Consider the following 72,089-nt stretch of genomic DNA (forward strand, 5'->3'; position numbering starts at 1 on the left):
ATGATCATTTAATGCATCAGGCACTATTCTAAATGCTTTAACATTCTTCTTATTATCTAAGCCTTAAAGCAACTCTATGAGGTAGATACTCATTTCACTACACTCATTTTACCAATGAGGAAATTGAGACACAGACGTTATGAAAATTGCCCGAGATCATACAAAGTTGAAAATGTTTGAACTGGGGCTTGAACCCAGGCACGAGTTTAGCATCTTCACCACTCACTATTCAATAGTAGTATAGTTATAGAATCTAAAATAAGTAAACACACTAATAAATTAATCCTTATAATACAGGAGGTGTGGCAGACAGACCCTAAGATGACTGTCTCCACCCTCCATGATCCTTGGTTCCTAACGTTCCTTGATCCTCTCCCCTTGAGTATGGGCAGAACCTATGACTTGCTTTTAATAAATATGCTAAAAATGAGGGGTTGTCCCCTCATGCTTACATTTATTAACAGATTTGCTCTAACAGATTCTCCTTTTGGAAGGAGCAAGCAGTCATGTTGTAAACTGCCTATGGAGAGGGTCACGTGGCCGGGAGCTATGGGTGGCCTCTAGAAACTGAGGGTGATCCCCAGCCAATAGCCAGCAAATAGCCTCTTTCTAACCAATCAGATGAAAGCAGAGAATTTGGTTTCAGTCTATTCTATTTTCACTGTGGGAAAGCCAAACTTTCTCACTTAAAAAATACTTTAAAAACAATATTAATTCATGAATAATTATGAAAAGAAATCTGAGATTTCCCCTTTCTCACTTAACGCATTTTAAAGAATTTTGTCCTAGAAGAGAACATGGCATAACTGGCCTTTGGTTGTTATATAATTTTAAAAATTTACAAAGCTCTTTGTTATTTGTATTTCAGAAAGAATCATTAAAATGCCCCTCCTTCTCTTTCCCCGTCTTCCTCTTTCCCTTTCTCACTCCAAAACCCAATTATTTTGGTAAATGTTCTCCAAAACAGAGGTTCAATTGCCTTTCAAGTATATTTCATTTGCTTTACTCTGTTTTCATAATGCTAATAATATTTTAATTATGGTCACCTTTACACAAGACAACTGCCCCCAGACCAATATTCTTAAGTAAATATTAATTAGTTAAATTAATGGTTCTAGAGAAGAAAAATTATTTAATTCAAGAGAAGGCAGGGAATTCTGGGAAAATGGAGATTTTTCACATTTCTTCTTTTTAACTTCATTCCAACTCATCTGTCTCTTCTCAGCAAGCAATTCCTAAGATCAGAAGTCAGATGAGCTTGGAGAGCTTTGGTAAAGAGCCATTGAGGATTTTTTCCTGCTCTGGTCCTGAGGACAAGCTGAGGAGAACACCAGATGCCTGAGAAGCACCTGGCCTGCGGGGAATCCCAGAACTCTCAATGAAGTATATGGGGCCATCCCTGCCAACAAAGGCTTAGGAAAATTGAATAAGAGGGCAGAGTCTTCTCCACCCATGAGGCTAGGAGAACCCAGCATGCAAGGAAAACAGATATATTACATCAAGAATTCTAAATACCTATTGCTGCTGCGCTATTAGCCCATAGAGACCACTGCCTCTTAAAATTCCCTTGCAGCTGGTGATCTGACACTTTAAGAACGCAATGAAGAAATGAAGAAGAAAGAATGAAAGAAAAAGTGTGTGTGTGTGTGTGTGTGCGTGCACGCGCGCGTGCGTGTATACACACACATACCCAAGAGCTGGAGGAGGGAATATAAATAGTCTCCTGATGAAACTGAGCTGTTTAAGGAGACAGATGACAACTTGCGCAATTAAAATAGCTGAGTGGATTTAAGCCCAATACATAAAAAGCTTTCTGGGATGAAAAACATTATTTTAAACTAAAAAAATAATAATAAATGAATTGAAAAAGAGGACAGGCACACTTGACCTAAGAATAAATCTTTCGAACTCTAGAACTAAAATACAAAGGGATCAAAATTGGAAAAGAAAACATAAGAGACTTTGGGGATGGACAGGCGAGGCCTCACATACATATATATAATAATAATCATTGCAGGATAGAAATAAGAAATAAATAAAGGAGAGGGCAAATATAAACTAGTAACAGAAGAAAATTTCCCTGAGCTAAAGAATGGAGCCTGTAATTTTAAAGGGTTTGCTAAGCAAGATTTATAACATACTTTCATAGGCATACTCTTATACAATTACTGAATTTGGAGAAAGAACAAGTTACTTAAAAAGATACAAGCTTAAATTGGCATTAGACTCTGTAAAGGCCACACTGGAGTCTAGCTACCCTCAAGTACACTATTCCCAGCCAATATACGAGTATTGGCATCAGTAATAACTCTACATCAAATAAGGAGCTAGCAGAATATCAGAGAAGGCCCTTTATTGAAGGCTTTCTCCCCAGTGGGCTGGGCTGACCATGAGAAAAAAGTTTCAGGAATTCGTTTATTAAAGAATGTATTTAGAGAAAAAAGTTATTTAATAAATGATACCAGAACCACTGTTTATCTATATATAGAGAAGAAAATAAAACTGGACCCCAATCAGACACCATAAAACAATAAATTCTAGATATTTGTATGTCAGAGAAAACAGCATAGAGGTACACACCATGGTGTTATTTTTAACTTCAAAGAGGCAGAAATAGAAGAGATAAAGTAGAGGAGTTTTTGTCTTTGTATGTATGTCATTGTATGGCATGAAATAACACTTTCAAATAAGTATATTTCAAATTTTAGCTTGAAATACATTTAATAAAATTTTAAAATGAAAAATAGAGCAAGGTTTGTTTTGCCTTCTTGCTTAAAAAAACACATACCTGGTTCTCTTTTTATTTTATGTGTACTGATTTTACTCACTTCATTAGAATTTGTAAATTACAGAGGTAGTGCTTGGTCATGGTAACGAGCCATCTATGTAACCATGTCCTCCTCTTCCTTCTTTCAGTCTGTGCACTGCCCACTTCTGACCGCATTACCACTGCAAACTCTCTTGTCGATATTTTTCAACTTTCTCTATATCCATACAAATATAGAACATAGTGGGAGAAAGGCATTTGGCAAGGATGATCTAGGCACTTAGTGTGTTTATTACTATTGATGTCACCACTTCTTGGGTCTTTTCAATGGACAGATCTAAAAACTAAGACTTGTAAATCATGAATTCATACTAATACCTTCAAATGAAGCATTATAGGACACTTTCTCATCTTTCTCCATCTCATATTTATATCTCCTTCTCTCATGGTTAGAATGTTAATTTCGAACATCAATGTATTTATTCATTTTTTTTGTCCTATAATGCATGCAAAATTGTTTTATATTTACACCAATGCTATTTTCAAAAACAAACTTTCTAACTAAAGTTCAAGGTTTCTTTGCAGTTTCTTTTAACTTTAGACTATAACCCATTAACAGTATTCAGTTAGATTAGTGCATGTAAAAATTATTGAATTAATTATTTTATCTGTGTGATTACATTATCAATTTGACACAGTTAATTTCATTTGTTTCTGTATCTATTACATTTTAGAGTTAGTCCTTTTATCTTTTTTATTTATTATGATTTTTGATGTAAAAAAACATTTGCATATTTTGAAGGTCAAAACTATATAAAAACATATGCTGGAGATATCTTACTATAATCTCTAATTTTCCTCCACATGACTGCCTAACTCTCTTAGTTAACGATCACTTTTAATTAGAATCTGAATTATCCTTCCTATGTTTCTTCTTGCAAAACTAAGTGCCTAAGTACACACGTACAGATTTATTGGTGCATTTTTATTTTATTTTCTTTCTTACTAAAACATAACATACATTTTCTTTTTTGTACGTGTACTCTGTTCTTTTATTTAACAATATATTCTAGAAATCATTCCATATCGGTTCACAATGGTTTTCTTCATTTTCGCAATACTATGTAGACACACCATAGATAACAAACATTGTACATATATGAATTCGAATAAAGAGAAATCTTAAAGTACTAGAAAGGAAGAGAAAATTAAATACCAGGTGCTTGACAGGTGGAGTTACATTGCAGCTGTATTGGGAATGAGCAGGGGGAAAGCACAGGATTTGTGACCTAAGTCATGATTTTTTATCACTATAATTCTTGAGTCTGTCTGAGGCAGAGAGTTGGAACTTAAATTCCCCACATAAAGCCAAGATCCTTAAAGAACTTCATGAAAAAATAGACTAGAAAAAAATTGCCCATTGGCTAAGGTAGACAACAAAAAACTTTATGTTTGCCTAGATATTATACACCCTTGTGGTCTGGTAAGCTTTAAATTAAAAATTTAACATTAAAATTGATCCTTGAGTTGTGATAACCAAGGTGAGTCTTGGAAAAAAACAATGTAAAACTCTTTTTAAAAAGGTCACAAAGGATATTTTCAGAGGAAAGGCTATGTGTGCTGTGATAAAAATAATTACAATGCTGATTCAAGCAACAGCAGGACTAGAATCTCATGAACTTGAGATAATAGAACAGTCATATATGAAATAATGTTCAAAGTGGTTAAAACAGGAAAGAACAATCAAAAGCCTCAAAATGGATGGGGCACTATAAATAAAAGACCTGTAGAAAAAGAACTTCTAAAAAAATAAAAGTCTTTAGAATAAAAAAAAAACTTAGTAAAGAGGTTAAACATAATATTAAATAGAGCCAATAAAAGAACTGATACAACAATTAGACAGAATACAGTTCAGAGACATAAAATAGTGGAAATTATTTTTAAAATAAGATCTATGTAGGATAGAATAAGAAAATCTAGTATCCATGAGTAGAATTTCTGAAAAAGAGAGCAGAGAGATGGAAAGATGTAATTTTTAAAGATAAGAATAAAATATTTCCAAAATTGACCAAAGATATTAATTCTCAGATTAAGAAAGCAAAATAATTCCCTTGAATCACAAATATATAGTAACCTATATCTAGACTTGAGGTAACACTCCAAAATACCCGAGGTAAAGGTCAATGTTAGAAATAATCATAAACAAGATAGATGACCTGCAAATGAACATCTTCAAATAAAAAAGGCTTTAAAGAAAAAAATTATCATTTTTTAAAAGTATTATAAGAAATACAGAAGAGCAACATACAATGTTAAAAGGAAATTTTTAAAAGAAAATTTCCAACTCATATACATCTAACAACACAGGCTCTAAAAAATGAAGCAAAAACTAAGAATTGCAGGGAAAATCGAGAGTAACAGATAAAGCTAAATTAAATATTGGTATTATTTAAAATAACTTACAAGCCTGACAATGTATTTGTAAATATTCCACTCCATGATTAGAGAATATAGATTTTTTTTTTTAAGCACGCTTGGAACATATCTAAATATGAACACACATTGTACTGGGAGAAAAGAGAAATAGAAGTTAACCAGAAGTGGGGTGGTTTTGGAAGACAGGGGACACTGCACTGGGCCTATAGTAGGCCTTCAGCAGGTCTTCTTAAAGTGGAGAGTGGGGCTGGAATGTTTGAGCTAAAGGAGAACAGTGTGGCTGGAATTCCCTAGTGGAGGAGGAGAGGAAGAATAGCAGGCAGCGGAAAAGATAATCAGAAGCTAGATCTAGAAGCAGTTGATGGATTATGTTTTTTTAAGGACCAAGATTTTGGTTTTGAGCTGGAAACAATAGAATGGCACGAAAAAGTTTAAATAAAGTGGCAGACATGATTAGATTTGGATGAGGCAAACATGCACCTATCTGCTGCATGGGGATTGGATGGAATTAGACAAGAGTAAAGGTCGAGATCAGTTAGGAAGCAAAGTTGAAGTTCAGGCAGGAGTTGGCAGGGCTTTGGACCAGGATGGGAGCAGGAGGGATCATGGAGATGAAAGTAGTGGATTAATGTGAGAGATTTTAGGAGCTATTTACAGGAGTTAGTGATGTCATAGCTGTGGGGTAAAAAAGGAGAGCGGGAAGAGTCTAATTTGTTGAAATGAATGGATGCTAGTACCACTAAGAAAAGAGCCAGGTGTCACGTTCCACAAACAGGTTGAATTCTTTCTTGCCTCTGGGCCTTGTTTTGGAATGCTAAACTTCTTGCTTTTATTTTAAATATACCACAGAGGCCCAGAGGACATCTGATTATTTTCCACTTGTAATTTAGATTCATACAGCACTATCTGCCCTTTATAATTTCATTTAATTATTGCAGAAATAAACCTAAGCAGACATGAAGGTCTGCTCATGGGAAACTGGGTTTTGGTTCACCTTAAGCACTCAGAAATAGACCAAACATATCAGGGTTGTTTCAAGTTACTTGAGTCTAGCAAGAAGGCACACATATACCCAGAGTCTTCAGAAACACTGAGAAGGGACTAGAAACTATAAAACCCCTGTTAAAATGGCAAATAACTTCTCAAAGGATCTGCGGGTTCCTAAGTGGTAGAAAATTGGAAGCTTCGATTAAAAGCTGCCCTATCACCTGCTCCGTGCAGTAGCCATCTGTGCATATTCAATTAATTTGTTTACCCATATTAAAGGAGCTCATTCTTTTTGTGTTTTTTGATATTTTAGGGCTTCAGCTGGTATCAAAAAGAAAAAGAGCTGAGGGATTTATTTATGTGCAATCAAAACCCTGAAACTGCCCGTATCTTAAAACCCTGTGGGTCTCTTTCTATTTATCCAACTGATAAGTGTCTCTTCTTTTCCCTCTTGTATTTACTTAATTCGATAGTCTATTATTTTTTTGTTTATTCTACCTGCCTCTATGCTGCTGTCTTTTTGTGATAATAAGAGTGATTCATTAATGAGATAATATCACCCTCAGGCTCAAATCTTTCACAGTGGGTTCTCATCATACTTAGAATAATAATAATGGGCTACAAGATTCTACATCTGGGGTCCCCAACTTCCAGGCCACGGACCAGTACTAGTCCATGACCTGTTAGGAATCGGGCTGAATAGCAGGAAGTGAGCAGCGGGCTAAGAGCTAGAGAAGCTTCATTTGTATTTGCAGCCGCTCCCCAGCACTAGCATCACCACCTCAGCTCCACCTCAGATCATCAAGCATTAACTTCTCATAGGAGCCCTGGTCCCTGATGCCAAAAAGGTTGGGGACCGCTGCACATGATCTGATCCTTGATTATCTCTTCAAACTCACTTTTCCTTCTAACTTACTGTACTCTAGCCACATTGCCTACCTCCTTGGAACACAGCAGGCATAAACACACCTCAGGGCCTTTGCAATTTCTGTCCTCCTCACTTGGACTCTTCCTCCAGATATTGATATGTCTTATTCTTTACAGCAAACATCACAAACACTCACTAATCTGTGGTTCTCTTTTACTTCTGGGTACACAGAAGCTTGCTTTAATGATAGGCTAATGTCATGTGAACAGAAAGGACATGTCACTTCTCAGTGAACTATTTAGTTGTGCCAAATTTAGTTGTGCTGTTTGACTCTCTGGCCCTCTGCCCTCTTGTCATGATCAGGAAGGTCCTGTGTTTCAGATGGCACTGCTATGAGACGGTGGAGTCCCTGTTGGCTGGCATTACTGCATTAGGGCTTCAGAGTCCTCACCAACCCAAGTTGGACATCATTGTGGGTGAGAAACAAATTGTTATTTTAAGCCACTGAGAGTTTGTGCTTATTGGTTACTCCAGCATACCCAAGACTTTCCTGACTGATGTATCTGTATAAATTTTTGCTCAAATGTCATCTCATCGAAGAGGTCTCTGACCATTGCATCTCTATGTCTCTCTCTGTCTTAACTTGGTTTTATTTTTCTTTGTCAGATCTATTTTCCTCAATATAATGGAAGCTCTGTGAAGGTAGAGACTTTGATTTGTTCATTCATATACTAATTAACATCAAGAATAGTCCCTGGGACATAGTAAATGATCAAGAGCTAGTTGTTAGATAAATGAATATTCATTGTAAAAACTGAAATATTATAAATAAGTATAATTTTAAAAAATTAAAGTCTCATGTAGTTACTTCTCCCAGAAATAATTACTATTATTTATTTTTATTTATTTTTATTTTCTTATTTTTTATTTTTTTAGACATGGCAACACTTGGTTGATTTCACAGATCGCAAGGACCTTGTCAGCTTACAATCCCTTTTTTTAAAAAATTTTTTTATGCCTACAGCACCTGCTCTTCCTAGGTGGTCTCCTATCCAATTAGGCCTGACCCTGCTTAGCTTCCAAGATCAGACAGGATCGGGCTTGTTCAGGGTAGCATGGCCGTAGAAAAATTACTATTATTTGCAAAATTTTTCTAAATTGTGTTTGATCTATATACTAACTCATGTGTAAATAATTCTAATATATATATATATATATTTTACTAAACTGAAATATGCCCTTCTAAATGAATTATTCTGCAACTTATTTCCCCATGTAACAATTATTCATGGATGATTTCAATGCCATCCTTTAAAGAGTTCTCACTTTTTTTTCCAACAACTCAGTAGTATTCACCTTCTTAATGAGTTTCCCAAGCTTTCTGAAACCTTTTATTCATTCATTCCAACTAATGTTTTCTGCCCACCTGCCATCCCAGAGTCTGGAGATTTGGCAGTAATCGAGAAGACAGGGTTCCTACACCCAAGGATTTTACCCTAATGTTGTAAGAGAGAGAAAATTAACACAAATAAACCAAAATATTTCAGATCATCATAAGTGTAGCCAAGAAAATAAATATAAACATGGTAATGGGACAGAGAATGACCAGAGTCAGAGATAATCACAGAAGATTTCTCCTGAAGGGACTTTTGAGCTCGGCCCAAAGGTAAACAGGAACTAGCTTTGCATATATTGGAGTGAAGAGAGTTCTAAGGAGAAGGCACTTGGGCAAGTTTGCCATGTCTGAGGAACAGGAAGGCCAGTATAGCTAAAGAGAGGTGGAAGGAGTCTGTGAGAAGTAGCATGATACAGAATGAAGTCAACGAAGAAGGTTCTGAACATGTGTAATACATAGTAGGTGTTCAAAAATGTAACTGATGGATTCTTTGTTAATGGTGGTAAATAAAACTTCAAAGGCAAAACTCTACCTATGCAGAATGAGAAAAATGCCCCATTTCAGTCTCTACTCATAGCATTCCAGTAGATATACTGGATCTAAAGGCTGAGTAAAACCCTAGAATGTTTCAGCTCTTTTATAAGGCACCAGTTAGAATGGCCATAAAATGTTTAGCCCTTAAAAATACTTCCTAAAGTTCGACAGTATGTCTGAGATAACTTTAAATGTTAATGAAATGTTTTATAAGTCTATTGTTTTTAAGGCTGTTAAGAGTTTAAGGAACTTCTTAAATACCATCTCATAAAATAAAAGAATCTAACTTAAGATTAACTTAATAGAAAAAAATACTCCACAGAAGACCTGATATATGACTTGAATTCAATAATTATTTTCTTCTGAGAAGAAAATAGGATTGGTTCTGTACAGGCCTCAAGTAGGTTCTTGAAAAGATCTATTTCTTTCTAAAGGAAAATATATCAATAGGAATAAAATTCTTTATAGCCTGTACTTCAGAGGTGAACTTTTATGAAACCCTTTGGCATTGTGGATATATATCCAGTGGAATCACATATAACTGAAAGATCTAGATTGTTTTGTTCCTGGTGACCCATTAGAATAAATTTGGGGGCAGTAGAAACCATATTTCTCGAGGCATTCTTCCATTCAAGGTCAAGCAGGTGAAGGAAAAGAAGAGCACAATGTTCTTACAGGCACACTTGTTGTTGTTTTTGCTAATTATTTTCTGAATGTGCTTTTTAAATCTCCAATGGTGACACGTTCTGAAGTGACACGAAAGAAACAGCTAGGGGAGAAGTTACAGAAGTTGAATCCAGGACAATAAAGGAGAGTAGCAGCTAGAGGACAGTCAAAATACTTACCTTAAATTTATAAAGAGCTCTCATTTCTCCGTGAAGTTTCATGTGGATTTGCCCTGTTTAATTACCTTTCTTCAGCACACTTCACATCTTCCACACTGAGAAATATATGTGAGTTCAATCAGAGCAACATGACAGTATTTTTTTAATCAACACTGGAGGAGCAAATTGCTCCTTTCTATTATTACCCAATTCCTCTCTCGCTGGACCAATACACACACAAGCAAGTTAAAACTTACAGGACACATAAATGTCATCACTCCTTCCCCAAAGGATATTCTGACCAAGAACCCCCATTTCCCTTTTGGTTTGGTTTGGTTTTTCTGCCACCACTGAAGTAATGAAGGCGACATTCATTGGAGGTCATAATTGCCAACCAGCATGGGTTAACAACCAGCTGATGTTAAAACCCAGAAAAAGCCTTTTCAATCATGCCTATGCATTTCAATCCAAGCCCTTATTGTAGAACATTGGAGAACAAGGTGTAAATCAGTTTAAGAACATAGTTCTGCATTCAAGGCATTGTGGTTTACGGCTTCTAAATGACCTCCATCTATCTTCCTTAGCTGGAGAGGTGTATAATTGAACTAAAGAGAGTCTTGAGTAATGAGATGGAGAGTGGCAGCTCCATTGCTGTGGCTTAATAGCGTAACTGCCACATGCTTTTTTTTATCCCCTAAAATGTAACAAAATAGTCTAGTAGTCTAATTCTTCAGGGTGACACTTGCTGAGAGTCTATATTTTAAAATAGAATTAGATTTTTATAAGCAAAAAACTATAAATCTCTCTCTACAAGAAGAGTTTCCAAATACAATTATATGAGCCGTTCTCTGTTGTAGCAGAAACTAATATGAATATATGCAATAACCTGTGCTTCTTTTTATGGGGAAATAATTTTTAAGCTTTTATTTTTCTATCGCAACAAGCAGCTGCTTTTTTAGTCTCCAAAGGGACCAGGGCGTGATAGCATTCTCAGACTGTACTGCTCGGAGCTATAGCCAGAAGACACATGTCATTTCAAGTTTTCTCTTTCTTTCTTTTCTTTTATTTGGTTTGAGCAGCAAAACTCAGAAAATATTGCTTTTAGAGAATTCCTTTTTACAAGAAGTAGTTCACTTGCAAATGATTTTTTTCTTTTGAGGATATGTAGTTTACATGCATTTATCAGGCCTCAACCATGTGCAGATTGCTGTGTGAGGATGTTGGTAAAACATAACAACCGAACAAAGCCATAACTTCCTCCTCAAGGAATTCTCTGGGAGCCTAGTATTGGTTGAACGTTAAGAATGAGCTTATTAACACAGCCATTTAATATGACTACTTAGGACTGCATGAACAATTTCAGGGACTCTGAAATCTTTATCTTTCCCAACAACTAGACCCTAAAATTTAAAAATAAATAACTTGCTTTCTGACTGTGCCTGAAATTCCATCATTGGACATTCAATCCTATTGCGCAAGACATCACTGGCTAACATGCGAATCTCACCAGAAGGTGTTAATTATTAAATATTAGTAATAACAACAAGTGACTTTAACTGATAGCTTCAACATTCAGGAGAGTCTTAAGCACTTTATATTATTGTTTAGTCCTCAAAACAACCTACTAATTGTTTTCATTTTACAAATGCAAAAACAAAATGAAAGCGAAGACAGAGAAGTTAATTTGCCCAAGGTTACAGTTAATATAAGGCAGAGCCCAGATTGTCTGACATCGAAGCCCTTAGTCTAACCACTCTATTAGTGTGAATTAGTTTATCAGATCCATTAGTGGGAAGATACACAAGGTGAACGAAAGGGTTGGGAGAGATAAGTTTGCACTGTGCAGAGCCTCCCTCCAGGACTCAGCTCAGCCTCTGCTAACAGTGGGAGTGGTCTGTTGTTGGAGACCCTGATGTCCCCAAGTTCTTCTTAAAACCAATGCCATATCATTTATGCCATTAGTGTTTCACAGAAGGGTGTCAAGGTCAAAATTATTTTCATAATAATATATATTACTTGCCATTTTTCACTTTTTTGACATTCGCAATGATGGTAGAAAAGCAAATGGTGGGTTAAATGGCTAGCAACTCAGCATGAATTAAGGCAAAGGCACCAAACACCGTGTTCTTCTCTGACACATACTTTTGTTAATATGCCAGTTTCGCTTAAGCAGTAAAAAGTATTAATTTTATTAAATGTTTTTAAAAAATATTTTTTGTAATAAAATAAGGAATATGCATAAAGCACTCCTGCTGAATACCACAGCACGATAGTTGCTTCAGGAAAAAATCTTCATTCAGTTATTTGTTACAAGTTAAACTGGCCACAGTTTCATGTAATACTATTTTTTACTTAACGGATGATTGACAGACAAACTTAGGTATTTGGTAGATACATATGTTATCTAATATAAGTCAAGCCCTCCCAGGAAAGCAAGTGATAAGATCTGATGCTGATGATAGCATTAAAGATTTTAAGAGAAAATTAGAATGTTGAGAAACTTATATGGGCCATCGTGAGCTTCTCAGCATCCTAAAACTTGAAGACTTTGCTGATGAGCTCAGTAGTGATATTAACAAACATGACTTTTTAGTATTATATAATAAAACATGTCAACAATTAAAAGATCCACATAACTCAGTGAACCAGTTTTTTCCCGGTGATCAGTGTATAATGTTATATGAATGATGTTACAGAATCATGCACGGTAACAGGGAATTAAAATTATTGATATGATTTTAAATTCTATGCTAAATAATTTTTATTTTGAACACAGTACATATCAACAGATATAATCTATATAAAAGTTATTTGAAGTCTTCAATATTTTTAGAGCGTAAAGGGATCCAGAAACCAAAAAGTTTGAGAACCACTAGAGTACCCTTTTAAATTCTATGGATCAATTTGGCTTCTGACAACAGACTATCCCACTGACAGTGGCCTAATGGGTAGAATATGCTCTTCTCTGTGAAGAGGTCTAAACAACTATGAGTTAGAGGGAAAAGTCTTTCACACAAGACTGTCCCCCCACTTCTGATATCAACTGTAAATTTGAGGGGTTCTCAAAATGACCCTCAGTTTCAATAATTCACTAGAAGAACTCACTATTTACAAGGAAAGCATACAGATTACAATCAGCCAAGGGCAGTGTCCAGGAGGGGCCCTGATGTGGAGCTTCCAGTCGTCCTCTCTCCACGAAGTCAAGGACAGTGTTAAGTCCTCCTACTGTGTGTAAAAACCCAGAGACTATTTCCCACCAGGTAAAGCTCACCCAAACCTCAGTGTTCAGAATATTTGAGACCTAATCACATACTGCCTGCATGGTTGATCTGTAGTCTCTAACCCTTCCAGAGGTCAGGTTGATCTATTTGGTCTCCGATCCACTCAGAGGCAGAACTGATACCACCACCTCTACCAAAGCCTCCCATTGTAAATCACATTATTAAACTGCCTGGGGAGCCAAAGCCCCGAGGCAAACAAAAACACTCATCAGACATGATGATCGAAGGACTTGGAGATCACTGCCCAGCAGTCAAAGGGCAAAGACCAGGTTACTGTTTGAATAAGGTTAATTCTTCACTACATATTATCTTAATAATATGAAGTACGTGGTAGCAGGGCTGATTCAGCATGGCAGTGATATTCTCGAGGACCCGGGCTCTAATGATATACTTCACCATCTTCATTGTGTTGACTTTTTTTCTCATTCTTGTCACCTGGATGCTAAAGGGCAGCCCAGAGCCAGGGATTTTATCCTCTCATGGCATTTAAAGAGAGGAAGCAAGCTGTGTGGGAAGGTAGGGGAAGAGACAAAATGTTCCCAGAAGCTTCTCAACGATGGCCAGAATGATGTCACTCCAACTTCAGAGTATAGCTGAGAAAATGAAATAAACTTCTGATGCTTCTGATGCTGTTTCTCAGGGAAGCAGGAGATTTGTGATTGGCCTAGTTTGACTACGGTCCCACTCCCAGGGCTGAACCCAGTGCACTCGTAGCAATATCAGTAGTTCAAAGGGGGAATGAGAACAACTGTTGGGTAGAAGATCCCTACCCACATGTTAACGCGCACGCAAACCTCCCCTGGGACTTCGTTAAAATGCAGATTCTAATTCAATATGTTTGGGATGGAGCCTGAGCTTCTACATTTCTTAAAAGCTCCTGTATGAGTCTGACGCAGGTCTATGGACTATAATTTGAGGAGCAGGAAGTCAGGAAACAGTGTTGGCCACAGTCAGCTTGGAACAGAGATACAGGGAGTATGTCTCCTATAGGAATAGATCTGTCCCCTGTTCAACTACTACATGGATTAAGCTATATCATAATTATAAATGACAGATTTTCAGATCAGATAATAATACCTTGTTATAGATAGACTTCATCGAGAAGTTATGCATCAGGACTTTACACTAATTCATTTACTCTTCGTAACAACTTTATGAAGTAGGTATTCTTTCCATCCTATATGAGGAAATAAAGACTGGAAAAGGTTAAGAAAGTAGAACTTGATGACAAAGTTTGAAACCAAGTCTGTTGGTTTCCAGAAACTAAACTCTAAAATACAGGAACATTGGTACTTACTCCCACCACAGAGTTTTTTTGTTTTAAATTGACTTATTTGAGATTTCCATTAGTGGCAGAATAGACATAAAAGAGCAGTTTCTTTGTGACTGATCCCTACTCCACTCTCACAGTCCTCCCTATACACGCAACATTTTGCGAGCCTAATTCCCATGAGTGTGCACAATGGGATTCTAACAGACTTTATTCTCTGCAAAACAAAACATCTCTTTTTTAAATTGAATATCCTGTTATCATCTAAAGTTAATTTGAGTTCTTTCTAAACCTTCCCATTACATTTCTGATCCTAGCAGAAGTATGAGCTCTTTAAGAAAATTGTGTCTGAGGATCCTGAACACAAATAAATGCACGTGGAATGGGTTTGGGTTTTTTAGCTGATGTTTTGCATTTCTCTTTTGTTCATTCATTCGACAAATATATTTGAGCAGCTTCTATGTGCCAAACACTGTTCTAGATGTACATGATATGGATACAATTTTAAAATAACTTTTTTAGTAAGATAAAAATATATATTTTGTTGATAAAATTGCCACTGTTTCAGGAATGGTTCCCCAGCTGTTTAATCACACGATCCTTGCATAGTCTTCAACCATGTAATAACCTATATGTCTACATCAACTATACTTCAACAATCTTTTCTCAGATGCTGATCTCCACAAACACTAGGCAAAATGGACAATAAAGGAGAGGAAGTGATCTTTCTCAGGAACACAGCTATGTCTGCAGTTGTTCACTGCAGCATTCTTCTCTAAGAGTGAGATATATCAAACACGACTAGTAGCTTATCAATCTAACGATAGAGAAATGTTCGAGTAAATTACAGTGCATCACCATGGTCAACTTTTATACCATACAAAAACTATAAATAAAAGTTATAAATACTAACAACAAGGAAAAATATTTAAGATGATGCAAATATGGCAAGTAGTTAAGATGTATTAACACTAGGTGGTAAACATTAAATTATTTTCTACACTACTAAATGTTTAATGTAGTTCAGTATAAGAAAAAAAGAAAATAGCTAATGAACTGAGTAGCAGATGCAATCTTCAAAGGTTCCATCGTCTAGAGAATTCACCCTGTAATTCCCATCCCCGCCGTGACTTTCTTAAATCAGTCCTTCTTATTTCTTGCCTAGATTACTAGAACTATCCCTTTATTCATAATTGTGTTCAACAAAAAAATAGTTAGGCCCTGGAGATATAGAAATGAAAAATTTGTACATGCCCTAAATTGCTTAATCTAGATTCTAGACATTGCTTCTTAATTAAGTCTCCCGGCCTCTGTCCTCTACACTGCTTGTAGGTGTGACCTTTCTAAATTGTTATTTTGATCATGTTTAAAATCCTTCAGAGGTTGGCTATTGCCTTTGGATAAAGTGCAGAGTCTTTAGTGTAATATCCAACACTCTTCTCACGCAACTCCTATTTGCTTTCCTAGTTATCTCTCTGACCACTGTTCTCCATCCCAAGCAAAGTACCACCTCTGCTAACCCACCTGCCATCCACTGAGTGCACACTACCGCTACTTCCTCACCTGTCTCGCACTGCTGTTCTGTCAAACCCAGAAGCCCCTCCAGCCCTTGCTCACCTGGTCGACGACAGCTCAGCCCCAGGATTTTCCTCGGGCTGAGTCTTCTGGGAAGCCGCCCTCCCTCCCAAGCTGGATCAGGTAAGCCGATGCTTACCAATGTCACAGAGCTTATTACTTTATACAGCATTGGTCTACTACTCAATGATCATTTTTAAGACAGGCGCAGTATCCCTCATTTCAAATAACATTGTGGCTGTACACAAGGATTTTGGAGTCAAAGAGTTTAGGTTTATATCCCAAACACACTATTTGGTTACTTTAAAAATAATTGAGTTACCATGTGTGATTAAATGAGATAGTACAGGTATAGCAGTTGGCACTCGGTGATCACTCAACACATTTAAGCTACTATTATTTCTATCATTTTTTAAATATCTTTAATCCCACAGTTCCTGACAAGAAGTGAATGAGTAATCGATGGATAAAAGCATGAATGAAAAAATAGTAACAACATTATAATTTAGGGCTGATTTCTTTTGATCTGAACAGTTCAGCTGGTGCCACTGTGCTTTGAAAAATACCTGGGAAGAGCATCCCAGAGAGGAGCCACTGAACAAAGAAAGGCCGAAAGAAGAGGAAGAGAGGATGATCAAAGAAAAGGGACAGGGGATAGAGATTCACAAGTCGAGGCAGGGAGGACAAGAAGAAAGAGGATAACTGGAAGGTAAATTAGGCTCTTGAAAGTTGCTAATTATAGTGTTGTCATTTCCTATTTGCAGTAGGAATCTGGGGAGCTATTTGTACAGCATAGTTCCCCATCCTCTTTCTTCTTCCAGAAAATAAATGTCTTTCTCTGTTCCTGATGAACTTGAGTGGTTTGAGGTGGGTGCCTGACCCCAGCTCAGTCAATGAGCCCAAAGCTGTAGCATGCAAAACTCATGACTCTGGGACTGTATTCATGAAGACTGGAGAAGTGTAAGGACACCATTTCGGAGGAAACAGAGAAGATAAGGTGACCATGCTCTTTAAGGAACAGTTTCTCATGGTTAATGAGGCTCAAATGTTTCCATAAACTCTCTCTTACATGGGCAGTTCATGAGATAAGTAACTAGTATCCTTCCATGACCTCTTTTTGCTTGTGCTAGTTTAATTCAGACTTCTATCTCTTATACGTAAAGGAATCATAACTAAACTTCATCTATTTGGCTCCACGTATGCTTCTATGCACCTTCTGTTTTATTCATTCTAAATACTCAACATGTTCTAGAAAAACGATTTATGCATTTTCACAGGCCTTTTCCTTCTTCTAAGCTGCTCTTTTATTGCAAAATTATTTTCCTTTCTATCAAAACCCTATTATTTCTCCAGCCTCTAGTTACATACACCTACTCAACTGAACCTGTCCTGTTTTATCCACCCAATCACACATCCCTAGCATATCCTCATGCTGTGCATTTCTTTATTGCTTTTCTCATTCAGCTCTGTATTACGGTTCTTTGCCACCTGTTTCTATCACTAGATTTTCTATTTGTGTGGAAAGACCAACATCACTTCTAATGTATAACCTTAGTACCTCAGTCATAGCACTTAGTTGGGTTTAATAAAGGTTTGTGGAGTGAGTAATTCAGGTGAGTGGGTCTCTTTAAAGGATTTGTCACTTGTGTCTCTTTAAAGCTGCAGGGTGACTGTCTTCTCTCTTGTGATATTTGTTTCTGTAATTGGCAATGTCTCCATTCTTTGTATTAATGCCCTATTTTTCTGATGTGTCTTCACTCTTTACTTGTATTGGCCCAATTTTTTTCTTTATGAAAATGTTTTATCTTAGAGCCGTATGCTCCATTTACTAAAGTAACACTTTATCTGAATAATGTAATTTCCCCCCAATTCTTGCTTCTCTTGTTATTATCAGACTTTCCATTTACACTATTCAGAGTGTTTTTTTTTTTTAAATATGATCAACTTTGACATATTTATTTCAGCATACATATATGTAAAGTCAGCATATGGATTCTTTTGTATTTGTATTAAGTTCTATTCCTTTGTACTTTGTATTTTATGCCATGTAAGCTGAGAGTGAGAGGTTGAGTGAAGAGGATAAATCTACACAATATCCATATATTAGCTCAATAGAGCAGTTTGCAATCAATAAAGATACAATAATCTCATTATAATAAAGTTACACTGAAGATCAATCATAAATCCTGGGTCGAGGGAACCAAAAATATAATTCAGAAAGACTTGTTGGTACTTTGAGAGTGAAAGACACTTAGGTACCAGACAGAACTGAGTTCAGATTCGTTATTTCACTTACTAGTTGCATGACCTCATACAACTGATCATACATCTTCATAAATGAATTTAGTCCTGAAGCGAGGTCTTAAGTACTTAATATAGGTTATGTAGCTTATATAAACTTGAATACATAAAAACTTAAATGTGAGTATTTAAAAGCCCCATTAATGAACAAATAAGAGAAATTTGGAGTTTGCATATGGCATCATATTTATTTATATATTTTGTTTTTAATTGCATTAATACATTAAAAAGACTAAACACAAGTTAATAAGAAAAAGATGAAGTCCTAGATAGAAAAGTGGGCAAATAACATGAATAAACAACTCACAAAAATAAACATACAAATTATTAACAAACCTTTGAAAAAATCTCAAGTATACTAAAAATAGAGTTATGTAGGTTAAGAATTTTAAAAATACAAAATGTTTCACAATAGCTAATTATAAAAGATAGTCTTATATTAGATTGCCAGAAGTTAATAAAAAACAATAATAATATTTAAAAAAGAGAGAATAGGAATTCTTACACATTGGTGGGGGATACTTACAACTTTTCTGGAGGCTAATTGGGCACTAAAAGCATTAAAAATGTGCATACTTTATATTTTTTCATGTAGGAATTTCATTCTATTGGTTAATGCTAAAGAAGTAGTTGAACAAGTATACAATGATGCAGTGCTTTTTTATGGCAGAAAATTAACAACCAGCCGTAAGAAAAGATGAAGATTCGAGCTATTATTTAGCGCCTCTGTATAATGCAATACTGGTCAACCATTCTAAAATGCACCAAGAATATTTCTCAACATAAAAATATATTGGAGATAGAAAAACATTTCGTAAAGATAAAAAGCCATGAAATGTAGACTAGAAAAAAAGACATGCATAGATAGACTGATGTTAGGACTTTGGCCAATGGTTTTTCTCTGGATGATGTGATAACGGGTGATTAATTTGTGATTAAAACAAAATCTTTGTCTTTTTGTGTTTTCCAAATTTTTTACATTAAGCATTAATCCAGATACCTCTTTGCACCCACTTTAAATCCTCCTTCATTCAAACCACTGCCTTGGAACTCAACTTCCTGCACATGAAACAGCTTGTCTCCTCACCGATTCTCCATTCTCCTCTGACAGCAGATGATACAGAGCATTAACACCCCAAGAGAGAACCCTTAACCAGTGGGGGCGAAGTCATTAGATAAATCCTCTAACGCTCTCTCCTTCAGGTGGACAAATACTGTGATACATTTTTAGGGCCCCTCGGCAGGTGCCAGCCACTGACGCCTGCTCTCCGCAGTGGTGACCCGTTCAGGCTCATGCTCAGAACACCAGCACAGTAACCAACTTTTACATCGCCTCTTCTCTCTTTTGTTTTGCTCTTCCCAATGCCTCCCTCATCCTCCCAAATAGACTGTTTGCACGCAAATAAACCTCATCTCAGACTTTGCTTTTGGAGGCACTGAAGCTAAGGCATGCATGTGTTAATTTTATCACAATAAAGTACGATATTACTAAAAGCATTCGATATCATACAAATAATTAAACGCTCAAAGTTCTAAAACACATGGATGACAACGCTACCAGCATCAGAGCTTTTTTTCTTGTGTGCGTGGGATTGTTTTTCTTCTGTGCCACCGGGAACTCTTGGCTGCCTATTAGGCAAGCTCAGTACTACACAATGTTTTTCCCTTAACTATTTTCAAACGAATCCTTAGATTGTGTAGGAAATAGATCTGCACTGCTGCTAGAAATGGTGTAGAGATTATTGAGAATCTGCCACACCTCTTCCCATCTCCAAGAGAGGAGCCCCACTGCCTGAAGCGATAGGCCCAAGATGTCACCCCACAGCATAGTTTGCAGGTGTTGAAGTCGCCTATAAAGGCACAACTCACACAAAAACTGGAAGGAACAACACTCTACTCACATTGCGAAGAGACAGAGCAAGATGGGCTTCAACAGAGTATTGGTCCCCGTGGCCTCACAACCAATGCAGAGAAATGGTCTGCACACAACCCACCTTGTGCCACAGGAGAAGGACCCCATTCCTTCCACTCTGGGAATTGATATAAGTGGTGTTGCCAGGTGCCATAAAATGCACACGCATCAAGCCCAGAACAGGGAAAAATATTTCCAAACAAAGACATATGTCTAGCACAGGCTGTGAGGGTTCTTTATCTTTATAGGCAAATGTCCTGGGCACGTTCTTATGCAATCACGCAGGGGTTGGAGAGACGGCATGCATGTGCCTGCCCGTCCCAAAAGGGATTCTGTGGTTTAACACATGACATTAACAGGAAGCAATCCCACAGCAGTCATGGAATAAACCGGCCTCTGGCTTTACGTTCTGTCTAGGTGAATCTTTTTGTATAGGTCAGTAGAGTTATTTTTTTTTTTTCACGAGACTACCTATCTTTACGGGCTTAGAAAGTTCTATTCTTTTACTAATTACCTCTCCCTTTCTGGCAAGCCTCGATAACCTAATTCAGTAGTGCTTGGAAAAGCCACAAAAATTATTATCAAAATTGATTAATGGCAGTCCATTTCCTATGTCCTACGGAAAGTTAAATTTAGACACCATCTTTTCCATTTTAAGTACTTCTTCCACAACTTTAGCTTGAACCCTTGGTACCTGGTCTCATAAGTTCCTACTAGAATGTAGTCTACCATGGTATCTGATTTAGTATAGTCATGTATTTATTTTGTAGTATAAACTTGATTACCTTACGCTGTTCTTCAAAAATACCCTTTGTGTGGCTATGCCACCTGTAGTTGTTTAAAACGCTATCCTCATAGAACACATTTTAGCTGTTGTTCATCTATTTAGCTTCCTAAATATCTATATAATGTTTCACAAGAATTACCCCAACACTAAGTAGGAATCAAAACGATGGGACAATTAGAATCTGGCCAAGGTTTTGAATCCTATTCTGTTTCCTCGTGTTGCCTCTAGCAGGAGCTCTAGAAAAAGATCTAGAGAGGAACAGGCATTCTCCTGATGCAGACTTCCACACTTGACTCTCTGATCCTAGTTTTGATGGCCTTATTTGATGGCAATCATTAGAAGTGATCATGTCAGAACACAGTGCAAATCGAAGAGTGAATTCTGCAGCGAAACTTACTTTAAGAGATGAACTGATGATGCCTTTTGGGTGAGAGGTTGCTTGTCTTAAGAAGCCTGCGATCATGCAGTATTGAAGTACTGAATAACTCGAGAAATCCAGAGAAATGTGCAAAGCAGGAATTGTCCAACCAAGTGAGCTACGTGGAATAGGTGCTCTACAAGAGAGCAAGACCCCCACCAATGCGTCTAAGGGATTGTAAAAACAAGCAAGGTGGCAAGTGGACTCTTGTCAATAAATACTGCAAATGCTTCAGTGATTCGAGCTCTAGAAGCATCCTGAAAACTGTTTATTATAAGTAGAGCCCTTTTTTCAGGTCAAATCCCAGAGAAAGGTGCAACCAGAGCTTTCCTATTTGAATCGAGAATAGGAGACCTGAATCCCCTGTGATGCATAATTTTATGTTTCAGTTTGACCTTTATGTCAACTTGACCGTAGAGTGCTCAGATATTTGGTTAAACATTATTTCTGGGTGCGTTTGTGAAGATGTTTCTGGATGAGAGTAACACTTGAATTGCTAGACCAAATAAAGCACATTGTTCTCTCAAATGTGGATGGGTCACATCTAATCCATTGAAGGCATAAATAGAACCAAAAAGGTGAAGTGAAAAAGAATTTTCTCTCTTTCTGCCTGACTGTCTTCAAACTGTCTTCTGTTGCCTTCAGTCTCAGACTCAGACTGGAACTTAAACCATCAGCATTCTTGTTGAGCTCTCCATAGTTTCAGACCCAGGCTGAAACTATACCATCGGCTTTCCTGGGTCTCCAGGAGCTGACTGCAGCTCTTGGGACTTCTCAGTCCCCATAAACATGTGAGCTCATTCCTTATAATAAATCATTATCATATTGGGTTTTTTTCTCTGGAGAACCCAGACGAATAAATCCCCCTAATCTTCCTCCCAATTTCCTCCCCCATTTATCCTCTCCAGTATAAGTGCATTTAGGCAGATTTCTGGATGGAGGCTCTAGCCAAAGAAATGCGATAAATTCCTAGACTATGTACCAGTCCTTCATGTTAGAGCAGCCTCTGGCATGAGGATTACACTACGATTTACTGAACTTAGCTCATCTATCTTCCTGGATTGTCTTTGACTGCCTGTCAACCCTGAAGATTATTTACCGCCCCAAAGTTTAGACTAATCCCTAGTCTAGGATTCTTCCTTTCATTGCCACATTGCTTATTCACCTGTCAGATAGTAACTATATTTCTTTTAGCTCAAGGAGTCTATTTGCTTTGAACTTACTGGGTAGATTATATGGTCTGAGTATCTTAATTTCTGGAAATTCCAGAGACTTCTTTTAACTATTGGAGGAATCTGATCACAGCTTTTCAATTTTGTCTGTTTTTCGTGTTTCTTTAAATTTGAACCTATCACTGAATAAACATAAGGAGAGAGGATTGAGTCCACAGCATGTCTTTCTCAATATCTCTCTCTAAGGATGAACCCAGATTGGTGCTATAAAGTCCAGCACCCAGAGATGTAAAGGGATAATTTCCCACCTTTCGGGTAATATGGGGGATTGAAAGTTGAGGGTTGAATCCTATGGTCAAGCCAGAACTCTGGGCATCAATCTTGATTCTTCCCTACCTCTTGCACCCCACATTCAAGTCATCACAAGGTGTTGTCAGTTTCACCTACCAAATATCTCTCCAATCCCCCTTCCTTTCTCTATTCTCATTATCACTGCAGGGAAGTCATACCTCACTTAAAGATTAGGTTCTAAACACTTGAGGCACGTATAGTAAGTCATGTACAGTTATCATTACTCTTGAGAATTCCTCAGGAAGTTGCCTTTGTAAAGACAGCATACTGCTTCTTAGCAAATACATCAGTTAATTTTCTCTCCAATGTTGGAACGACTTTCTGTTTCTTCAGTTGAATACTCGATGAAGAAATTGATTTGTATTTAGGGGCCACATGGAATGAAAATATACATGTATTTGAACCCTACTATAACATTCAGCGTGATGAAATGCATGTACCATGGGATGCACAGAAATTGACAGAACGAGTGTCAAAGGTCCCATTTTGTGCTTTCTCTGGGACACATAGTCCTTTTATCAAAAGGTGGAGTGGAGCCGCTAATATTATTTAAAATGCTATTTCTCTGTGTCTTTTCCTTCTTTCAATTCCCTCCTCTGACTTTGTCGCCTAGAGCATATAATTGGAATCCAATAGACATACGACAGGACTCCACTGTGTTTATGTTAAGGCACCAACATCTCTCGTCTGAATCACAATGCTAGTCTTCTAAATAGATTCTCATCTTCCAGGATTGATTTTCTCCAAACCATTCATTACATCATAGCAGCATGATAACTCAAAAGCACAGATCTGATCATGACTCTCGTCCTTACTTCCTTGTGTAAAATCATTCAACTACTTCTCATCATTCTTGGGATTAATTTAAAGCCCTTGGCATGACCGAGGAGCCCATCACAATCGTCTTCCCATTCATTGCCGGCCTCCTCTCTCGCCACCCTTAAATCTATCCTATGACCACTTCCAGTGAGATTGAACTACTTGCACTCTCTAAAAGGACTTTGTCTTTGTCCCTGGGCCTTTGAATGTGCCCTTTATTTTCACCTTACCTGGCTAACTTCTCTTTGTCCTTAAGACCTCAATTTAGACATCATCTCCTCTGAAACCTTCTCTGCATATCTGTAGCACCGCCACATCTCCCACTGGCTAAGCCTTTACATTTTTAATCCATAGCTGGTGGCTCAAAGTCCCCAGTGAAAGCAACTACTCCATATTTTTAGCACTTTTAGGAAAGTGAGAGATTTAGAAACACTTTTGTCCCATGGGGCCATGCTATTGATTTTTTTTTCCCCTGTAATACCAGCTAATTTTACAACTCAACAATAACAATAATTACTATTATTATTATAACAACAGTAATAAGAATACTACTGTTCAACATATATGTGCCAGGCATTCTATTTGTATTTATATATAATAAATATATTCATATACATATACAGAATTATATGTTATAATTATATGTTGTAATTATAACAACAGTAATAAGAATACTATTGTTCAACATATATGTGCCAGGCATTCTTATACTTGTATTTACATATAATAAATATATTCATATACATATACAGAATTATATGTTATAATTATATGTTGTAATTATAACAACAGTAATAAGAATACTATTGTTCAACATATATGTGCCAGGCATTCTTATACTTGTATTTACATATAATAAATATATTCATATACATATATATTTTAATACGTACAGAATTACTATTACATTCTCTTTTAACAGATGTGAAACCTGGGTCACAGAGAGACAAATTAACTTGCTTGGTGAAGACAGAGAAACATATGTACTGCTTTTCAGTAAATCTAACACAACCAGTCTTTCTTCTAGTGTTGGAACAAACTCAAAAAACCAGTATCCAAGCCTAAAAAATATGATTCAAGAACTTGCCTAACCAGTATGCACTCAGCTTCTCACATGTGGTTGGACTAACTTCTAGTACAAACTTCATTTTGTCATTCTTTCCAGTCGACAGGTATCCACTCCACTTGCTGGCTGCCCAATGAAAATTCATGCCGCCTTGAATAGAAAAAGTATTTTTAAAAAATCTGATTATTAAACAAGTGTGAATAATTGTTCCACGTGCTCTCTGCCACCATTACTGTTTACCATAACCAGGACTCTTTTTACTCCTAACAGTCTCTCTTTTAAAATATTGTTGAATTCTACCCATGAACCATGCTGAACATAACTCTGGGCACCCCTGATCCAGGCATTATGCTATTTGTATTCATTAAGACTGATTAAGGTTTTCTTCCTATTTATCACCAGTCTGACTTTCATAGCTAAGCTTCCTCAGCTATCAGCAGGATTCCTGGTCTTCTTTGGAAGATTTCACAGTGAAAATCCAAAAGCACAAATGAGTTCTGGCAGCCAGAAGTCTTTAATTTAGTGTGTGGCTTCCAGTGAGATGAGAGGAGCCGTATTTTAGGATAAAACAATTAGATAATCTTGAATTAAAACTATAGTGTACTCATCACATTTTTTCTCAGATTCATGTGCAATGTAAATGTACTTGACGTGATTCAATTATGTCTTAAATTCCTGATTGCCAGAGCTAATCAAATAATAAAAGTGTAATACACGAGTCTTATTTACAAAAGTTGTGTAGAGCCAGTGACCTTGGAAAGAGCATCTTACCTCTAATTGTGTATTATGGGAAATGTGGACCCTACAAATCATACAGAATAATCATTAAATGCTAAAATAAGATTAGGAGTTCAACAAAAGGTAGGGACTCTTCATTACATTTTATTAATTTTGAAGGAGGATGAAGAGCATAAATGGGAACAAACCAAAGCATCTTCTTCTAGTCTGCCATGTGGCTCCAACCTTATGACCCTTACTTGCTGTGATGACCAAACGCCTATAATCCCTTGCACATCTGAACAATCTCATTAGGGAAAAAGGTGTCATGCATTCCTCTCTGAATTTTTCTGTTGAAGTCAGTAGAAGACTTCAGCTTATGCATATCCATGACCTTTTCAATTTCACACTTCTGCAATCTGCCCACGTTGGTTGGGAACAATGTGTGGTCTGAAATTTGAGATGTGCCTTCCATTTACAAGGACACATGGCTGCTTCTTATGAGGATATCTTGCGGGCTATTTCTTTCCAGCACTCTGCCACCAAACATGCCTCAAAGAGAAGAGAAATATGGCAACAAACTGTCACATTCTGAAGTCTGTCTAATGCTATGCTTGGGTTTGTGTATAAAGAAAGACACTTTATTGCTTTTCTCGGAAGTGTGGTCTGCCTTTGGCTTGTTCTTTTTCATTAGAGGAAACTTTCTTTTTCTCTCTTGTCGTCTTCCTATGACCTTAGATTCAAAAAGGATCAAGTTCTGTAATTTGGAACAATAAATCTTTCCCATCTTTCAGACTTGACTGAAATCCCACCTCTCTATCCCCTAAGCACCTGACTATTATGAACTCTTATTGATCTGCTGTTGTTTGTACTCTGTTAGATCCTTATTCACTTTCCATGTGTTTGTACTTTATCTTTCCAACTAGACCATGAACAACTTGAAGGCAAAGACTGTCTTACACAGTCAGGCATCCATGCTGTCCCTAAGCTCAGCACCAAACATATCATAGGCACCTGGCTATTACCTTTGAAGTCTTAATTTATCAGGAAGAGCCACCGGCTGACAACAAATCTCAGCTCCAAATTAGAGCCACTCTGTCTTAGATCAGTGCTTCTCACACTTGAATGTGCACCCCGCTCACCTGGGGATCTTGTTAAAATGTAGCTTCTTGTTAAAATATAGAACTGGGACTGTGGCGGTGCCTGGGATTCTGCATTTCTAACTGCCAGGGAATGCCAATGCCATCGGTTCAGAGATCTCACTTTGAGTAGCGAGATCTTAGACATGAATAAATCACTGAGAAATTAGTTCTTTGCTTTTTGTGCTTTTATAGGTCACACGTCTGGTTGATGTAAATCTATCCCGTTTAGACTTTTAGAAATATTCAAGAACCAATTAACGATCTTCTATACAATAATAATAGCTAACGTGGCAGGGTCATTCACTGAGGTACTAATTTGCATTTGTTCCCCTTTATTTCTCATTCATTTCTTCAGAGCAGGTAGTCGAGCCCATTCAAATTCTTTGCTTCAGAGACTCAAGAGGCAGAGGGGGTGGGAGAGCAGGAACTGTTGAAGACAACTCTTTTTCTTGTCTCTTTTGAAATCTGAATGATTGAAAAGATCATACTAGACATTTTGAGGAGAGAAGAGGGGGAAAAGAGAGAGAAATGAAGAAAAACTTGTCTCCAGGCCTGAGAAGGAGAGGGAAATCAGTGAATTTCATAAATTTAAGAACAACTTGAGAAGCACGCGGGAGACCTTTGAAGCGCACTAGGCAGGTGAGGCGGCTGGTCCTGGACTCACACTCTGCCTTGTGCCTGCGCCATGGATGTCACGGAAGTCACAGATTTCCGGGACTATCTGGGCTCCGGAAGTAGGCACCTCAATAGCAGCCTGGGTGGACTGATGCTTGGAAGCGTCCCCAGTGCTTTGGCACTGTGTAACGCCCCCTCATTCCCCCGCCACCCGCAAATACCACACAAACACCAAATTTAATAATTAGTTAAAGATATAAAAGAAAAAATAAAGGGAAGAGAAATCACAATAATGTCTCAAAATGAATTTCTTTTCAACCTAGCTGGTGGAGTTTGGAACAGAGTTTAGTTTGACTTTAAAGAAATAAATCAAGGAGATATTTCTTGTTTATCCGAGTGTGTGAAGTAAGATTCATACTTGATAAAATATCTATTAAGTAATGATTTAAAGATGAGATCAAATCATGTCACCTCATCCCCCACACACATATCTTCCCCAGCTCTTAACTCTACAATGGCTTCCTATTCCACTTAGAATAAAATCTAAATTTCTTTCCACAAATTCCAACACTGCACTACATTTTCACCATCAAGGATGGCAACCATGGGCTACGTGTGACACTGAGCGCTTGAACAGAAGCTGGTCTGAACTGAGATGTGCTGTAAGTAGACAGTGCCTGCCAGGCTTCAAAGATTTAGTATCAAAAAGAAAGAAAGAAAAGAAGGAAGAGAGGGAGGAGAAAGAAAGGAAGAAAAAAGAATACACATTTCTGGTTAATTTTTTCATACTGAATATGTGTTGAAATGATGTGTTGGATATATTCGGTTAATTTCACCTGTTTCTTTCTACTTTTTTAAAAATTAGTTGCTTAGAAAAGTTAAAGTTACATATATTTCTCGCATTTACTTCTATTGGACCACACTGCACTCCAGGAACCGCCCTTACTAGACCTCGCCTCCCTCCTGTCCCTCTGCAGGGTCCCAGCCTCGCCAAGTCTTAGGGTCCTGGGGGTTACCAAGCAGCGACCCACAATGGCACAGCACATGTGTGGTTGGTTTGTTCGCAAGCTCTCACTCCGACCCCAGATTACGGTTTGGCTTTCTCCTTCAATTTCATTCAGCTCAAACTCTGCTCCAATATCACTTCTTCAGAGAGGCATTTCCTTACCACCATATCTAAGCCACTCCTGTCCTTCCTTGTGCCGGAGACCTGCTTTGTTTTTTCCACGTGTCATCTATTGCTTGTCTCGCCCCACTAGGATGCTGGTGCCTTGTCTGTTTCCTTCACCAACACGCTCTGTCACCAAGAAAGTGCCTGGCGTGTAGTGGCCACATGATAAATATTTACTGCGTGATTGGATTAAGTAGTTATTCAAACTGAACACCTGCTATAGACTAATATCATTTTGCAGAGAACTTTGTGCACTTTTTTCATATCTGTCACGGTATATCTACAATACTATTATAATCCTAATTTTACACAGGTGAAAAATCAAGTCTTGGAAAAGTTCATTTTAAAAGCTTGGTGTGTCTCAAATATTTGTTTACTTAATTCTAAGAGGTGGGCGCTGCTATTGTCTATTTTTATAGGAGAGGAAATTGAGGAACGGGTGGGTAAGTAACTTGCCTGAGGTCTTGCAGTCAGCAAGAGGCAGGACTGAGAGATAAAGACAGGAGAGTCTGACCCCAGATCTTCCTCTGTGCCAGGGTCACACATTACTGAACGCCAAGCCCTTCTGACTAGCATCACTCCCCCCTCCGCCCCCGCTCTCAATTCCCACAATGCCCTTACTATGACATCTACTCTGTCAGATGATCACCTCCTGGTGCTTTTACCAACACTTACCTCTTCCTGAACTCTATTTGCAGTATAAAAAATTCTCAAAGCTAAAACACTGAAGACCCTGTTAGGATCCCCAAAATATACTAGCTTTCCTGTACTTCCTCTTTTTGCAAAAATACCATCATTTAGACAATTATCTCTTCCCTAGACAATTATCTCTTCCCAATGTTTTGCTTCTCTGCCTTTTTTTCATTTCCTATGTCCACTCACCTGGTTCAGGATTTTGTCAGTGTAGACCTAGATTTTGTGCGTAACGTGTTAATTTTTCTGCTTCTTGTCACTCTCTCTTTAAACTCATCCTGATGAATAACAGGAAATTTAAGAAACAAAACACTTTAATTCATTACTGTCTTTTAAAAAAAGTTTTGAATGTGTTCCTATTGCCTAAAGAATAAAATCCTTTTAAGATTATCCATTCAACGGCATTCCCGGTTAGAGCTAACTTGTTTTTCAAGCTTTATCTTCCACCACATCTGACCTTTTCTGCAACCTGGCTGCTTTACTCATCATCCAAAAAAAATCCTTTGCATGGTCCCACCTTTACACTGTTACTCTTGGCATCAACTACTGGGCATACTGTTTACAGTCCTTCATACATTTTAACTCATATCAAACTCTTCTGTAAAGCCTTTGCTGAGCATCCGGGTCTGAATTTTATCTTTCCCTTACGCTCTTATAACAAGTAGAGTTTGTGTAATTTACTCATGAAAAATCTCCTTAGATTAGACCTAGATTCCTTGCACCGAATTGTTCATTCCTGTCCCATTGCCAAGTACTTTCCCTGGTGCCAATCACCCAGTAAGGGCTCCGATAAAAATAATTTTGAAATTATCAATGTTAATAAATACAACTCAACATCAGAAGAATGTCAGAACCAAAGACCATAAATAAGTTAGAGGAACTTGCATCTTTTTACCTCACATTTACTTTTATTTTGTTGTGGTTTCTCACCGAATGGTCCCCTTCTACTCCTCTTTCTGTAACAATGTTGGAATTAAAGTGATCTTATTCATGAATTGCATTTCTTCTCCATTCGAATAGACATTTAAAAAATGGTGGATTTCCTATAGAATATTCTTTCGTTTTGCCCTGCCACCCACTATAGAAATGAAAGAATTGACAGCTAAATTTTACATTTTGTTTACTTATAGACACAGAAGAGAATTTAGAAATCAATCCATCCAACATCCTAATTTCACAGAAAAAAAGGAAGCTCAGACTAGAGAAAAAGCCAATGCCAAATCCAGAATTTGAACCCAGATTTTTTGAATCTCAGAGCATACCATGTTTCAACTTACAGCTTCTCATCAGGAGGAAAGAAATACTATTCTACCTAACCAATGTTTGATGAATCTTCTAAATTTGACTTATACATGTCTTCTGTTTTGCACTTTCGATTGTAACCATGAAACATTAGTCATGTGCCGTCAGTTTGTAGCTTATAGTTTACAACAAATTCCCGCATACGTTATCTAATGTGATTCTCACAACTAATGGTATGGGCAAGTCTGAAAGCAGAAGTGAGGTGGGCTGGAGGAATGTGGATGCATCGTATGTGGCTGTCTGGAAATTCCCTGTATTTACAAATGTACCTTTTCAGGACCTCTTGATCAACAAACACATCAGGTGCCTATTTTGTGGGGACACGTGGTACCAGCCTGCAAGGATTTGAGAGAAAATCGGCATGTCACGTGACAACTTGTATACGGGAAATGTCAAATCATGGCTCTGCAGGTCAGCAGAAGTGAGAGAAGCGCTGGAATTCACCGTAAGCTGCTGCATGGAGGGGAAGCAAAGCAGGACTTACATAACAGCGAAGCAAAACTGAACATGTGCATTCATTCTTCTTTTCATATGAAATCTACACTTCACAAAGCCTTCTTATAGTTTTTACCCCACTTAATCCTTTTGAGATCCTGACCCTTTAAAAGGATAGTTCTCTTGGGGTTAAGAGAGCCAGTGTAATCTCTAAGCATTACCCATCCTAGAGAAAATTCTTTTGAATGCTGGCTCCCTCTATTAAGGTGAAAATTAAATTCTCAAGAAGTAGGGCACAAGTGGGGGAAGGAGAAGGGATTGGCATTGCTCAGTGCAGCCCAGGGTCCCTTGGCTCAACTTTGTCATTCTAATGAGGCAGCCATCTTCTACATGCAGTGGGTTTAATCAATGGAATGGAGCTTAATTGTGCTAATTGCATATTAAACTGGTGTTAGATTACCAAAGTGCTGAGTCAACAATTAGAAATGGGTTCCTCCATCTTTTATCAACATGAGACTTCTCTTGTCACTGGCTGGAAATGCTAGGATAAGGTAACACTTTGCAAATTGTCAATTTCATGAGTTAAGGAAAAGACTTCAAAAAGCTTTTTGCAGAATGAGTATTCTTTCTAAAACTAGAGGAGTTTCAGACTAGTCTAGAATGGTTACATTCCATTTTGCATATTGGTTAAAATGCTAGTGACTGGTTTTAAAACTTCGCAGCTGCAACACAACATTAAAGGAAATAAGTATCGAACCTTTATTATTATATTTTAATATTCCACACAGAGCCATGCATAGAAATTCCATACTGTCTTTGACCTTTATACTTCGATTTGACCCACAGGCTCTATGTACTCTCCTCCCAGAAGTGGCTGCTCTTGTTGACATAGCTATTAAATGGCTAGCATTAGGACCGGTTTCTATGGTTACGGAGTGAAAGATGGCTGTTCTATTATATTTTCTAACACAATGTGAGCAAGAAAAACAGTCAAGCCTGTTGGAGAAAGTCCAAATGCCAAATCCGGATATAGAGCCAGGAATTGAAGATGGGTTAGAAAGCAGAACCAAAAATGATGGGTTGGGAAACAACCGAAAACCTGGACTTGACTGGATAGAGGATTAAAATGAGAATGGATATGTAGGTGTCCTGAGCTGGCTTGGATGCCTTGGAGCAAAACAGCCAGCACAAGGTCCAGCATGAGGAGGAAGCTCAGCTAGTTGCGTTGGTGAGGGTCGCCTTAGCCAGGCTAGAAGTAATGCCTTGGATGGTAAATGAGCACTTCTCTATAGGCTGATCCTTGGAAAATTGTCATGAAAAAAAGTTGGTTCTTGGTCATGGGAGGGGCAAGTGAGAGAATTAACAGATAAACGAGTGAGACTCCATCACCCACTGAAGATGGGTCATGATGGTCAATTTTTACATTGAAGAGAACACTTACTACCTTCTCATTGTGACTAAGATGTGGTGGCACATCTTGTTCAGAGAGACACCTGTGATCTGGCCAATCTTCCATCACTTTTTGTCAGGATCCCAATTGGTTGGTGATATTCCTAGACCTGAACTAAGAGTTTGGTCTCAACAAGAACTTTAAGGAAAACATTACTTCATCTGTGCCTTGTAAGAGCTAATGAAGCTTCCCAAGAGCCTTGCTAGTTCCACTGAAGTAATAAGTCTGCCTGTCCTTTCTTACACATGTGATGCTAAAACTGTGATGTAACAAGGACATAAAAATCCTACTGTATAATCGCGCTCTGATAATAGTTATACTTCTGCATTAGCGCCACTTTAAGATAAATGGAGGGCAATCAAATTCTTGAGAAACATTATTGGACATTTTTGAGATCACTCTAAATTAACCAACTCATTTATATCATCTCAACAGTGTTAGAATTTTCATTATAAGAAAAAATAAGAGAATAAATAATTGGGAAACAATACTATTAATATCTAAAAAGAATTTATAAGTTATTGTACTTCACATGCTATAAATGTATGAAAAACACCCTCTAAGGGCAAACTATTGGCTTAATTTATAAGTTAATTGTCTAGGACTCCAAGATAAGAAAAATGACAATTTTTTTTTTATTTCCTTTCTTAGTATGTTCACTAGATTCACTCTCTGTGCAAAGACTTGTGCTCAGGCAACCCCTCCCCATGCTTGGAAAGCAAAGACATAATCATACACAGAAAAGGTGTAAAAATGGTGGTAAATAGCAGAACACAGGGTGCCCTAAGCACAGGGAAGGCAGTGATGGAAAGTCCATGACATATTACTTCCATCTAAGTGGCACCTAAAACTATTACACACACATTCTACTTTGGACCACAGACATGTCAGGGACTGAAAAATAAAACAAAACAACCAAACAAAAAACATAAACTGTCCTTGACCATGAACAACTGACCTTAAACATAATCTGTTCTGCAGAAGAGTTCTGCCCTCCACCAAAGCCCCTTTGTATTTGTACTTGACATGTACTTCTGAGGGAGCCCTCCATTCATTCTTTCCTCAGAGTTCCTGCTGGTTCTGGTCCTGCCCTTTACTCCTGTGTGGATGGCCATGTTCATACTCTGACTTTGTAAGAAGGGAATATTATTTATTGAGGGCCATCAAGGAAAACAGTAGTAAAGAGAAAATGTACATTGGTTAAAATCAAAAGGTTTAGAGTCAGACTGACTTAGTGAAAATCCCTACTCCTCCATTTCCAGACCTTGGGCAAGTTTCTTAACCCCTCTATGTCTCCATCTTCTCATATGAATAAGATAAGAACGATAGATCATTGTGAGGACTGAATGAGAGACTACATCTATCAGGCTTAGCTTGCCATATATTGATCATTAAAGGATAGCTGTTAGTCGTTCAATGGCTCTTTGGAAAAAAATGTGTTTGGAAGGCTCGTTCATCGACTTAAAAAATGAACTTATGGGAAACAGCCTATTTTGGGTTGAGGAGCAGGGAAACTTGTCAAATATACATAGAGGGAATGAATATACAACAGACAGTGGCCAGATTATATATAAAAATAGAACTCTGACCTACAACCAGCCCAGGAAGCCAACCTGTCTACAGTAAGCGATTCAAAAAGCCAAACTACTATCTGAAGCAGCTAGTTTGCAAAGCCAGACTTCCCGGCTGTGATGATCAGCCTCAAACAGCAAGGATTTGATTAGCAACTAACAGCTTCTCTAACATTTGCCCCAGCTTTCAACTTAGGATCAAATGGAGCAAGCCAAATACCCATCCCTAATCAATTGCATAGGACACCCCAGTTCTAGTTAGCCTGCCTACAGCTTCCCCAGGCCAGCAGCCTCGAATCATCTAGAGCATACTTGAAGCCTTTCTTTTTCCCCCCACTGTAAAGTTTCCCGTATCTCTACCTGCTTTTGAGTGTCTGACAAAACGCAAGTGTTGATAGCTGACTCTCTTCTCATAGTAAGCTCTAAATAGATAGTCTTTGCATGTTCTCATTTGGGTGGTCTTTATTTATTTCCACATACCTCTCAAACCACAAAGCCATAATCATGGGGTAGGCTGAATCTGCGTTTAGCTCACCACTATCATCCCAGTATCGAGCACAGTATCTGGTTCAGAGACATGAATGAATAAACAAAAATTTCTCTTTTCAAAACCAATCAGATTGCCTCCAACACATTAGTGAAAGAAATGAAAACTGACAAAGGAGGGACTTTTCTTGTGAGAGGAGGTCAGTTAGGAAAGAGACCCTGGGTAGGGCACAACTCTTTATAATTCGACAGCATGATCTTGCTCCAGTCACTGAAGTCTGCGAGCCATGAGGGCCCCTTATCCATGACATTAAGACAGTGATAATGACCCTGTCAAGGTGCTTCTGAGGATTTAATGAGATCCCGTGAATGCAAAGAACATGAATGAGGGTTTAGGGAATGGAGAAGGCTTGCTTTTCTTTGTTTAGCCTAATGTCCTGTTGACATTCTTTACATGTGTGCATTAATTTTTAAATACCAACATGTAAAAACAAGAAAAACTATTCTTAATCTTACAATGCTATGCCTACATTGAATATCACTTTTTTAAAAAAATAAAAAGTGATCTTTGATCTTTTTCTCACTTTATTTAAATATCCCACACTGGGCATATATTATTAATTCAACAGTAAACAACATTAACATAACCGAAACAGACTTTTGATATGTAAGAGACAAAATCATCTAATTTCAATTTGATGGTGATTTATTTATTCAGCAAATATGTATTTTAAGTCTTTATTTACAAGGCATTACAATTGTTTTAGAGGTTTGTAAAGGTATGCAAGAGACTGGTCCTTGCCCTCAGGGATTAAGCCATGAAGAGATAATTTTAAAAACCCTTTCATACAAGCAACTCAAGTTCAATGTTGGATGAAGAAAGTGGATGTGCCGCTGGATGCATAGGGAAAGAAGGGTGCTTATTGAGTTGAGTAGGGAAGACTGCATTCAGGAGGGTAATTTTTGTTTGTGTAGGAGGCTGCTTGGGAATTTTAATATACAGAAATAAGAGAAGGGCATGATAGGAAGAGGGCTGGAGAAAGAAGTCGGAAACAGGTACGTGCAACATACTCCTTTGTCATACGTCTCATAGCACTGTGACCTTCTCCTCCTCAGCATTTATTACAACTGTACTTAATTTATTATTTGAGTAATTTTTTAAAAATACCCTTTGTAGATCATAAGCTTTCTAATTGCAAGGAACATGTCTGTTTTGTTTACTATCATATCCTTAGATTCTCACACAGTTTCTGAAGTATAATTGATGCTCAATACATATTTGTCAAAAGAAAAAAGGTTAAGTACTTGTGAATGGCTGAAATGCAGTATTAATATGCACAAACACGGGTGACCCTCACTTACAGCCTAATTTTAGTACTGGGCAAAAGGTGGAAACTTTATTCATAAAAACTAAAAGTGGAACTAGACACATCTAGGGGGTTTTAAATGTAATAGTCACAAATTGGGGTGTGCTAAATATAACTTTCACTCTTTATCAATAAATCCAGCTTAGTTTTAGAGCCCATATTTCTGCTTGAGAGTAGAAAAAAGTAGCTTTGCTTATTCAGAGTTATAGGTTCATTTCTGATTTGACATCCAATCTCTTCTGGGTAAATGCTGCTCTGTCGATTGCTTATTCTCTTTCATTCTTCTCCCTAACTGGCACCTTGGCCATAGGAGAAGATCCAGAGCAAGAATTCTCTCATCCTAGTGCAGTCATCCAGTTCTCTCTGGCTCCCCCTGACCTCCAGGTGAGGCGTCCTTCACCTCTTCTGGCCTTTACACAACAATCCTGTTGTCAGTGACCTAGTGTTCGTCTCTGGTGTAGCACATGTCTTGCTCTGCTGTCTTCTTGATTCAAAGGTGCTTGACGATGCTGTTGGTCTTCTTAGGCTTAGCCATATTCTCCATTCAGCATGTAGCTTTGGACTCCCCACTGCCCACCTCCGCAACAACATCCCACCATGACTCCCCAGGAAAATGGGAGGCAATACGACCCTACTCCGTGTACGTGGGCAGGGCCAAGTCTCTCTTCTCTGCCATCATGAGCACAGAGAATTTGAGTTAACATAGTAGAGTATCGAGATGGATGGAGTATGGATCCTTTAGCTACAACGTGGGGACAAGGTGGTGTAAAGAACTAAACTGACCCCCAGCAAAGTGGAAAATAAAGAGCTTTTGCATTTTTGTTACTGCAGCACAACTTAGCCTGTCCTGATTTATACAGTGTATTAGCCAAGTCTTTTGTTTTCTGTATTCCGATGTTCTGACATCGGCAGCCTTGCTGACTCTGGAGAGACTATCTCTTCCAGGACTAGACAATTCTTAGAGATGTAAACATCTTACAAATACAACCAATTCAGGATCCACATTCCAACCACCTCCTTACCTGCTCTCATACTCTGGGCCACTGTCCACCTGCCCTAATCACCCAGGGCCAAGACAGTCCCTATGCCCCAGACCCTGGGGACTATATTCAACCTTGCCAATCCTAAACTTGCAGACTCTGCTTCAGCAGTTCCTTCCCTCAGAAACCGCAGTAAAAGTTTGGGCCCACAGGTCCCTCCTCCCTCCGCTTCCTGAACAAACCCAGTGCTTCCTGGTGTGTCTCCCTCATGGAGTGGTATGCCCTCTCTTCTCAGGAACTGTGAATAACAAACCATCTTTTCAATGGCAATCATTTTCTCATCCATTGGCCTTAATAGACCTCAAATTTTCTATTAATACATTATATGTTAAAACATGGAGTGACTATTTTCACCAATGGCATGGTGAGCAACTTGATTGCAGGCACATGTCACAGTCATCTTTAGAAGGCAGACTATAATTCAGTGTTTGACACATAGTAGGTTCTTAATAACTATATATTAAATGAATTAATAGGAATAATATAAATCGATATATTCAATATATTTTCTACAAAACAGGAGTATAGCAACAATAAAACCTTTGGGAATAACCGCATTGGAAGGTGGTTGGGAGAAAGAAAAAATGAAGAGAAAGTTATGAAGAAATCATCCTAGTGTAAAGCCACAGACGCCAGATTAAAAATTCCAATAAGAAATGGTGAAAATACACAGAGATTTTAAGAGGAATTAAAGAAAAATAAGAACAATAATGAACATGAGTATGATTTCGAGGGGACTTAGAAGTGATGCTGATGAGCTTATGGCTATCACCCTGCCCTATGCTCAACCTGGAAATGGTAAAACATTGCTTTCCGGCAGTTAAATTTTAAGATCGACACATAATAGATCATATCACAGATATGCAAATTAAGAATTTTAAGTGGGAGGCAAACAATAGATAAATAAAAACACATATAAAAGTATTATTACAAATTGTGACAATTGCTCTCAAGCAGATTAATATGACATAGTGCAATAAAAGCCTAAGTTTAGGTTAATGTTAGGGAAGTTTCCTGAGGAAGTGACATTAAAGCTGAGATCTGTAAAACTAACTACAACCTGATTGAAAATATCAGCACAGCTAACAAATGAAGATGGATGTGCTTGGCCATGGAAGCAAAGAGGTGAAGAGTGACAGAGAGAGAAGTTTCAGCGTCCAGGCTTTGAGTGTCGGCAAAGCCATCACGTGCATGGCGGTGGACGCACGGTTTCCCAGACAAGATTCTCGTTATCATGACTAGCCAACTCCCTTACCCGTTTCCATTAAGTCTTAACTTCAGCCATTAGACTTTCAATTCACCTACCATCCCCTATTCTGAATCTCTGCCAAATTTCTGATTATAATTTGGCTTCCCGTGTGGGTCTGACTACAGAGAAAGTATGCATTGATCATGTGCACTTTGAGTTATTTCTGATTTCTAATAATGGTTTCTTTTGGTTAATTAATAAAGTAACTTCTGATTATGATTTGGCTTCACATGCAGATGACAATGGGGAGAGCGATGCCAATAGATATTTTGTTTCCTGTGCCTTTTAAGCGTCTCCCTGCAGATTAAATTGACATTCTGGTTTCTGCTCGAGGCTCTAAAGCATTAAAATTAGCTTCATTCAAACAGCATCTTGGACCTCATTCTCATGAGATCCCCACAGCCTCTTAGCAGTCAAACAGGCTTAAAGGCAGGAAGATAGACTCTGGGACACAGGGACCTACTTTAGGCATCCTATCTCTCATCAGGTGACAGCTATAATTTCCACCTTTCTCTCCACCACATACTTCCTCAACTACCAGTAAAACAACAGGAGTGGAAAACACATTAAGTAGTTAGTTGCTTGACATTGCAGGTACTCAGCAGAAATTAGATGATCACTCAATACCTATCACTCAATTGAAAGATACTTTCAATGCTACTAGATGAGGTATGATCTAAGTTCACTCCAGCCTCTGAATGAATGAATGAATGAATAATGATGTGCTTTGACTCAATATTACTTCTCCCTTCTGATGACTGAGACTGACTAGGTACTATCTCATTCCTCAGTATGAGCTCTTCATATAAATAAACTCCAGCAAGAACCAGTTTCCCTATGGTCTCTCAGAAATATTCAGACACATCAAGATCCTGGCAGAGAATACAGCTTGGACCCTAACTAGTCTGCATAGCAGCTCCTAGGGACAAGGTTAAATAGAGAAGGTGAAGAGCAAAGCTGGATGGGAATAATACAATGTACATAGAAAGAGGCAAGGCTGATCACAGAGACAAAGGAAGTAGGACATTGAGAGGCTGGCCGAAGGCACATATAAGTGTTCAGAAGCAGAAAATTGCTGAACGGTCAGAGTGTAGTATCTGGAAAAGAATCGAGAGTTGAGAAGAAAAAACTCCAGTTTCTTGCTAGAACGTTGGAGTGGTGGATGATTCACGTGGTGACTGTGGGCAGATGGTACAGACCGCTGAATTTTACTGTCCTAGAGCAAAATTCCTAGGGCTTGGCTGCGTTACACCACCTCCACCCCCAGTTCAGTAAGTGGTAGCTTCTATTACTGAAAGTGCTTTGTCTTATAGTGTATAAATGGTAAAACAGTATACATAATGCAAATAGATGAGGATAATTAATCTCATATGGCACACGAAGAGGAAAGAAATGCCAACACAAATCACCATCCTGGAGCCTTGATATTTTGTTGTCCTTGGAATCAGTGACACAGATTTCCTTATAGGTGAAACTGCAATATAATGAGATCCTTCTGGTGGATTAGGTAACTAAGTCCTCTTGGATGAGGTCCATTCAGACCATATGACACTGAATTCCACTTGCTAAGTAGTCATCTGTGAATATGGTATATTTTAATGGTGTCTGTCAATGTTTTTAAATTCCATTTAAGTGTGTAAATATATAGCTCTACATTTGATTCTATTTCTTTTTCCAGTATATGCCAAAACTTGACATATTAAAACTTTAAGCAGCACTGGTGATCTTCCAAATTTTAGAGTCAAAGTTTATGTAATTGAGATAAGTAATTGACTACAGGTTAATGCTGAAGTTATTTAAGTTGTAGAAATAACAATCATAATCAAAATAATAGCTTACATTTGTGGAATGCTTACAATGTGCCAGGTGGCTTTCTAAATGCTCCAGGTGCATTACCTTTAATTCATCTTTACAAAAAAACATCAAATAAGTGCTTTTTTCATTTTAAGATAAGAAACTAAATCTTTACTCTCCCAAGGTATACAATTATCAAGTGTTCAAACAGGAATTGCAATCCAAGCCTATGAGACTCTAGAGCCTTGTTCTTGACTATTTAATATTGCTCCTTTTTTCTTAACAACAAAACCAGAAAAAAATATCTCCAATATGATTTGTCCCATAACTGAGAAAAGAAAACAACTTAAAATCTGGTAAGGTTAATCAACAAGTATTTCTTGAACATCTAGAAAGTTTTTAGCAAAGATAAAAAGCCTGAGAGATGATCTCTCCCTTGAGAAGTTTACAATCTTGGAAGAAAAAAAGAACCTAAAATAACAAACAGAACAAGAATGAACTAGTGGGAGAAAGAAAAGTATATGGTACAGACTCCAAATCCCTGAGATGATGATGGGACCATAGGCGGGTGAAGCAACCAGCCGATTTAGAGTAGATAAGACTTGACCTCATCTGGGGAAGCAAGAGCATCTCTGTTACATGCTTTCTCTTAACAGAGATGCACTTTAGATTTGCATATACAAATGAATCACATTTTTCAAAAATGTGAAATAAACATTTATCCCTAAAAGTATCCAAAACATGATGAATAAATATAAAGTGAACACAATATATTTCACTCTCAGGTAATGAAATCAAACATAACTAGTTCCCAGAATCTCCCCATGTGTTCTTCCCAATCCAAACCCCAATGGAGTATATTCGATGAACTTTTATTATATGAAGAGAAAACTATAAATGAAGGCCCAACAATGATATTTCTGGCAGTTTGATGTTGTTCTGAATTAGAAGGGGGCTTAAAGCACAAAGTAAAACTGTCATTGTGTCTTAAAAAACAGAAAGCCTTGCCAGTAACCAATCCTGCATGCATCACACAATGAATAACTGATCGTCAAAGAGTTTAAGTAACTTTCCAGATGTTGCAGATTGAAACATCCTTCGACTACCATGACAGATAGGCAGAATGAAGTGAATGGCAGGCATGTGACACAAAGGTAGCCAAGCTCATCTTGGCAGGACCTTTCCCTAAAACTGAATAATCTGAATGAACACAACTGAACTAAGGTTAAGCCTACTCCTGCTTGATGCAACTCTAATCCTCCCCCAGCTGGGCTCATTAGGTTTAAGGACTGGAACAGTCATATTTTCTGAAACACATAGTAACAAGAAAAGCCTAATTAGGGAGCAAAGGGTAGAAGTTTAGCAGCTCTAATAAATATGATGTGCTGAATGCATTATCTATTTGGCAGAAAACAAATTACAGAGTAATCTGCAGTATTCAGACAGTCTAATTTATGGCAGCTCATTTAAGGAAATGCTTTAACCCAGCATTTTGAGATCATAAAGCACATTTTAACAAGTACAAGCACGATTTTCTGGAATGTAGAGAGACCTTTAAGAGATGGGAATTTTCTGGAATACGTTGAGACCATTTGGATGTGTTTTAAAGATTAATTAATTCACAAACGCGATTCTCGCAACTCAATATTATCAAACAGTGGGGAGAACATCTCCTATTTCTTTCTGAAATAAATGGAAAACTTTTCAATGGACAATTGTGTTACGGGACTCATTTGATCTTTGATCACTGTTATTTAAAAGCCTTCGGTTGTCATCCGTCATGCTCAGAAATCCAACTTCCGGCCTTCTCATTCCACATCTCCCTCAACTCTCCCTACCAATCAGGCTTCAGCCAAAGTGACTTAACTTTCTGATACTCTACCAGGCTACTTCTGGTCTTGGGGTCCTGGCCCTGGCTTCTTGCCTCTATCTGAAAAGCTCTTCCACAAATCCTGTGTGACTGATTTCTTTTCATGGTATAGTTCCAGAGACTCTTCTGCAGAGATATTCTTTCTGACCTCTCTATTCAAGGTTGTCCAGACACCGTCCTGATCCCAGTTTGATTTTCTTCACAGCACTTATCAACTATCTGAAATTAACTCAATTGTTTATTTATTCCCTGTCTCTACTATTAAAATGTACTTCCGTTGAACATTGACCTTGTCTTTTTATGCATCTTTGATCTCCAGTGTCAAGAATAGGATTTGGTGTCAGCCATATTAATATAAACATGAATAAATGAATAAATAAATAGTGATAAACAGGTTAGTCTCAGTTCCAGAACCATGAAACATAATTTAATTTCACAAGGTGTATTTTAGAAATTAAATGTTCTTAATTTACATAGAAAAAGTATTTAATAGTGCCAATACTGCAAGTAATATCTTCTTTGTGTGTGTAATTGTAACAACTTTTCTATGACTGACTGAAAAATATAAGTACATACTGTCATTTTCTTGCCAGTAGGAAAACTAAGGTCCAGATTGGCCACTATATTTGCTCAAGCCAGGGAGCACTGATGACAAAATCGAAGTTAGAATTCTATGAGTTCTAAACTCTGGATTTATCTTCTCATGATTTTCTTCTGATTGAAAATATATAAAATAGATGATAAATGAAATAGTCATACAATGTGAAAATAATTAGTAAACGTGCTTTGAATTCTTAGTTTTTTAAATTGTTTTTCTCTTAAAATCAACGTGAACATTCTCTTGCCCTTTATTACAATATATGCAAATAAAAAATTGAATCTCACTTTAATATTTTTTCGTTATATTATTAAAATGACTTTTAATGACTGAAAGATGATCCACTGTCCACATTAAAGTACAAGTCCAGTACAGTTGACTACACAATTGTTATAAATTGAGGCATTACACTAATAGTGTGCTTGATATGCAAACCACATTTGTCTAAGTTATATAAAATGTAAATATTTCCCATCATTATATTATGCCATCTTAGTGATCTCAGGGACAGACAAATGATGAGCTATCTTTCATATGACTAAAACCAACTCTAGGTGCTTTTACTAAATGTTAGCATGTTGATTTTTTTTTTCATCAGACCTCCCACCATATTTCAATCACAGAGGTGCCCAGTGTCAAACATTCTACTAATAGTTTTAGGAAGACTCTGGACTACTTATCCCACATTACCTGTACATGGCCTAGCTAATAGACCAAAATAAGAGTTGGCATTTTTATTGCTTTCACAAGAGTCAGTAAAAATCATTACATATTTAATAGTTTCAATCCCTTTGGAAGTCCAATAATACGTATCCAATTCATTTTGTAAGACTTGCCTTCTGCATTGGATCTGATTCTAGCAAATGCTTCTCCACTGCGGGTACCCCTGCATGTATCCAGTTCTATCCAAGGTCCATATCCCCTCTTGCTTTAAGGGGAACATGTTTTTGCAGAAGGTTCAGGTTTTGCTCATTTTAGCACACCTCATGGTTTGAGGTCATGGCTACATGCAATTATCTGACCATTTTTACTCTATGGAGCCTCTAACATGTTAGCATAACAGGAACTGAGCAATTTTTTATCTTACCAACAGTAATAATTTAAACACTTAAATCACTAATGCACATGTGGATGTAGCTAATGGCTTCGTTTACATCAGTGAGTCTTGGATTCCATCATATATTTCCTCAAACAGTATGCCAAATAATCTAGATTTCATGAAGATAGTCTTGTTTTAAAAAATTATTGTAAACAATGTAAGAAGAATCATCTTAACACTTAAGAAAAATTACTGTTAACATTTAGATGTATATTCATGAATCTAAACAATTATGTATGATTTTACAAAATGAGGTTACATTATACATAATCAAATATACTTCTACAAATTCATTGTCAATGAATGCATGGCATTCTTGTATATATATACAAGGGACCCAAGTACTCTGTTTTTTCCCTATATAGTTAGACACCGGTAACACATTTTTTGTATAACCCCCAATTCTAAAAGACTTCTGGGGTGAGATATATCTTCATGATATATCTCCAGATCAGGTCTTTTCAGCCTTGCTTTTCAAAAAGGTAGTTATTGAAAAACTATCCCTTTTTTCCTTCCTCATGACGTATACTAAGTAATTACCCTCAAACCACTAGGGTAATCACTCCAGGAAATGAATATGAATAATAACTGTAAATGTATATTAAATAAAACTTTTCTTGTTATCTCTTAGACTATTGGGTACCAAGAGTCCAAAGATTCTAAAGAAAAGTTCTAGTCACCTACCTGTGCGACTTGTTAAAAGTTGGCCAAAACCTTAATTGGGATGTTCACAGAACTTATCCCAACTGAAACAATTTTGAGAAAAGGGGCACTATTAATAGTTATACTGGTCAAGAGGTATATATCAGAATACATGGTGGCTTTGTCCTTAACTCAACATCTACCTCTAACCAAAAAGGAGAGAGGAACAGAGAAGTGTTATTAACCTTCTCAAACTAAATGAGGAGAAATCCACGCGTAATCAGCACTTTTTTCCTTACCACCTGGTGACTGTTGAGATAAAAGATTTCACAGGCTTTAGAGTTGAATGGGAGTCCCTAGAATAATATGTCTTTTCCCTGCTCCCAGAATGTCACATTATTTGGAAAAACGGTCTTTGCAGATGTAATTAAGGTTCTTAAGATGAAATCACCCTAGATTACTCAGTTGGGCCCTACATCTAATGACAAGTGTTCTTACAAGAGACAGAAGAGAAAAAGACACTGATAGGAAAGTCCATATGAAGATGGAGGCAAATATGGGAGGTATGCAACCACAGGCCAAGGGATGCCGAGAGCTACCAGAAGCTGGAAGAGGAAAGGAAAGATTCTCCCCTAGAGTCTTTGGAGGGAACATGGCCCTGCTGATTTTAGAATTCTGCCTCTAGAACTGTATGAAAATAAGTTTCTGTTTTTTAAGCCATCGAGTGTGTTGAAATTTGTTGCAGCAGCCCTTGAAAACTAACATGCAGGCCCGTTGCAAAGTGGAGTACAAGAGAATTCTTGGAAGATTATTGTTCCTTGAAGTTTGGAGCACAGAGCCTGGTGAAGGAGAAGGCTGCAATCAGAGCCAACTGCCCTTCACAGAGGGCAGGCAAGGATGCATGCGTTCTTTGGACTAAGTGAACACTTCTGAGGGAAATCAGGTTTGGCTTGTAATGAAAGGACCGTTCTCAAGAATATTGCTTTCGGGGATAAAGCATAGCCAGGCAGGTACTGCTGTTAAGAAAGTGTGAGCTAAGAAAGTGTATTAGTTATCTACAGCTGTTTAACAAATTATCCCCAAATTTGGCAGCATAATACAGCCAATATTTAATATCTCACGCAATTTCTAAGGGTCTTGAACCCGAGAGCAGCTTGGCTGGTTGATTCTGGCTCAGAGTCCCTTATGAGGTTATAGTCAAGCTGTCAGCTGGGGCTGCAGTCATCTGAAAGTTTGATTGGTCGTTGCTCTGTATTCAACCTCATTCACATGGCTGCAATAAGACAGTGTCAGTTCCTCAGTATGTTGGCTTCTTCGTAGGGTTGCTTACAACATGGCGGCTGACTTTCCCTGGAGCAAGTAATGAGAGAAAGGGAGAGACAAAGATAAAAGCTGCGGTGTATTTTACAACCTAGTGTCAGAAGTTATGTACCATCATTTCTCTTCTGTTCGATCCCAATCGTGGTACAATGTGAGAGGAGACTACACGAGGGGGATACCAGGAGGTAGGGAACATTGGGGCACATCTGGCTGGTTATCACAGGGTGAGTTGTAAGAGACTAGCTAGAGAGTGGTCTGTAGCTATCAGGGATTAATGTAGCTAATAGCCAAGAGAGAATGACAGATAGCACCTGCTAAGTGAAAGAGCTTTTTTCCCCTTCTCCCTTATTTTTTCATCCTGCTATTCTCCTCCCTGAAGGAGTCAGAAGCAGCAGAGGCAATTGGAGAGAAGACAGATCAAAGAAAAGAAAAAAAACAAGACTGATAACACCCTTTACTTCACTGCTGATCAGCAAAAATTCTTTGCATTATGCAAAAGTAGAGAAAAAGATAACTAGCTTCAGCAATTTCAGCATTTCCTTCCCCTCACAGACCTGTTCTCCTTCCTTTGCCATTTTCATCTTTTCTCATTCCCTACGATCTAAGCTTTCCCTGATCAACATAGCTGAGTCTTTCTTCTCTTCTGAAGTCCTGATAGGTTTCCATAGAGCCTGGAGCCAAACCCTAAGGTCTCATGGTGGAATGCTGCCCTCTGCTCTTTTCTGGAGTGTCCCAATTGATGCCATTATTGACTATTCAGGCTCCAAGAAAGGCCAAGGACGAGGAGAAAGGAAGGGACAGGCCAGAAGATGGACATCCATGGGCAGATGCAGAGGCAGCCTCTCTGGACTAAATAGGATGGTTATAGGCAACTTATACTGAGGGCTGTCCAATGCTCAGAAGCCACTCGAAAGCCTGGGAGAGATTTCATATTCAAGGTGCCAAGAAAGATCAAAATAATCTGTACAGTGGAAAGAATCTATAAGTAAAAGTCAAGAGTGGGCGTTCATCCCAGAGCTGCTCCTGATTTGCAACGTGACCTAGGTCAAATCATCTTTCTGATCTCCAGGGCCTTCCTTTGCAAAAATCAGCAGGAGGAATTGACAAGCTAATTCCAAAGTTCATCTAGAACAGTGTCTTTCAAATTCTTTTATAATCATTGTTATTAGTAATATTATTATCACCCAAAGGAGATTTTTAATAGCTTTTTCTAATCCTACCCCCTATGAAATATGAATACCACAGATATAGAACATATCTCTTTCAGTACTGTATATACATTTCTCAGCACTTATACATAAAAAGAGAAATATTTTTCACCTCTCAAGAACAAATTTCTGCCTTCTTGGGGGGGGTGTGATACTCCCATTGAGAACGCATGATCTAGAATTTGAAAGGTAGAAAATAATACAGAACCAGAAGAATTATGAAAGATCATTTTCCCATCCTAAGATCAAAGCACACTAAAAGTTGCATTAATTAAAAGAGCACATTGGTATAGCAAGAGACAAGAGAACAACATATCAAAATAGATTCAGGTATGTATGAAATATTTGGAAATTTATTATGATCACCTTGGCATTTCAAAATCAGTGAAAAAGAGAGGAACCATTTAAAGAGTAATTTTTGGGAAATAGAAATCCATTTGGAAAAATAAGTTAGATTCCTGCATCATCTGAATAAATAAATAGTAGGTGGATTAAGCAGTTAAATATATAAAGCAATGCCAGGGGTTCTGGACTCTTAGCCATTTTCATTAATTCTTGGTTCAGGATCCCATACCACATGCACAGTATAAGTTTATACCCCATAAACCTGCACGGCACAGGGGCTTCGATTTCACAGGGGACATTTTCCTGTCCACTGAAAGCCCATGGAAGACGGTACACTTCCTTCTTTTTCATATCAGAAGGCCTTTAGGGATTCTAGCTTAATGAAAAGTGCTCAGTGAGAGCCACCTGCTTCTCACAGAGGTCCTGAGAGCCCAGAAGAACTCCCATGTGTCCCTGAAGTAAGGCAGCATTTGGACACCTGCCACACGAGAGGCTTCCATCACCAACTCTAATGGCTGCACTCCCAGGTAAGTGAGGTGACATTTACACCTTTGGCCCCGCAGCCTGCCTCCCCTTCCCCCACAGTCCTCCTCAGCAGGGAACAGGGGCCTCTGCAGGACAGGCCTGCAATGGGGATGGAGTTGATGGGACTATGGTAAGTTTGCTGTTGTTTAAATTATCAAAAGAGCAGGTCTAGAAGTCATTAGAAAAAGGGATTAGATGGCATATGGTTGGAGAAAATTAAACACTTTCATGTTTATATTCTAGTCATAATGCTCATCAAGCTAATAACATAGCTATTGAAAAGGTTGTGGAACACAAATAAAGTGAGGTTCTATTTTCATAAAAAAAAGAGCAAGTCATACAGAAATATGGAGGATACAATCCCAAATACAAAAAAAAAAACAAAAAAGCATTTAAAAACTTATTTGTTTATATGCTTTTCTACCTATGTCTGTTCATCTGCTTATTTATCTAAATAAAGCATATTATGTTACACACTAGCTCTGTGGCGCTGGGCAAGTTGCTGAGCCTCTCTGTGCCTCTGATTTTTCCCTCTACCCATATCTGTAAAAAAAAAAAAAATGACGATCATAAGTATTAATGAGAGTTTGTCATGATTATATGAGTTGTTCTAGGTCAATGTTTTAGAGTCATGTCTGGCATTCGGTAAGTGTTCTAAGATTTGATATTGCTATCTTCTCTATATTTAAAAATAGAAAAAGGGCTAGAAACATATTTACCAGACTGTTTATGGCAATTCTCTCAGAATGATTAGGTAGAGAGCTAAATATTCAATTTCACTTTTACCCCCCACCCCAAAACTTAGGACCGTTACATTATTTAAACAGAACGTGTAATTGTGCCATATCTATGTAATTTTAAAACATAAAAATAAAATGCTTGCCCTAAAGGGTAACCACATGTCCTTTCGATAATATTCTACGCATCTTTTAACACTTACTGGGCTTTTTTCCCTCTTATTATTCTTCTCCTGATACCAGCCCCTGTTTGTAATCCTGTACCACGGGCTATCTTTTCTATGTGAAAGTTTTGTCCTTCCATGTAGACTTTTGACGCCAGTGTCACTTCACACTTGTCTGTGTAACCCCACCATGATACATGCAATGTGGCAAACATGCCCAATGTCCGGCTAACTTATTAACCATCTCTTCAATCCAAACGTACAGAACAGACCAGCTCTTTTAAACTCAGCTTAGGCAGTCAATCCTCAGGCTTCCTTAACCATCCCTACCCGCCTCAGTCATTGACAGAATCCCCATCACAAACAATCTAGCTTTCAGATCTCATATTAACAGTAATAGGAACAGTTAGCATTTAGATAGTTCTTGTACATATTGGACAATGTTCTAATTTAGTTGTTCTGAAACTTTTTGGTTTTCATCCCTCTCTATATAGTCTTCCTTGAGGACACCAAAGAGTTTTTTGTTTATGTGAGTTATTTATCAAGCAATATTTGCAATATTTGAATTAAAGCAGAGAAAATTTCAAAATATTCATTAATCTACTTAAAAATAATGATTCAGTTAAAAATGATACACATGTTAACAGACTTTTTAATGAAATAATGTATTTTTTATAACAAAAAATTACATTTCTGTAAACTTCTTTAATGGCTTAGTACAATACTTCCGAATGCTCCCAATTTCTTCTTCATTCAATATCAGGTGGCCTCTTGAAAATTCCATGAAAGAATAACAAAAAAATATATAACATCTTAGTGTTATTATAAAAAATAAAAACAGTAAGAAAGGTAAATATTTCTTTACATTATTATGACAATAGTTTTGATCTTGCAGAACCTCTGAAAGAATCTCAGAGACCCCAAGAGTCCCCAGACCACACTTTGAGAAGATGCCATTTTGAGACTCGCTGCTCCAACTTAATCCTCAAAAGACTTTGTAAGGTGAATATTATTACCCTTTCTCTTTCACCGATGTGGAAATTAACGCCCAGAGTGGTCAGGGAAGTTGCCTCAAGTTACTACAGTTCATAAGTGGAAGAGTCAGGATTTGAGCTTAAATCCAAACCCTCAACCACTATGCTGTATTGTGTTTATGATAGCCTGTGCTTCCTGCCATGTCATGTTACACTGACTTCAGAGAAGTCAATGATTGCTCTTGTCTGTCTCGACCACTTAACTCTTTATTATCTATCTGCCTACCTACCTACCTTGGAGTGACCATTCATGATTCATATTTCTATCTCTTTTCTCAACAGTGTCTGGTAATGCGATTTGAATAAAAGAGAGTAAAAGCAGATGATTTTTTACATTCACGTAAGTAACATGTAGACTGAAAAAGAACTTCTTCAATGGTTACTTCAGCCCCAGCTATGTGATTCCTATCTTAAACCTGGGAATAGATGTAGGTAGGGTCGCCTTTGCAATTGATTCTAGAGTAAGTGATGCTGGAGATGCAGTCAAAGAAAGCAGAGATCTAAGGCTGTTTCAATACTCTGCCTGTATTTAGAAGTACACCAGCATATCTGAATTCCACATTCTTAGCAAAACTTCATTTGCTTTTCCAATATTAAGTTCATGTCAGATGGCTCAAAATTATACATTATCATATCCTTGGAAACCTGTTCCTAGCCTTTCAGTTCAACTGCATAAATATCTATAGGTCCTTTGTGCATTCAGTTGTGAACATCAATTATTTAATGGACCTGGAACATGAGAAGTAGGAAAGAAAATCCTTGAGCTCATGTATCTGACAATATTTCATTATGATCAACCTCATTCAAATGCTAATGTTAAGGAATAAACACTTGGTTTACAACTTTACTGTGAGCTGATTGTTGAAAGTGATACTTCGTACATGCTCACAGCTGTGGGGGTCTGATGTCACCTACAGGGTGAAACATGGGACTTGATAGGCTGGAATTTTAATTGGATGAACCACAGTATAGCTAGGCCATTATTTTATTTTGACACCCTAATATTCTAAAAAAAAAAAAAAATGAGTGTGTAAAACAGAAAGACAGAAAGGAGAAAACTTCTGTGCTAACATTAAATCAAGTAAACCTTATTAAATAATTTACTTTTCTAGATTATTTTCAAAGAATCCCTGATTCCTCTCCAGTCAAGTTCTTGTCCTCACTCCCACCACCCCGAGTTACTTTTTTTCTTGCATAGATTTTGACCTGTAGATATTCTAGAGCCAGCATAAACTTAAACTTGCCTTTCTGACAAGAAAAGAGCAAAAGGGACCAGGGTCTAAGGTGAATAAGCCTTGGGTAGAAAAGGCAGATCAGTCAACCTCAGAGGATCTAATATGTACGAAAGTTGCCAAACCTTACTCATGACAGTCTTTCCAACCCATATTCTCTCATACAATCCCAGGACAGACTCGAAGCCATTAAGGCAAACTCTCCTCCCTTTTCTAGAGAAAGTGCCTCTCTGTCAGAGCACACTGACCTCATGGCACCTAAGGCCAGACGACTCAGTTCCATTCGTATCACCTTCATCACCTCCTGCTCTGAAAAATCTAAACAGATAGCCATAGTTCACTAGGGGTAAGCGGAAAAATCCTCTAACCACAGGCAAAATAGTAGTGCTTCCCAATGATCACCTAGGAAAAATACCATTCATTAAAAAAAAAAAAAAAAATGGAGAAGAATCTGATGCAAGAATATGGAAAACTGAAAAAAAAAAAAGCCATTAGAAATAAAAAAGCCAGAAAAAGCGTTGTCTGATGAGAAAGTGTTACTAAATACTAAATATGAATAAGGAAAAAATAGGTACATGATTTTTAACTATTTCATGAGAGTAATTCGCTCAAATTTAAATAACCCAAGGAGAGATGAAAATGAGAGGATGTTTTCCAAGGAAATGTTCATTTCACAGAAATGCAAATTACTTATATTTTTACCTTATTCTAAGATCAAAGATATACAGTAATATCTTCCAGAACAGTTTTGCTCTGAGTAGTGTGTTTTGAAATGGAGATGGTATACGATGAGTAATATGACCTTTAATACCCGATTATTCACCTCATTTGAAATTCAATAGATATATTACCACAATTAAATATTTCCATTTAAAATACCAATTCTGGGAAAAATTATGAACCTTCTTCCCACTTTCTAATTTCTATTGTCTGAGAAGCTTTGAGCATGCTGTGTTTCTTGCGTGGCCCAGAGTTTTGAGCCATTGGATCCATTCCCTAAGTCAGGCAAGTTTTCAGGTGGCTGCTCGTGGCCTGATGCTTGAGCTGTGTACCAAGAAACAGTTCACACACATATCCCAGCCTGATTTCTGATGATTTCCCTACTCTTCCACTTCAAATTTCACCCCTTACATTGGACGTAAGGCTTATCATTGCCTTCCTAATCATGACCTTGGTGTTATGTTACCTCACTGAGTCAATCAAGATGTTTAAGTATATGAAATAGAAATGACTCTGGCTCATTTCAGTAGAAAAATAAATATTAAAGGTCTTTTGGCTAGCTCACAGAATCTCTGGGAAGTCTGAAGGCCTCAAGATTATGCGACATAAAAGCACGGTGCAAAACTAATCTGGTGATGATAAGTCTGCTGTTCCCATTAGGCTGTGGGTGTCACTGCTTGCACTAGCAACACCACTGCCTCTAGACACAGGACATTTGTGTTAGAGGACTCTTTGATTGAGCCTATGCATAATTCCCATCGCTGCCACCAAAGCCATGTCACATCACCTATTCAGGAAGCGTCAGGGTTGCTGGGTAAAAAGGTTTCTGAAAAACATAGGACATCTTGACCACTTAATTTTGGGATTTCCTCCAGTCTAATATGACTACACTTTCTACTAAATGCCCAACCTATCAATAGAAAAAGCCAGTGCTGAGTCCCAGAATGATGCTATTCCTGGAAGAGGGACAGTTGGACAGGACTAAGGCACAAGGAGTTAAACTAGTTTCTGATGTTTTGCTTTCCATTTTTACTTCTTATTTTCTCTGTTTCTCTTTTCCTTTATTCTGTTCCCTTTCCTTTCCTATCCCAATTAATCGTAGTTCTGCTGATAAGTGAAGCAGCAGGCTTCAGCTCCTATAATTTAATAAAGACGGAAAACCAACCAGTCCTTTCATTAGGATTTCATTTCAAGAGATATTCCCACCATTACACAGCTCTTCTGCTGAAGCAACACTAATGAATTATAGTGTTGGATTCTTGTTTCTTCTTGGCAGAGTTTGAGTTTGAAGGTGATAAACCTCTGCATTTTATTACCCAAATCCCCATGGTGACAGCAAAACCTTGGAAGTACCCGTTAAGAGAGATTTATGCATTTCCTGAATGACTGCATCTGGTTTTCCAGAATGACTTTTTTTCTCTAGAGAAATTTTAAAGGATCAGCATAACAATTTATACATACATGCAATTGATGAAAAGGGGAAACAGAGAGGCAATGAAAGAGAAGTGAGTAATTCCAAATCAACCGTATTAGTCAGAGCTTTTCAGCTGCAAGGGACGCAAACCCATCTCTAAACGGGTTAAGCAAAAATTGGAGTTTACTGACTTACATAACTGGAAAGAACATGGATAAACAGGCATGTCTGTACCCTGGGACTCAGATGATACTCCCAGATTGTCCTCTGTCTCAGGCCTTTACTGCTTGCTGTGACTGGCTTCAGGTCCTCATCCTGGGGACTGGCTTCTTATGTGTGATGTGGATACTGGGGGAAGCGTGGCTGCAGGCAGTCTTAGGTTTACATCATCCCAGCTTAGCTACTCCAGAGAAAAAAGAGAAACCTTAATTTTCCCAGCATTTGATTCGAAAATCCTCAGGAAAGGACCGATTGTTTGGCCGAAGACACATGTTCGTCCTAGGCTTATCATTATGATCAGAGGGAGGGTAACTGATTGGCCAAACCTGGGTCATGTTTTTACATCTGTGATCAAGAAATGGTGTAGTGTAATTGGAAGCTTCACTAAAACGACCTAAAGGACGGAAAGAGTTTTTATCTAAAAGAAGCAGAATGCAGTCCCAGAGGGTAGGGAGTAAGAGATACTAACCCAATGAAAAACAAGATGTCTACTCAGTGGTGTGCTGGTAGAAGTTTAAACACCATCCTTCTCCCACCCCCCCCCAAAAAAACAAAAACAAAACCGCCATGACTTGTAGCATTTGCCAATTTCTGTAGAGTGCATGTGGCTATCATGAGACATTAGTGAATGAAGAATCGGGAAGATAAGCTCAGTAGCATACCATTTTATATATAAACACAATCGGAAGAAGGAACAGGTGCCTCTTTTCCAAAGGAGTTTAGGTTAACTGTAGTCTCAGGATGCCTGACGGCTCTAGTCCCTGCCTGTGCCCGCCCTGGAAGAGTTTGGATCTGCAACCTCATCTCTGCCCATTTTTGGCCCCACAGTATTCGCAATGAAAGGATATACCAGTCACACCGTGAAGGGAAGAGAAGACCTGGTTACAAAATAAAACCTACCACTACTTCCTCTCTACAGTCAGCCTCAGTCACTCAGTTGCATGGTATATTATTTAATTTCAGTTAATACACATAATAGTTACTTCACAACAAGAAAACCTTAAAGCTCGCTCCTTCATTCCTTCTTCCCTTCCTTTCTCTTCCTCTCTCCCTTCCCTTCCTCCTCCCAGACTTATGGATAGCCTACTATGTGTCTAGTGCTATATCAGAGATGTAATCTAATTGTGGCGCATAAATATAAAATGCCACCCTAACAGAATCGGCGAACACATGTACATATATTTATCATATAATACACTTGAAAATGATGCTATTATTAACAATATTATGTGTCCTATAATTCTCACCATCTGTAGGATGTGTGTTTCTTATTGCACAGATGGCTTATCTCAAATTATCCATAAATTTCCTTTAAAGCAAGAAGAGCTGGTTTCCTATTTTGGGTGATACGGCCTGATTTTTTAAATCCTTTCCCCAGTAATTATTACACATTGGCAAAGAAATCTGGTCACTTACCTGGTAAATATAGGACTCCTCACAAAGTCCACCCTGACGCATGACCACATATGCCAGATTTGCCGAAATAGGTCCTGTGAAACCACAAGACAGCCACTGAGCTGCTCAAATCCACCCACTTCCTTTATGTTCTGGCTTCCTTAACTTCTTCCTATTTATATAAAAGTCTTTCTCTGGCCTCACAGTATCCTAAATCCATGCTTGCTTACTTCATTCATTTATAAATAAGCATAGTGATTTTTTTTTTACTTCTCTTACAAGATATTCTCAAATGCTTTTCCAATCTCAAGTTTATTTCAATTTCGGTTTCTTGCCATGAGTTTTCATTTCTGACCACCGAATAGACCAATGGAGAAGCAGTAGAGCAATGGAGGAGAAGTGGGAGAAGCAATGGCGTGAGTACTTGAGCCCACTGTGAACCAATAAAGATTTTAGCCTAAGAGAATATGTACTAAAAGCAAGTTTTGATTTCCTGTGTGTGTGTGTGTTTCTAAGAATCAAAAAGTAAAACAAAAAAATGATACATCTATCTCAAAAATTTGCTAAGCCATTTGTTATCTCAAGAGCTAGTTGAGCATTCTCATCTTTTTCAAGGAAATCAAGACAGTAGACAGGCCCACACCTCTCAAAATTTAGCACCCAAATTCTAAATGTCCCCAGGTCTCCACCAAGAGAGAGGTTTGGGGCCTGATCACTGCCCCCAGAGAAAAAGTCACACCTTTATACGCCGATATTAATTTTTTTGTACACATTTTTATTTTCTGCTCATCTTCACCCCCCCCCCAAAAAAAATTGGAAAGAGAGGGAAACAAATTTGATTGGGTAAAACCAAAAGGCACATTTGTTTTTGAGGAATAATGGATATCAGACTGAACCTCAAAGGCCCATCATGCAGTCAATACATCCATCTCTATTTTTTCTTCTTTTTACATTTTTAGTGTATAGTAGCAATAAATACATTGGTGCATGAAATTTACTAGAGTATAATGACCAGCTGGCATTTCTGACCAGAAGCGGAACTGTGCAACCTCATCCCGTCCCCACTGCCATCAACTCAGATAATGTTGTGAGCCTCGGTTATTAGGCCCCAAATGACATTTAATTATAGTTCTAATTGGAGGTCTCAGGGTTCTTCTCCTAAATCGAGGTAGGCTCACTGAAGCCTTTGTAAAATGATTCAAAATTCATTAAGCAGTTAAAGAACGTCGTATTGATGCTTCTGGTTTATCTCTTTGGTAACAGAAACTGCTTATATTTCTTTTCCTCAACTCTTTTTCTTCAAAATTAGGAAATAACTAAACTACATTCTTCATGGTAGAGCTGAAATTGTATCAGGAAGACATCATCTGGTAAAGGATATTTTCTACAGAAGTAGTCAAGTGTACACCCAGCATATGCCAAACAAAATGTTTGTTCTGAATTCTGTTTTAGATTCTCACAAGGAGCAAGAGCTAAGCCTGACATATGGTTATGAAGCATGCCAAAAGAATTGTTGGATGTTACATATTTACTATTGCTCATCATATTATCGCTTTATTTTTTTAACTTTTCCGTTAATTTTTTAATAACTATTTATTAAGGGTCATAGTGACCATTCCTTTTTTCATCTGATAAAATTGTTCTTATATGATTCTTTTGTATAATTCACACTTTATACTCTTTTAACTGAAAATTTATAATACAAGAATGGACTACCGGGGTTTTATTTTTCAGGTTATATTTCAGCTTTAGCAACACCAAATTATTTATAGATATCATACATTTTCTAATATATTTTTTCCATAAGCTCCATTAAAAGAAAACAGATGTTATCTTTTTACCAATGAATTCCTACCACCTAACACGGGTCTAGCACTTAATAGCCACTCAAATACTTGCTAAATGACATTTGATGGAATGCTTACAGATTTGCTATTTTATAACAATTTTGGCCTGTTATATTTTGCTTATGGCATCATACTAGTTAAGATAATCACTGCCAGTTTTTTTTAAAGCATTTATATATTGCATTTTGTCTATTAAATATGGCTTTTAAGATTAATGAAGACTAATGTAGGAAATAAAATAATTCTACCTAAAATATTGTGAAAGCAAAAGAGTGGGTTTCCTTGGTGGGGAATTTATACTTCAAACAATGAGCCTTCATGTTAAATAAGAAAATGTGCCTGGCCAGAATACCTTTTACCCGACTCTTCATAAAACATTCAAAATACTTTTTTTATCACTTTGATAATGGGCAAGTCTCAGTTCCCTTAATCTGTGAAATGGAGATAATAATCTGGTCTCTTCCACAGGGTTGTTGACAAGATAAAGTCGAGCATCTGGTTCTTTCTGCCCGGGCCAGGCGCATCATGAGCCTCCCCACAAAGTAGCTATTATTTTGCTTCTCTCTCTCCTACTATCCGCGGGGCGCTCGCTCACTTCCCTGATGCGCCGCGATCAACTGTGGCAGACAGCGCTGTCCCCGGAGCTGATGAAAGGGCTTCCTTTACATCTCTGATTGAAGATAAGAACCACAGATGATCTGCTATAAAACAGAACGCTAATGATCTCACATCGAGAGAAGGTTTCATTTTACCCACGGCAAATACCTGGACCATTTCATGTGCCTTGAAAGTGTGCATATACTAATGACCTCTCTGAGTAGCTATTTGCTTTTCGCCATTATAAAAGAATGTGGAGGCCTAATTAGCCTGGGGAATTCAGGAATTTTGCAACGACATGGTTCACTCTTGTTTGCTCCGGCCTCTGCGTCTGCCATTGCACAGAATGATTTGGGCAGCGTCCTTCCGTAAAGATTGCAATGTTTAGCTTCCCACTTTGACGGCTTCGCTGACGGTTTATAAAGCCAAGCAGCCCAGAGAAGCGAAAAGGAAAAGATTATTTGAAGTCTGCTTCTGTGATCAGTAGAGACTTCACAATAGGAAGAGCATCTCATCCTTTTCCCATCCCACATAAACATTCCGACTGGTACACAGGAGAGGGACACATAATTGCCTCATGGCCTTGTCACATCCCTGTTGTCTCTGCTTCTGACTGCTTTGATCTTTTAGTTTAAGAAAAATGACACTTAACACTCTCCCTGTAAATCAGGAAAGAGATCCAGTGCCCCTCAGGGGCCAAGCAAAGGTGTGATTAAATTGTAACCCAGAGGTTTTATGGAATAAACCAGAAAGGTAATTTACAATAGCAATGGTGTTCAATTCTAGGATTATGCTTATCTGTCCTGCAAGAACGGCCATTGTGCTGCCCAAATTATAATCTATTTCTTGTCCAATCAACAATTAGACTACCAAATTATTAAACTCCTCTTATTAATTTGAATTATGTAATCGACCATTTTCCATATAGTTATTTTTCTTCTCTAAATAAACATTGTCTTAGAGATTTGTTCATAGTTACATGTCAGATGTCAGAAGGTAGAATTTGGTTCTGCGTTCTGTTTTCATTTTTCTTAAATAGAGGAGGCAGTGGAGCGTAGTGTAAAGCTTGGGATCTGAGCTCACACGTGTGGGTTTGAGATCCATGTTTACTTATAAAAGTGTGATTGTGGGTATATTACTTAAACCCACCGAGTCTCTTTGTTTATAAAATGAGATGATGACTGTGCTTACTACCAACATTCAAGACTGTTGTTAAGATGAAAGTAATGTAGAAAAACTAGATTTGAAGAGAGAGTTTTTGGTCGTCATTGTTATTAGAAGTGAAAATCAGATTGTTTACGTAAAATGTAACCATTCAAATAAGGATCGATTGAGCAATTTTTAATAATGGTCTATGAGCTCAGAGAAATAAGAGTATGAATCTTAATTTCATTATTTACTAGCTGAATGCTACCAGGTAAGTGATCTAGTATCCATGGGTCTTGGCCTCTTCATCTGTAAAGTGGGGCAATAATAGTGACCCCTTTAAGGGCTGTGGGGGTTCAAGGGCAATACATGTATCAAGCATCTGACTTAAAACCAGTTCCCTTTGCCCGTTACCTAAATGACACTGGAGTGAGCACATAGAACCATGACAGTAACGCAAAGAAAGAACGGTCATCTTGTAAACTGAAAGGAGCAGCCAGAATTCTCCCCCTCCAGCCTCTGAAATGTCATTGGCCTTCTTCCACTTGTCCCTCCCCCCAAACTAAATGCTAACTTCTTATCCAAAGTCACAGCTGAACCAAAAATGTAAGCCACAGGGTGAACCACAGAGGAAAGTTAGGAAAAAAAAAAAAAAAGAAGAAGTTCAATATGCTTTCCAAATACTAATAAGATCTATTAACTGGACTGAGAAGCCCAACTTTATCAGTAATTGTAGGACCTAAGTAGACACCTAAGCACTATAAAATGGGTTTGTTGATTTCAGTAGATACTATTGACTCTTCATTGTAAAATGCTGTGAGAACTTAGTCTCTTTTATTTGTTTACCATTCTCTGTTTCGTTTTGTGTATCTTCAGGCTTTGGATAGAAAAAGAATTTTTATCCAGCTTTGCTCCCTGACATGTTGATGTAGAGAATGCATCAGTATTAGTCCCCAAATTCAATTTCTGGGTTCATTCACATTTACTCCTCATAAATTTAGCTAATTAGATTACTTGTGCTATTTTTTAATGGCAGGCTAAAACAATTTGCTTAATTTTAAATCTAATTATTTTTATTCTTATTTAGAAGCCAATTTGTGGAAAACTTATCACCTCAGTGCTTTTGGGGGGGTTAACCATTAATGAAATTAAATCAATTGGCTTTTAGATACTTTTCTGGTTGGTATGCAACAAATTAGGCCTTTTTGGCACAGGGAGAGTTGGCCTCGCATACATGGATTGTCCTTTGTGACCACGTTGCTGAAATTTTCTGCTGATCTTGAGTGTTCTCAGTAAATCCTGTTAGTATTTATAAAGCATTTGGAATGATCTCTCTCTCTCTTTCTCTCTCTCTCTTTTTTTAATTCCCTCACTATCCTCCGCTGGCCCACCTCACGCTTATAAAGTTTAGACTTGGGTTCAGTTGTGATTGCCAAAGAGGAGAGGTTAGCAATTGGTTTTAGAGAATGGGACAGATGGAAAATGAAATTTCTATCAGAATTCCAACAATTCGAAATGGCTGAAAGGATAGCACATAGAAACTCCTGGCTTTCTAGGTTATCTCGAATGAGATGAAAAGACGGAAGCTGTGTTGGCTTCAATGCCGACAGCACTTTTTACCTCCTTTGATGCCTCGAGAGGTTCGGGGACTTTTTAATGCAGCATTTTGCAAGGTATAAGAAACTACTAGGATAAGAAAGAAAGGAAAGCCCCTCACTGCAAGATTTCTGATTGTTCTTCAGTCTTAAAACATCTTAAAAAGTAATGGCATACAAGTTAAAATTGTTCAAATAGTTCTTTTGATGGTCTACATGTGTGTGGTTCAGTTTAGCAGTCAAAAGACTGTGACCCAAATGGCCAATTTTCAGTGCTGCTTCTGTACTTCATTAGAACCCTTGGCTGTATGATAACAGCCAAGATAAGGGTGACCACCAGTACGAACTTGGATGTATGTTTCCTTTTACCTAGATTTTCACCTATAAAAGAAGCTATTTGTTTAGTGTTTCCAGATCTTATGTTTTTCCTATGCTTTTGTGTTAATAGTGAAATGTCACTCAGGATGCAAATTCTCTTCGAAGAAAAGATCATGGCTAGGCATTGGCATCTGGGGCAGAAAGATGATAATGATACCAACCAGTAGTAGTGGAAATAGTTGTGATGGTAGTCAACACAGAGCACTCGCTATGTGCCAAGCACCCTTCTGAACAAGCAGTTCAGTTGGTTATGAAGCTGCCTTTGGCACCTAGTCAGTGTGGGCTTGGCTGGACTGAAGCTGTCACTCAAATTTGGGAGGGAAGAGGGGACAAAAGGAAATCACCAGGATCAAATGGTGGCAACAGATGCATAGGCTGAGTCCTGACATAAAGGTTGAATCTACATCGAGGCAGGAGTGGAAAAATAGACACCAAGAGCCTGTTTCCACTGCTTTATAGACTTGGTCGCATTTCTTCTTTAGTGCGCCTCTAGGAAGTGAGTACTGCAGGTCACAACCCCCATCCAAAGTCCCCAAATCCAAAAAGTTCTGAAACACAAAATGGTTTTATTGGGTCTGTGGCCAACCCCTTTAATAGCAAAAGCTGACCTAATTTGATGTGATAAAGGCCTACTTATGACCCTTATCCCAATTGGGGTGAATATTTAAATGTGCTCACTACAGACATAATGTAATCATAGAGTGTTTGCACAAATCTCAATGCTACATCTACATAAAATATAGTATATGAACCACTTGAGCTACTTAACATCTTAAAATTCTGAAATCTGAAATACTTCTCACCCAAAGATTTCAATGAAGGGTTTGTGGACCCAATTTATGGATGACAAAATTGAGGCTTTGTAAGGTTTATAAAATTTTGCTACTTTGAACAGCTTTTATGTATAAAGTTATTTCCCCAAACATACCTTATATGGTTCATGTGATTATTAGTGGGGTTTGGGGGCAATTTGGTGAGAGCTATGATTATGTGTGGACAAAGTTAGGGAACTATTTTTGTTTCCCAAACCTTAACCACTGCTTTGACAAAGGTTATAAATGGAAGAGAACAAGGGTAAGCAACGATAATGATATGATTTGTCATAGCAAGGGAGGGATTATAGAGCCCGCCTGAACACTCTCAGTGACATTCTGGGTATGGACAGTTTCAATCATTCAGTGAGGTCCATTTCCCTGTAACTTATACCATGTGTCCTGGTTTTAGCATCTGGAGGATAGTGAGAAAGAAAGAGGAGACACTGATTTAGGCTTTCTTCAGAATTTTTGATTTCAAGGAATAGAGAACCACTCAAAATATCTTACAAATAGTGTAGGGGTGAGCAGGAGTTTTTAAGAGGATACCAGATCATCTCAGTTAACCGAATTCTGGACTTTCATAATCTAGAACGTCATTGGTCATTTTTTTCTTCATCACTTTCTCTGGGCTTTCAAAGTATCTTATCTCTTCTTCTCCCAGAGCATCTGCTTCTTTCTAATTTTTATAGACTGGATTCATCTGGCAGGCTCCAGTAACACTGACTTGCCATTAAGCAACTCTGATCTTATAGCCAGTTCCATGTTCCCAGCCATCTGACTACAGTTTCTTTTTTAGAGTTTATGAGAAAGGGGATCAAAAACATGTGGCCCCTGGCACAGTTAGCTGGAGCCGAGAGAGCTGGGTCATCTTATATAAACGTGGTCTCCAAGTTAGCATCATTCAGCGGGTGTGCATCTCTGGTTTATGTGCTCATGAGAGAAGAGGCACTTACAAAGTAGGAGCTAGGCAGCACCTTAAAAATACATTTTCAGTATTTGTGCCAGGAATTCTTCTGGGGACTTAACCTTCTTTAGCACATTTTTTTTTTTTCTGGAACATTATCAACCTTCTTTCACCTAAAACATCTTCAACTATCATAGGTGTTTTTAGAGCTGGGAAACTGAAATATCTTTCATATAACATGCTCTCTACTAGTTATTCTCTAATTTGCCAGTGATGCAGAAAGAATTAATAAAAAATTTAAAAATCTATTTTTAACCCTAAATGGAGCATCTGCAGTTATGACAAAATATTCTGACTATATTTTCAAATCATGAAAAGATTCAGATTCTGCAAATTTTCTAGATAGATATTGACTCCATTTGTAGACACTTATAAATGATCTTTACGAAATTTTTCATATATATTTATTTTTAAATAATGTTTCTGATTCATTATGACAAAAATATAAACTATTTTATGATAAGAAAAAATTTTGAAGTTTATTTTAGTCTGTCTTGCTTAGACCACATCTATATTACCACAAAAAGATCACAAGAGAAAGATTCAGGATTTACATACGGTTTGCTTTAACTTGTTCAGGCACCACAGGTGCCTGCTATTTCTGAGGCTTTGCTACTTCTAGGCCATAAAGAGCTTATGTGAAATAGAAAAAAAAAAAAGTTGATCGTTTTGGTGTCATCTTACTCTGGTTCAGTCTAGAGGTGAATGAAGCCTTCAGAATAAATAAATCACTTAAATGGCCTTGAAAACCTACCTCAAAGAGCTTGCAATTTGTTACCAGCCATTCTTTTGGCCCTGTTGGTAAAAAAAAGCTTTTCTCTCATTCACTTGTTTATTCCCCCAAAGCTTAGTTTGTCATTTAAATCAAAATGATTTAGATGAAGAACTTGATCGATGAGAATAAATTTACAGGTTTTCTCCTGCACAGAATCTTATTTTTTTAGGTGATAAACTTAAAAATATGTTCAGTTCAATACTTGTGCTTCTCATTTCTCTTTTTAAATGATGGTGCAATGTTATGTCACCTGCTGGTAAATCACTGCAGCATTTCATTCCGGAGGTGACAGGAGTTTTAATGGTCCAGAAAATGACACCACATATATCAATCTAAACATATCTCACCTGTGCTCAGGTATAAGGCAGTGTGGACTCACTGATTTCTCTCCCTTTTTTTCTCTAACAAGTTTGGAAAGAACCTTATTTTTGTGTGTGTGCTTCTTTGCTTGACACTCCTGTTGGCTTGTCTCAAGGAGCAAAGAGAGATGAAAGGTCAAAATTACAATAAGTATATTTACTTATGCATGGATGAGACTTGGCAAATTAGCAACACTATGGGTTAGCAGTTATTACCTGATAATAATGGTTGCAGTATTGAACTAATGTTGATTAAAGTAAACCAGTAGCATGTAAGACCAGTACAAAGTAGTTCTTATAAATTCAGTTTGATTTCCAAACAGTCTTAGAGTCTTAGTATTCCTGGGATGGGAGGAGTTGGACACATTGTTTGATCTAGCAAGACTGCTCTTGTGTATCGAACAACCAAAGTATGCATCAAATTGAAAGTATATTCAATGTGATGTCATGTTTGCCAGGTAAATATCAGATGTCGGTCAAGTGTAAGTGCCCCTTATGTGGTGAATATTCTCTAAGGAAAAAGATTAAATAGGAGATGTCCATGTTCTATGTGGACACATGATCAAGAAAATATTATGAAAAAGTTAAAGAAAATTCCATAGGAGATTCTACTTTAAAGCAAAGCTCTAATAATACCAATGCCTCTTACCTCAGCAATTCGACATCCACAAATTTCATGAATGTGGAAAAATGCTTTCTTGCATGGATGTTTACTTCAGGGACAAAAAGAGGAAACAGCAAATATGTTCAGCACTAGAGAATGAAAAAATGTTTTGGTATATCCATATAATGGGATAAAATGTAGTCACAAAAATCATGAAAATAATATAAAAATATTTAATGATATGACTTATTAAATGATGAAAATAAGTTTGTAGGGTAATATATAACATATTTTAGCATTTTGGTACAAACAATATCTACTCTAAAATATTCATACATGGGTATCTACATAGGTACAATTGTAAAGGGATATTTCCTAAATTATTAACAGTGGAAATCTCTGGATAATGAGATTATAAGTGATTTACCATTTCCTTTTTTATTCTGTGTATTTATATTTTCTAAAATTAGGATAATTTATTACTTGCATAAATAATTTTAAAAATTTAAATCAGGAACAAAGCAATAAATACATTATGATTGAACAACGTAAAGACATAAACTAAAATGCTGGCAAATTCTTTGGGAATGGATCACAAATAATTCTATTTTTCCCTTTCACTTGTTTATGTTGTCAAAGTTTTCCATAATAAATATATATCAGTTTAAGAGAAAAAAAGTTGTGGATAGTCTGCGTCCTTCCACTTTAAATGATCTAAGTTTAGCAATCCATGGTAATTATAAAAATAATAAGGATTAACTGTAAGATCTTACAAGGACTGTGCTTAGAGGGTATCTGTGACCATGTGAAGGAAACTTTGACCACTTGCATTGGAGCTAAGCCTTCCCTGAAATCTCAAATTACAAAAGATATTTTCTTTTATACGTGACTTTAACTTCTAGAGAGATGGCTCACCTACCAATGACTTATTTGCTATTATGTTGGGAGAAGAACGGATATGGAGTATGTGAGATGAAAACAAAAAAGAATACAAGAAAAAACTCTTGACCTTGAGGAGGTTACACTATGCTGAGGCAAACTTTGACTACAATAATGATTAGGGTTTTATGTGTGGTTTATGGAAATTGGTTATATTAGAAGGGCATAATTAGATGGCATTTCACAGTAAAAAATAAACAGGGGCATATAAATACAGCACCAATGAGAGTCAGGAAAAGAGGGGTATCATAAAAGCCATATGTTACCCGTTGAAGAAGTTCACTGTACTACTAAATCTGTCCTGTGAGGGTTGATCAACTTTAGCTGGCTTAACGCATCACCCCGGAGAACAGGAGCTGGCACATGGTTAAGTTCACAGTCATAGACAATATGCCCAGATCCACATTTATGTGAATATATTTTTTTCCTCTACAAAGCCAATAAAGCACCAGCTTTCATTGCTTTCAATCTAGAGATTTTAGATAATATACCAGCCAATATCAATATCACACACTCATTTCCTTAACACTTCTGTTTTGATATAAGGAACTAAAAAGAACAATTAACCCTAAAACAATAACGAATACATTTTAGAACCAAATTCTGGAATTAATTCACTCATACAATAATATTTTATTGAGTGACTACTATAGTTCTAGGCTCCAATGGAACAAAGCACCTATCCACATGGAGCTTACATTCTGGTACCAAAATGAAGATGTGTTTATTATATGTGCTTATTGTGATAAATGCAATGAAAAAAAATGAAGTAGGATTGGGAGGATGTGGTCATGGTGGGAATCAGGCATATGATTGTATGGAAAGGTAATTTTAAGTAGAGACCTGATGGAAATGAGTGAGGAGGTAACCAGATATCTTAGAGAAGAGTATTTGAAGCAGGAGAGATAGCAAGAGAGTGGTCCCTGAGATGGGGGTGTGCTTCGTGGCTTCCAGGAACAATAAGGAAGCTAATATGGCAGGAATCAGGTTACTGAGGGGGAAAACAGTAGGAGATGATGTGGGAGGTGAGAAGTACAGAATTCAGCTTTCACACTGAATGAGTCGGGAAGTCATTGGCGGATAGGCAGCAGAAGAATAATTTGATCTGACTAGGATTTTAAGAGGCTCCCTCTGGCTGTTATGCCGTGGATACACAATAACAGGTGCAAGGACAGAGACAAGGGTTGCGGTAGGGAAACCAATTAGGAGGCTCTTGTAAAATTCTGGACAAGACATGATGGTAGCTTAGACTACAGCAGTAGTAGTGAGAGGAATAAGAAGAGGTTAGTGTCCATATATTTGTCAGGATTTACTGATGGAAATGGGCATTAGAGAAAGAGTCAAAGATGACTATAAGGTCTTGGCCTAAGCAATTAAAAAAAATGGATCTGCCATCTATTAAGATGGGTTGGAGAGAAACAAATTTTGTGTGACTTTTTAAAATGTAGGTAAAGACTTCAAAGGCAAATATTTCTGGCCTTTGGTGGGAAACACTGGATTGCTCTCTGAAATATACATTCAACAGTATTGTTCTTAGACTCTGACAAGAGAGGTCCCTGCCCAAGGCGCTGGCTCTCCTTTAGCTCTACCTCTTGCCTTGGAGGAGTTTCTGAGGCCAAGGAAATTCAGAGCTCATCCTTCTAGAACATGCTCTAGGTAACCAGAACTCCAGAATTCCCTACCCAATGACCCTAAGCCTACTTTCAGGGCTGCTGTGGGTCCACCTTCCTGAGGTAGACTACACTCCAGTATGTGCCCTTCTGCAATGATGGTTGATGTTTGCAAGATGTTTGCATAGAGCTTGTACATGCGGACTGGGGTCATTGTACAAATAGCCATGAGCCCCTCGAGCTGCAGCCAGAGTCTGGGATGAGAAGAAACAGGAGGGAAAGCAAACTAAGTGCCACAGGCTGGGACAGGGGGTCACTTTCCTCATGCTGCCAGCTCAGAACTCTGAGGAGCCGTCCTTCCAGTCATTTTATATAAGTGTATTTGCCAAAGTAAGAGACAGAACTAATTTTCCTAACAGTTCATGAGCTTGATTTAGAATATACATTTTGATATTTTACTGCATATGCATGTCTCTAGGTAGGTGTAGGAAACTTAAAGTATAATTAACTTAGGGTCCTTGTCTTTAAAAGTGTTCCCAGATCAGTCCTTTGTCCCATCGGACATAGTTAAGCCTCCTGCCTTGGGAAACACCCTGAGCACGCTCATCCTATCATGTGATAACAGCCTGCTTTATTCTCTGGCTCTCACCAGCTTGTGAGTTTCAGGAGGGTAGAAGAAGGATTGCCTTCCTTCACTCTGTAGAATCTAACAGAATACCAGGCTAGTGGATAATGTTTGTCGAGGAAAGGAAGGGAAGGTGGGGTAGGGAAGAAGGAATGAAATGATTGATCTAGTAGAAAACATTAAATATCATAGCATTATCCATTGACTCAAAGGACGATGTGATACGTGCTCTATGTGAAGCACATGGACCTCTAAGGCAGTTCAGCAGTGAAGATGGGCCTTTAATGCTTCCTATTGGGTGGTTCAGTGGCCAGAGCATATGGCTGACCTTAGATGTCAGGTACCTACCTGCTTCTGGTCCTCCATCTGTAAAATGGGGCTAATAATACCTCACAGGGGTGTTGAGAGGATACATGAGATAATATATGCAAAAACTCTTTCACTTTTTTAGAAGAAAGACACTATATAAACCTAAGGTATTATTATCATTCATTTTAACTTTGGAATAGCATCATCCTGTCATTTTTGATCCCATAATTACAATACATCAGGTAAGCACAGATTTTAAAATCAAGGGAGCACTGTACAATGAACGAAGACATGAAAACTTTGTCACATGAGAACAGCCCTGACAACTTCAAAAGTGCCTTAGGGCTGCATCTATTTCCATATTAATGCAAGCCATAGACATCATTAAAGAGAAATGCAAACATGTAGTATTTGCTAGACTGTACCTCTTATTTGACAGATACACAAAAATCAGCTGGGCTTTGTATGAGTAACCACTGGCAACGAGCACTCCTTCTTAAGAAAAGGAAGGAAAAGTGCTTTTTGTTTGAAGCCCTGGACCACCACCATGCAGCTGGGACAATCAGAGGTCCCTGATTCCAAAGCAAAATTTGAAACCTAGCAATATTCAGTCTCTAGTCCCCTTTTAAATTAGATATCCGTGCAACCCAGTCTCAGACGTTTTTTAATGTGGCAATTCTAAGAAAGCTGTAAGTGCTAAATATTGCAATTTCAATACTTTTTGCTAAAGATTTCAGAAGGTTTGGGTTAGAATGTTTTCTGTCTTTGTTTGCCTTTGTCCTTACAATGGCCCACGTAGTCCTATTAAATGGGGTAGAAGAGCATAAGGGTAATAATTTGGAAACCTTAGTTTTACTTGGATCCCCTGTGGTCTCAGTTTCCCGATGCAACGGTGGCGCTGAGGTTCTGTGGTCCTCTGGCTCAGTCGACAAAGAAAGACAAGGCCCCATTTACATCTATGGGTTGCCAGAGTAGGGATTACAATAAATACGTCTTTCCAGCTACATTTTAATCCTTCTGCGCACCATTCTTACCTAACAGTGTTAATACTGAGTGTCCAAGCTTATTTCTGGAATCGCCATCAATTTAAGAGATGATACCAGAGAAGATTTGAATTGCTTCTCTCCCTGGTGGAAATCTTAAAGTGTTCTGCAGTTTTAATTAACAGTGAGATGTCATTGTTTTGGATGGAGACCAAGACAGAGCCCTTGGTGTACCATCTTGGCATTCATTGCAGAGGTAGCCATCCCTGACATTCCTTAGGCAGGACAGCAATGCTGAGCTGAAGGGCACCCGGCAGTGAGGTGAGGGCTCTCCTCAGAAATCAGCGTTTTCACAAGGACTCTTAGCTGTGAGAGCCAGGGTATCAGACCAAGCCCAAGACACTGTAACAGGCACTTTTCATCTTCATATCTCTCCCTCTCCCTCTCGCTCTCTCCCTCTCTTTCTCCCATGGGTCAGAGGTCAATTTTTCTTGAATACAACCACTGGGTATATAATGTGCACTGAGCATCTTGCCATCAGAGCTCCAGTATCCCAAGGACTAAATGTTTCCTTTGGCCCAATTGATGGAAAAAAAATTATTCCACAGTGGGCCTACTGGAGATATACACGGAGCAGAAAGCACAGGGATTTTATCTCCCAATTTTTATCCTGACTTTCCTCTTGGTGCAACATTCAGCAATACTTAACTAGCTTTTGTATTTTTTAATAGTGGGGATAATAGGTCTGTTGATACTAATTTTGACCTTTTTATTGATGACCTCAGAGATAGCTCTCGATGAGAAAATCATGTTAGTAATAGAAATGACTTTCTATCTCATAAGGGTACTTTGGGGTAAAAATAGTCTGAGGGTATAGTTTAGGTATTCTGCACGGATCTAGATGTGAGATTCATTTAACTCATTATGTGCCAGACACAAAGGAAGGAATGTGTACAGACATTATTTCACTTAATTCTCACAGCCTTGTACTATAGTCTCATTTATCGGTAAGAAAACTCAGGTGAGGACTTAGTAAATGGCACAGCTGGGACTGGAAGTAAAGACTTCTGATTCCAAGCTCAAGTTACCCTTTCGACTACACACATGCTGTCTAGGACAAATGGCCATTCATTTGAGGGATGCCTCACTTTAAGGAGATCAGACAGGAAGGGATGGTCATGAGGGAAAGGGGCTTACATCATCCATGAGATCCGGCTAGACCTCGAGGTCAATTCTTTGACCATCGACACTTCACCCAGAACAACACACATCTGACCTCAGAAGTCTTGATGAACAATCTAAATCCTTATATATATATTTTTGAAAAAGTCGTATATGAGTTTAAATAACACATTACACAGAGAAACATACTAAAATGCCTAATGACACATCTGTCTGCCAAAAGACTCTACCCTAGCTGCTCTCCCTCACACACTCTTTTTTGCGTGTGCTTCTCCGTCTCATTTTCTGTGTGTATTTCTCTCTGTGGATCTGTCTGACTTTCTATTTTTTCCCCTAATACCACAGTGCCAACTGCCCGCCCCCCTTTTTCCCATCTAGTCATTCCTCTCATGTATTTCACTCCCCACTCATGACCCCCTGCTTCACAAAGAGCCCCCAGGGAAGTCTTGTGACTGCTATTAATCTCGTAGAGAACAGGTCCTGGAATTTTAGTGAATAAAACTCTCCACCTCATTATATAGGTTAATAAGCTCTTAGAGCATGTTCAGATCCTATGAAATATTAACGACATGACACAGAGGTTGTAGGCTGAGAATATCTTATACTTGGAGCATTAGAGCCTTCACCAATTAAACATCATTCAGAAATTAAAATAAAGCATTAAATTAAACAAAGCAATAAATATCTGTGGGAAAATATTTGACTTCTAAATGTCTCTGATACAGGATAAAAATTGCAGGGAGAACATTCATTGCCACTTAAAGGAAGATAGATTTAAAACTGAACATACATATGTAAGCTCCCTATTAGGAAATACATGACATATGTTGGTTATACAGAACAAAACAAAATTGAATTGGAAGTCAAGAAATGAGTCGTACAGTTAATATTTAGTGTTGGCAGTTCTTTATAGTATCCGATAGGCAGTAGATAGTATAAATAGCACTCACCTTCCAGCTGAGGACTTGGTGGAATCAAGTATCTTTCTATGAGCACAGCTCTTTTAATGAGCACACCCCAACCCCAAAGCTTGCAAAACAATGGAGGTTGGAACACAAAACCAAAGCTCCTCTGACAGAGGTTCTGATTTTATGCATTCCTCAAAAATAAACGTAGATTCAACTTGTATACCCTAGTGTCTTGCATTGACTTGTTATGTTAAAAATAGCAACCCTGAGCATTGAAGAAACCATAGAAGAGTTTCTTTTCTTGTGGGGCTTTTCTTTAATTCCTTTTGACTGTGATAAGACATTTAATTGCTGCAAAATTGCCATTTTAGGAAGAAAACCTCTCTGGTCCAAGCAGCACAAGACAGAGCCTGAAGGTTTCTGGCAAATTCAAAATTGTGCAGTCAGTGTTCCAGCCTTGGGCATCACCTTGCCCAGACAAGCATTCCACATCCAGGTGTCCAACCTGCTTACAAATTTCCTGAAGTAATCCTCCCAACGACTTTCATGGCCAAGATCTGCCAAAATCCTAATCAAAAGCCACAGGTTCTCTGCCATTTACATAGATTCTCTGCCAGGCCAACGTTCTTCCCACTTTTACACCTAGAGCCCATAAGGGAAATGACAAGACAATGGCAGAGACATGTTTTGTCATCATCGAGCCATGAAACCAGTACCGGCAGCTGCCTCCTTTCAGATAGGTACTTAATTAAGATGCTAATGAAAAGGCTCCCTTTCATTAAAAGAAAAAAAATGTATTTGTAACTATGTGTGATGATAGATGTTAACTAAACTCGTGGTAATTATTTTGGGCTCTATATATATCAAATCATTACGATGTGCATCTAAGCTAATACAATGTTATTTATAAATAAATAAACAAACAAATAATAAAAATATAATTATAGATATTTAAAATCTGTCTTTATTTGAACCACTCTATGGCGTGTTTTCTGTTACTTGAGACAAACACACTCCTGACCAGACACAGTGTCCTACCTCGTTGCTTAGCAAAATGCCTCATCGCCATCACAGAGTTCTCGAGAACAGAGGGGAGCAGGCTTCAATCACCTCAGCAGCGATCACTCCAAAATCTGCTCCGCCAGTCCCAGCTAGCTTCCTGAATTTTAGAACCATGTACCCCTTCACCTAAAGCTCACCCCCAACAAGATATCATACAGCACCTCAAACTCTTCTTGGACCACACTGAGCCCCTCTTTTTATCCCTAACTCTGCTCCTCTGGGTTTCTAACTTCAGTCCGTAGTCCTCAAACTGTGGAAGTCAGGGTGCACGCACCTGCTCGGCCATACCCTCTTAGGCTTGAGCAGAGTTTCATAGCCTTCATTGGAGATCCACAACGGAGTCCAGAGTATTATCGTTTTGAAATCTGGACACTAGCCACGCCATGAACTGAGAAAAATATTCACGGTGACATGAAGTTCTCTCACGTCGCTGCTCTTCCTCTTGTTCCCATTTCTTTAGACTCAAGGACAAGAAAAAAGAAGGGAAAGGGGAGATGGGGCCACATCTTGATGTCACCCACCCTCCTTGGCTTCAGTGAGGGAAGGAGTCTCTGGAGAGAGAAGGGCAGGATGAAGCATCCAGACTTGTTCGAAGATGAGAGACCATAGGAAGACTCCTCTCAGGAAGAAACTATGTGAGGACCAAAATATTAAATACATGTTATTATAGATTTTCATTTGTTTTCAAATTACACAGCTTAACTCTACCATCACGTCCTCAGCAATAGTTAGGACTTTTTAGTTGGAAGTGGCTGAGACCCAACTCCAACCAGCTAAAGCAAATAAGAACAATGCTTTGGTTCCCTAAACTGCCCATGATAAAGGTGGGAGCAGAGCTGGCTGTGCGGCTGATGAACCTGGGATCAAAGGATCTTCAGAACACACTCTGCCTGTCAGCTTTATTCTCGGAGGGCAATGAGGATGCTTCTTCACACCACGGCCACCAGCTTCTCAGCTCAAACCAGGAGAAGAAAATAAGTCTTGCTCCTATCTCGGCTCAAACAAATCCCAGAAGAAGTCAGGAGTTTTCTAGGGTGCTTGAGGCCAGTCTTTGTGAACATAAAAGACTGCAG

The sequence above is a fragment of the Pteropus medius genome, unplaced genomic scaffold (genome assembly GCF_902729225.1).
Source record: "Pteropus medius unplaced genomic scaffold, Ma_sr-lr_union100, whole genome shotgun sequence".
NCBI lineage: Eukaryota > Metazoa > Chordata > Mammalia > Chiroptera > Pteropodidae > Pteropus > Pteropus medius.